This window comes from Vicia villosa, linkage group LG5 (genome assembly GCF_029867415.1).
Source record: "Vicia villosa cultivar HV-30 ecotype Madison, WI linkage group LG5, Vvil1.0, whole genome shotgun sequence".
Classification (NCBI taxonomy): Eukaryota; Viridiplantae; Streptophyta; class Magnoliopsida; order Fabales; family Fabaceae; genus Vicia; species Vicia villosa.
Genome location: NC_081184.1, coordinates 145992181 through 146053128, shown reverse-complemented (window position 1 = coordinate 146053128; position 60948 = coordinate 145992181). Strand labels below are relative to the sequence as shown.

General features: G+C 30.7%; 3 protein-coding genes and 2 long non-coding RNA genes across 12 annotated transcripts; 3 read left to right on the top strand and 2 right to left on the bottom strand.

Annotated features, from left to right (window-relative positions):
- Positions 1 to 11929: 11929 nt before the first annotated feature.
- LOC131603018 (uncharacterized) lies at positions 11930 to 31593 on the bottom strand. 3 transcript variants are annotated; one of them, XM_058875261.1, is made up of 3 exons: positions 31454 to 31593; positions 12350 to 12524; positions 11930 to 12247 (listed from the first exon to the last, which is right to left on the bottom strand). In XM_058875261.1, exons 2-3 carry the CDS (start codon positions 12518 to 12520, stop codon positions 12176 to 12178), a joined length of 243 nt encoding a protein of 80 aa, XP_058731244.1. In that variant the 5' UTR covers positions 12521 to 12524; positions 31454 to 31593; the 3' UTR covers positions 11930 to 12175. The 3 variants fall into 3 exon arrangements, with proteins under 3 accessions (XP_058731244.1, XP_058731242.1, XP_058731243.1); XM_058875259.1 differs by lacking the exon at positions 31454 to 31593 and adding an exon at positions 13588 to 13745; XM_058875260.1 differs by lacking the exon at positions 31454 to 31593 and adding an exon at positions 13576 to 13729.
- LOC131603020 (uncharacterized) lies at positions 15685 to 17476 on the top strand. 2 transcript variants are annotated; one of them, XR_009284230.1, is made up of 5 exons: positions 15685 to 16140; positions 16424 to 16541; positions 16806 to 16854; positions 16938 to 17054; positions 17196 to 17476. It is a non-coding gene; the product is annotated as an uncharacterized LOC131603020 (long non-coding RNA). The 2 variants fall into 2 exon arrangements; XR_009284229.1 differs by lacking the exon at positions 15685 to 16140 and having other exon boundaries at positions 16317 to 16541.
- LOC131603019 (uncharacterized) lies at positions 24834 to 25722 on the top strand. Its single transcript, XR_009284228.1, has 3 exons — positions 24834 to 25049; positions 25392 to 25426; positions 25562 to 25722. It is a non-coding gene; the product is annotated as an uncharacterized LOC131603019 (long non-coding RNA).
- On the bottom strand, positions 30484 to 31382 carry LOC131603017 (uncharacterized). 2 transcript variants are annotated; one of them, XM_058875256.1, is made up of 3 exons: positions 31149 to 31382; positions 30939 to 31069; positions 30484 to 30752 (listed from the first exon to the last, which is right to left on the bottom strand). In XM_058875256.1, exons 1-3 carry the CDS (start codon positions 31276 to 31278, stop codon positions 30702 to 30704), a joined length of 312 nt encoding a protein of 103 aa, XP_058731239.1. In that variant the 5' UTR covers positions 31279 to 31382; the 3' UTR covers positions 30484 to 30701. The 2 variants fall into 2 exon arrangements, with proteins under 2 accessions (XP_058731239.1, XP_058731241.1); XM_058875258.1 differs by having other exon boundaries at positions 31218 to 31382.
- Positions 31594 to 51715: 20122 nt separating the features above from the next.
- Positions 51716 to 58278, top strand: LOC131603015 (DNA polymerase eta). 4 transcript variants are annotated; one of them, XM_058875253.1, is made up of 16 exons: positions 51716 to 51887; positions 51996 to 52116; positions 52232 to 52343; positions 52449 to 52619; positions 53256 to 53420; positions 53542 to 53645; positions 53845 to 53964; positions 54281 to 54404; positions 54682 to 54795; positions 54928 to 55143; positions 55461 to 55569; positions 55662 to 55759; positions 56366 to 56435; positions 56525 to 56652; positions 57532 to 57616; positions 57696 to 58278. In XM_058875253.1, exons 1-16 carry the CDS (start codon positions 51812 to 51814, stop codon positions 57962 to 57964), a joined length of 2082 nt encoding a protein of 693 aa, XP_058731236.1. In that variant the 5' UTR covers positions 51716 to 51811; the 3' UTR covers positions 57965 to 58278. The 4 variants fall into 4 exon arrangements, with proteins under 4 accessions (XP_058731236.1, XP_058731235.1, XP_058731238.1 ...); XM_058875252.1 differs by having other exon boundaries at positions 57529 to 57616; XM_058875255.1 differs by having other exon boundaries at positions 57704 to 57850.
- Positions 58279 to 60948: the final 2670 nt, after the last annotated feature.

The following is a 60948-nucleotide window of genomic DNA, read 5'->3' as shown; positions in this document are numbered from 1 at the left end:
TGGCCTGTGTAGATACAGCGTTTGATGTAGAGGAACTTGAAAGCGTAGCCCAATTGACATTAGCTAACTAGTAACAAACCCGTGCATACGCACGGGTTCTGTTCGGTTACGCGAATTTGGATACATCATTGATTTAAAAAAAAATGTTAAAAAAAAATTAGATTAATAATTGATTATTTTATATATAAAAATATTTAGATCAATAATATATTTTTTCCCGTATACCATTTTTGGATTAAAAATATTTAATCATAAATACCATTTCTCGTATATAAAAATATTTAAATCAATAATAAATTTTTTTCCCGTACAGAATTCATTTTTGTTTAGGTATCATTCACAAAAATATTTAGATCAATAGTAAATTTCGTATATAAGATTATTTAGATCAATAATCAATTTTTTCCCGTATACCATTTTTAAAAAAAAAATTTAGATCAATAATATATTTTTCGTATATTAAAATATTTAGATCAATAATATATTTTTTTCCCGTATACCATTTTTTATCAAAAATATTTGATCATAAATACAATTTCTCGTATATAAAAATATTTAGGTCAATAATAGATTTTTTCCCGTATACAGACTTCATTTTTGTTTAGGTATCATTCACAAAAATAAGGGTATTTTGGACTTTTCCACAACCATTAATTTTCTTATATTATAGATTGATAGATTTTTTTTGGAAGAAAGAAGTGAGAAAGTGATGAAAGAGAAAAAAATGGAGAATAGAGAGAGATTTGATAAGTTTGATAAAATATAAAAGTTGTATTATTTTAATAATAAAATTTAGAACTTTATGGTACAAAGACCAAAAAACCACAATTTTAATGTGGTGGCAAAAAATCAAATAAGGGTATTTTGGACTTTTCCACAACCATTAATTTTCTTATATTATAGATTGATAGATTTTTTTTGGAAGAAAGAAGTGAGAAAGTGATGAAAGAGAAAAAAAATAGAGAATAGAGAGAGAGATTTGATAAGTTTGATCGAATATAAGAGTTTTATTATTTTAATAATAAAATTAATAACTTTATGGTACAAAGACAAAAAACCACAATTTTAATGTGGTGGCAAAAAATCAAATAAGGATATTTTAGACTTTTTCACAACCATTAATTTTCTTATACTATAGAATGATAGAATTTTTTTGGAATAAAGAAGTGAGAAAGTGATGAAAGAGAAAAAAAAGTATAGAATAGAGAGATATTTGATAAGTTTGATAATATATAAGAGTTGTATTATTTTAATAATAAAATTAAGAACTTTATGGTACAAAGACCAAAAATCCACAATTTTAATGTGGTGGCAAATAATCAAATAAGGGTATTTTGGACTTTTCCACAACCATTGATTTTCTTATATTATAAATTGATAGATTTTTTTTGGAAGAAAGAAGTGAGAAAGTGATGAAAGAGAAAAAAAAATAGAGAATAGAGAGAGATTTGATAAGTTTGATAAAATATAAGAGTTGTATTATTTTAATAATAAAATTAAGAACTTTATGGTACAAAGACCAAAAAACCACAATTTTAATGTGGTGGCAAAAAATCAAATAAGGGTATTTTAGACTTTTCCACAACCATTAATTTTCTTATATTATAGATTATGGTAAAATACCTGGGTACTAGTAGTACTCCATTGATTTTTAATATGGCCACAACTGCGGGTTAAGTGAAAAATACATAAATTTTGTCTCATAAGAATATGTATAATGGAAGTTTTGAAAAAATTATTCAATAGTTGAATAATCGTAACGGAGTGTTGAATGAAGTATTAAAAATAATGTGGACTAATTTCTGTTGAAAACATTCAACATGTTGAATGAGGAGGAAGTGAGGGTCATTATAATATTTTACAAAATCTTATTAATTGTTGTAATTGTTTAGATTTTTATCTCATTTTAATTATTTGAAATTAATTATTTTATTTTAAATCAATTATTTTATTTATTTTTATTTTCATCAAATTTTTTTCCTCTATAAACAGAGACTTGGTTTATTAAATTTGGACACGGAAAAAAATTGAGATTTTTCAAAAGTTAGGAATTGTAGCTTTTACTAGAATTGTTTTTGGAGGAGGAGAATTGATTTTAAAAAAGTATCCAAACAAGAAAAAAAATCAATTATCAAGTTGAAGTGGACTAGAAGTGTTTTTGGGACTTGCAGAAGCCAATCCAAACATACACGTATGTGTTTGATTATGTGGTAAGAAGAATTGATTTTAACAGAATTGAGTTTGACAGAATTAATTTTGGTTAAATGTGAGTTAAATGTGAATTGATTTATGTTTGGATAAATTGATCTAAGAGTGATTCTCAATATTTTTTGTTGTTTGGATAGTTTGAATCAAAATTGCTTTTAGATGTATAATTATCAAATTGGGTTTTAATATATCTATTTTTATAAAACATAATATATAGTTATTAAATTACTAATAATCAAATATAAAAATTAAAAATTAAATAAAAATTAAATTAACATAATAATTAAATATAAAAAAATTTAGAGAAAAATTACAAATTGATAATATAATTTAAAATGTATTATAGTGTTAAAATAGAATCACAAACTAACTATTTAGCTTATACTCTATAATATAAGTAATAAAGATGAGAAGAAAATTTATTTTTGAGTGAGAAATTGGAGAAGAAGTAATGGCAATTAGGTAAGTATACCTGTAAAAAAAAATTAATGTTTTCATTCAATTCTATCTTGAAAAACGCAAATGTGAAAGCTTCAATTTGTGGCTTTCGGTTTAACTCACGTTTAGATAAAAAAAACAAATCAGAAAAGTGCTTTTGATTTTACCCAAATATTATTATAAAAGAGGATTCCAAATTTTTGTGTCTTGGACGTGAGTTTGTGGCTCTAAACGCGTAACCAAACAGACGCTAAGAATTCATCTAGGATGAGTGAGAATTTTCTTTTTCTTAAATAAAATAATGCAATGAAATAGAGTATCAATTACGTTTTCATTTGCTTCAAATTTTATGATGAGCTACTTGAAAAAGTTCCCAATTTTTCATGGTTAATTTCATATTAAATCTAAAAGTCTGAGTTGCTATTAGTGTCTAATCTTGTGGTTGCACATAGCATGGTCCCCAATGCATCCTCATAGTCAATGTGAATATATCTCTTTCATTTGAAAATTTCTTTAAAGACTCCATCTTTTTTTTCATCCACGACGAAATTTTTAAATCGTTCCTATATTTTAGAGATGCATTTTCGAAGTTACTTTTTTTAAAAAAAGAAAAATAGTATCGGATATGCACTTTCGAAAACACCGTTTTTTTTTTTGAAAAAAAAATGATTTCGGAGATGTATATCCGAAATAAAGTTAATTTCTAGAAAAATTGTGAATTCCGAGATGCATATCCGAATTCACCCCCTTGGAAGAATTCGAATATGTAAAGAAATCTTGTCTGATACATAAATCATGAAACAAACAACGCTTCGTTTTATTATAAAGCATGGAAATTACAAACATCACATAACATAAAATTAAATTAACATATTGTTAAATACGGGTAGGTGAGGATGAGTCAACATTTTGATAACGTCGACTCCCGATCTTTGAAGTTTCGCATCCAACTCGATCGGACCCTTCGAAGAAAATCGGTCGAAAGTTGTCCACAAAACAGCTAAATCTTCGTCGTTCTTGACTTCAGATGGGGTGAACTGGACGTCTCCCTCGTCGTTAAGCGAATGCGAGCGGTACTCAAGCTTGACAACCTTCTAATTTTACGGGTATTGCAAGAGAGTGTTGAGCGACCTTATCAATTCCGCGAACGGTGTGTCGCGTGAGAAGCGAAATTGGAACGACATCGGGTAGCCACTGCTGAAGTAGACAAACGCAAGGTGGGGGTAGGTTTGTGTCATTGGTGTTTTGTGGCTTGATGTTGATAAAAAGGATTGGTGTAGTATTTATAGACTTATTAGAGTAATAATGACCCAGCAAACCTTATCTTGCTTTCAGTGGATGTTTCAGAAGTGTACATTCGAAAACAGCCCAAAAATTTTCAAATTTCGGAAATATACTTCCGAATTTAGTAGAAACAGACCTGAAATTTGAGTTTTTGGCTGTGCATTCTGTTTTAACAATTAACCACATATTCAACCAAGCATAAGCATAACATAAACAATGACAATATTAAATATATGTATATTATATATGTATTGAATCGGTTTGATATTACATTCTAAACGACAATACATACAAAAAAGGATCCGGTCATTACAAACAAAAAGGATACGGTAAAAACTAAAATGCGTCGAACTAACCGTTGACGCTTAAATCTAAAATCGGTAAGTTCTTCGACCGGTCTCTATTTTCCTCACGCTATTGCTTCATCATTTCTTCAAACTCTGTCATTCTTTCAACAAAAGGATTCGGCCAAGTCTCTGCCTCATTTCTATAATGTGTCGTCCAATGATAAAAAATAGCCGGTATATGACACCCCGGTTTCAAAAAAACTTGCACAAAATGGCGCAATCTTAGATACCCGATACATATGATGCGGCTAGATGCGTCCAAAGGCGGACAAATATGAAGCGGAAAAAATGTCTCCGAAAATCCAAATCTCGTCAAATCGACACACACCCGATCGTACACACTTGCTATAAGATGGCCCATCTCGGGGAATGACATCCACTTTGAAACCGGTGCGTGACCGATTAGTGATGGAACAAGGGAATCATGAACTTTATCAAAGTTTTCTTGATTTTCATAAAGTCGGCCGTAGATGTCCATATGCGAAGTCAACTCCGAAATAAGTGCACGTCGAATAAGAGTGTGATTTTATTCTCCTCTTCCAAGCAAATCGGAAACGGCTCGATACCCACAATTACCGTCGGTGTCAACATCAACTATGTTATCAATATATTTGTGCATAAAAAGAGGCATCTCATCAATGTAGATCATTGGAGGTGTTTTGATCGAAGGTGTGCGCGACGGCTTCGAAATACGTGCTCCTTTGTTAGCACTACACTTGGACTTTGGTGTTGGTGAATCAGGTATCAATGCATCAACATGTTCAAAGTAGGAAGGATCTCGTTTGGTTGATGTGTCTTCTTGGGTACTTTTCGGATTTTTAGGCGCACCTTTGGTTTTAACCGGTTGAGATGGCGCTTTCAAATCGGTGGTCTCTGGAAATATAATTTTTCGCAATTATTCTTTTATGTGCATTTTCATAGTGTCATCCGCTTTCTCAAACATATCCATTATCTCTTCCAACTCGTCGGAGATGGTAATTTTGGATTTACCCTCTTTCGGCGGCTCGAAATCATCAAAACAGAGCTTTTTCCAATGGTCGATTACTTCATCTATGCGTATCGATGAATTCAACTTCATCTTTTTAGAAAGTATACAAGCACATGGAAGCCCGTAGATTTTTCTAATTGTGTACCCGTATTTTGAACTATCCAGACCCGTTGTCTCCGCCTGTTTCCCCTCATGAAAAATAAAATACAATCTCGAACGGGATATGTTGTAAATCAATTGCGAGAATATATTTTGGCCCTTAAACCGGTGTTCCATAACCGTCTTGCTCCGACCAAATGATGTTTGAATTTCATTATGTTGATTTTGGAGCATTTGGTTCACGATGTCCCATCCCCGACATAAATCCCCCATGCTATCACCCAACCATTTCTTTAACGCCGCATGTGCAGATTCAACTCGGTTAGTTGTAGTGCAACCAAGATGTCTTACTCGATCCGTCCAAGTACAAACAAATTTTTATTTTACTTTGTCAAGGATAATACTTTCGACGTAATGACAAAAAGTTTTAAAAGTAACACACAAAGACCTAAATAATTCCACTTTCTTGGTATATAACTCTTCAGAACGTGCATCTAAAATCTCCCTCCATGCGGCCATAATCTTGTCCACCACAACACCTACTTTGATGATGTTACCATTGTCATCCTTTCTTTCTTTTGTGCCAACCGCGGGTTTGAGCTTACTTCTCACATTGCACGTTATGTGATACCGATAAAGTAATGCGGTCGATGTCGGGAAGACGGTATCGACCGCATTCATCAAAGCATTATCTCGGTCGGTAACAATGACACTTGGCATAGTCTTTTGATCAACCAACAAAGACTTACATATTCCCAAAGCCCATGTAAAATTATCTTCTTTCTCACATTCCAAAAAAGCAAATCCAACCAAAAATGTCTTGTCCGTCGAGGTCACACCGACAATTTCTAGAAGCGGAAGCCTATACTTGTTGGTCTTGTACGTCGAATCCATAACAAGAATGGTTGGAAATGTGTTGAACAACTTGATACTTTCAGGATGAGTCCAAAATATGTCACGCACCGTAACTTTGTCCTCACACGTTCGAAAGCTTGAAACGTATTGGTTATCGCCCAAAAGTTTCAAAAGTTGTTGCATTTCCGACCTCGTGCCCATTTTCAAGACATTAAGATTGTGCGTTCATTGTATACTTGCTTGATATTTGAAACACTATCTGGTTTTTTCCGCTTCAAATCGGCAAGTATGTTTCTCGGCGCCACTTTGATTGTCGATAAGTCAGAAATAACATTCTTCTCTTCGCGGGACAACCGACACGCAATTGGATGCCCGTGTAGCTTGGTTTCCAAGTAGGGATGTCAATTGCATCTGTTAATGGGGATCCATGTGAGGAATATCTGTGCGGATATCCGAAGTTGGGGATTTTTTTCCCCGTGGGGATGGGGATGGAGGGAAAAGTTCCCCCGATAACACTTTGGGGCGGGGATTGGGAAAGTATCCTCCGTCCCCGTGGATTCCCCGACTCCGAAGATATATGTTAATTTATATATTTTGTATATTATATAATTATATAATTTTACAATGTATTAGAAAATGAAGAGTCATTAGAAGTTATAGATTTGTCACACATAATCAACCACTTGCGCTGGATGACATCGGTATTGTGGTGGTAAATTAGTGGAAGCACGGTAGCAAGAAGTTATGTTACTAGTGTCATAGTTTTGATCAAAAAGTGTAGAAATTTTCTTAAAATTCGATCTCCGTGGATATCCGTGGGGATCTGTGGGGATGGGGATGGAGGGAAATATTCCCCCGTGGCGGGGATTGGGGATGGGGATGGGGACTAAATTTGGGGGCGGGGCGGGGAGTGGAGAAGCATCCTCCGAACAATATCTGCCCCGTTGACATCCCTATTTCCAAGGCATGATTATGAACTCCACAAATGACGCTAAAACGCCACAAATCATCAATCCTACGAGTCACGCGCAACTTAAACGGACACCCACACTTTCTCGATCTCGTGTCTTAATGTTTTAACACCCGGTTTGTTAGTACATACTTCCCACCCCTCTCGCAATTCAACACGACAAAAGCTTTCCCTCTACTACTTCCATTGTCGGACCTTAATATAACAATGCCAAAGCCAAGTCTACTAGCTTCACTTCGAACCCAATCAAGCAATTGTTCACGACAAGCGAAGCTCATATCATTTGTAAATTGTGTTCAAACATCCACTGCAACGATCATGGCTTTAACATCGTTAACCGGCTCTTTATCAACGTTGACCTCTTCCGGAACTTCTAAGTCATCGGCGACAAGGTTGTCCGGAAGCACCATACCTAACATATGCAAAAATATACTAAAGTTGTTAAAACTGTTTTTTTATTTCTGCCAGACCTTATTTCGGAAGTACATTTCCGAAACTTGTTAGATGATTTATTTCGGAAATGTACTTCCGAACTGACGCAGTTTTCTGTCTCCTAAATCAGCAGCAATGTAGTGGAATAGGAGATAAAATGAATAATGTTTACCTCAAATATTAGCTTTCTATGCTCCCTTTAGTATGATCAACCGTTTGAAACTTGATTTTGAGACGAAAAATTGATCGAGAATGATGAAGGTTTTGGAGAGGGTTTGTGATGAAAATGATCAAATAGTGAAGGAGGGAAAATTGTATATGAACATATTTTTTCGGAGATGCATCTCCGAAAAAATACCGGATAGTTAAATCCAACGTTTATTTTGAATTTTTAGTGCTTTCGGAGATGCATCTCCGAAAACACCACAAAATGGGTATTTTCGGAGATGCATCTCCGAATTGTGGGAAAAAATCTGGAAAAAAAAATACTTCGGAGATGCATCTCCGAAGCAGGGGTATTTTTGGATTTTCAGCAGGAGTTCTCCCTATAAGGGGGTCTACAAAGAAATTTATCTTTCATACTAGTAGTAATCTGCATGGATCTTAATAGATCTGAATTTAGCGTTTGTACGCAATCGTTCGGAGATTGATTGTTTGGTTTTTCGAGATTTAATAGGATTACTTCAAGGTTTCTTTTGCATTTCTTTCATCGAAAATTTTACCTGCCACCCCTCATATTTTTTTTTTATTTTAAAAATGTTGGTAAACAAATTTGACAAATACTAAACTAAATGTTTTGATAGTTTTGCGAAATTTTCAATAATTTATCAAAATTTCGATAGTTCATTTATAAATTGCCGATATAATTATTTGAAAAAATATTTTTTTTATTCTATGGAAAATTTAGAAATATACTAAAATTCTCTATAATTTAGCAGAAATTTAAAATTTCGTTAAAAAATTTATTTATTTATTTTTCAAAATGAAAATGCTTATTATTAAGAAAGTATAAAACAAGAAAGACATGAATAATCTCAATCATTCATTATCACCACCACCCCATGATCCTAATTAAATTTAAAATAAATTAAAAATTCTACTATAAAATAATGACATGTGTACATTCTTGCATTTCTTCTTCAATTTCTTTTGTACTAAATAGCACTACTCTTTTCAAAAATACACTAAAGGAATTTTTGAAAATTCCAATAATTTTTTTTCGAAAATTTTGGAAAAATCGGGTATTTCCTTAAGGCTATGTTTGAGAGTTTTGAGGGGAGGGGAAGGCTTCCGAAAACGAATTTTTAAAAAAATATAGAAAAATATTTGACAATTTTTGGAAAAATAATTTTGTTTAGAATGGTGAAAGAGTCATTATCATTACAAAAATTTTAATTTTCAAAATAGTATAACAACCTAAAATATATTTGAAAAATTTATGTAAGTCCTCCAAAACCCACCTTCAATACATTTTTTGAGTTCTCCCATTTTATGGAGTTTTTGGTGTTATGAATAAAATCAAACCCTCCAAAATCTTTTTATTTTTTTCACCCGATTCTTCTTATTTTTCAAAGCCTTCCCCTCCCATCCCCTCCAAACTCCCAAACATAGCCTAAAACTTTTGGTAAATGCAAGAAGAAATTTTAAAAAAAAAATTATATAAAAACATAAGAATAATAACATCATTGAGGGGAGGCAGGTTAATTTCTTCTACTTCTCTCGTACTCTTTTTTTTTTAATAAACTTCTCATAATATTAGAAAAGATAGTGAAGGTGCTAAAATTAAGTTGGACGGACATGATTTTTATTGGGCCTTAGTGGAGAACAGTCTATGACTCGATTAGACCAAAGATGTCATAAAAGGATTAGACACTCATATACCTTTCTAAAAACTTTTGACAAAATTTCTTTTTTGCCTTTAGAATTCGGGAGACCAAAGATGTCATAAAAGGATTAGACACTCATATACCTTTCTAAAAACTTTTGACAAAATTTCTTTTTTGCCTTTAGAATTCGGGAGATGCATCTTCGATCACACCAAATTTATAATTTTTTTTAATATTTTTAGAGATGCATTTCCAAAATAACTCAATTTTTTGTGTTGGGATTTTTTGGAGATACATTTACATTTATAAAAAAAATTAAAATTAAGGTGAATCAATTATATTAATAATATAATTAATTATATTAATCAAAATACATAATTAAATATATACATTATAATCAAGATATAATACTATTAATCTATTAAATATTTAAATCAACACATTTTTTGATATAAAATTAATTAAAAAAACTAATATAAATTAAAAATTATAATGCTAATAAGAGAATATTTTTAACATGATAATTTCATTAATTATAATGTATAATGTTGTAGTCATTTAAAAAATAATTACTTTTATAATTTATAAAATTTTGTGACAAATAAATTATTATAAAATTAAAATTTATTTAATTTTTTATTTCTTATTTATAACAATTTATATTTAAATTATTCTTTATTAGTAATAACTCACTTTAATTATATTATAAATATATTATAAATAAATATCTTTTTAAAATGAAATCAAAAAAATTTTGAGATATCGATTAATTCTGATAAGCAAATTTCTTTAGGGTTATTTCAATTGCGTTCGAATATACATATCCAAAAGGGTTTTGGATCGGCCAACCCTAACCCATATCCATTGCGAGCTAACCACCTCATATGTGGCATATGAGTTGTAATTGAGAGGGTAGATTTAGTTAAGACCGCTCCTACTATTTAGGAGGAGTAACAAATCCTCTTTGTTACTCGTATTTGCTAGGAGGTGAGCAAAGATGGTTTCCCTTGTATAATCCAGCATATGGATCATAGCTACATATACTCCAACCCTTAAGAATGGGGAATTGACTGTTTTTACCAATTGAAGATAGGCGCCAAAATTACCGTGATTTTGTGTCTCTCTCACACTACAAAGCATTCTCTTATTTTATTTTCCTCCTTTTTTTTTCACTTTTTCTTTCATAAAAAATAACTAAGTCACCAAAATTAAGTAATAGTAAAGTCTTCTAATCCCTCTCAGTTTCCCTCATTGTATTTTTATTACAAATTCAGGATCCTACCTTGAATTTCTCCATGGAGGCTTGTCATAGTTGTCCTCATCATATGATGCAACAAATAGAGTAACAAATATAGAGGATAAATTGCAGACTAGATAATGAATCACTCAACCACTTCATGGCATGATAGCAACTAGCTAGAAATTGACTAAAAATGTAATATGTATGTCTCCATCCATATTTGAGATGAATATAAAAACACTTTGCATATGATGATTTTTAAGGACACTAACATGCAAATGGTTTAGTAAAACCAATTCTTGCACTGTAACAAGCTCCTCAGATATACCTTCCGGCCAAGAATTTGAATCATATGCAGTCAAGCTTTTCACGCATTCACAATGTAAAGATGACATTAAGCATATAATCTTGATCCTACGACTCACACAAAACAATTTTAATTTCACAAAATTATCCGTTTTAAATCATAACCGTTCGATTCAGATATGCTTGATTGCGTAAAAGTGAGCCTTTTTTACTGCAGCAAATCTGAACCCCCGCCAAACCTCTTCAAACTCTGTAGCAAAGAACTCTGCCCACATCCTACAGAACAATATAAGAGTAAATAAAGAAAACATAACTGTAATCAGTTGAGCCTGAGCAGTGACCAGAAGGTCCAGGACTCAAATTGAATGTGAAGGGCATTCTCTTAAAAGTAGGTTGTTCGTGCAATCCTTCATAGTTCAAGGGTAAAAACATTAAGCACTGTTTTTCCCAACCTTCCCAAATCTGCCTGAAGAAGCATATGATGAGAGCACTAGTCATCGATATTGCACCATAGACCAATATAGCAACACAGTCCACCATCTTCATCAATTGGAAAAGAAAGCAATCATATCACATGATCGATAAACATAACTCATCAGCACAACATTATTGACAAACAGTGGAGCATAGCCATCATCTTGGTTGGAATTTCCGCCTTAATTGCGGCATTTGACTTGCCTTAATTGCAGCCCCTAACACCTTCATTGTGTTATTGCAGCCTCCAACACCTTCATTGTGTTGGGCTTGAAGGGGTAGATTTAGTCGCACATTACTTAAAGATATGTGTTGTGTTTATAAGTGGGGACAATCCTCACCCTACAAGCCGGTTTTGTAGGAATGAGTTAGGCCAATCCAAATTTTGATAATCTTCATTCATCAAATATAAAAGAATGTATGATATGAATGAAGGGCAGAAACAATATAACAAAGTGATGGTTTCATAAATTATTTGCAGCTTATCAAAGCTTTAATTGATACAGAACAAATTACATTGGTATTCTTCAAAATAATTCCATCAACTCTTTCAACTTTAACTAAATGGTTAAATAGAGAAACACTAGAAATTTCACCATCAAGATAATTTTAAAAGACTATATGATCATTTTAACTGTATCATGATAAGATTTCAAGAAAACAATCTTGATTTGTAAAAATGATTAATAAATATAAGAAAATCTCATACTACTTCCTTCCTCGGCTAAGCCTCTGCAGTTGATAATTGATACTCCCCCAAGACTTTCGGTTCTTTTTACTCTGAAAAACCAAAAGTTGAAGAGTTTTTATACGCTGCTTAGTTTCCATGTCATGTAATAATAATAACATGCACTGCTTACAGTAAACTATGATCTACATTACCTGAGATTCTATACATGTATTTAATATTTCCTTCTGCTTCGCACATGCCTCGACATCACTATGGCTTGTAGCCATACAGTTCATAAACATTATCATTTCCTTCATGCAAGGTTTATGAAGTGAACTGAACCTCTTAGAATTGATAAAAAGCCCACCAGCTTTCCGCCCCATTATCCTACAATTTGAAATCCAACCAGAAAAAATGAAAACTGTTTTTCCATCTGCATCTAAATTAACATGTAATAAGACCCGTAATTAAGAGACAAAGAAATTGCTATTATCTCAACAAAAAAAACTACAAACAGTCAACATTAATAAAACTCGAATGCCATGCACAAGAAATCACCAAAAAAACAAGATTCACCCAATTGAAGTGTTGTATAGATACACATACACCAGACTGGAAATCACACTATGCATAGAATACGACCAAAGCTCAATTATAACACTGTAACAATTAATTATTTATAACCAGGATAAAAATTATCTCCATTACTATGATTTTTGTGTATATAATTTTGCTCCAGTCGACCTTAAGCCCGCGCGACTGCAGCTAAGAAATATTGTCTTCAATATGTAGCCATATTGTATATAAACTACCTTTAGCCACAATGGATTGAGAACCCTTCCGGCCTTCTGTTAAGAAATGTAGTTTGACCTAACTCAACCCTATTAAACTGGCTTGTAGGGTGGAGATTGTCCCCACTTATAAAGACATATTCAGACCATATATTGTCCGATGTGGAACTCTTAACACTACCCTTAGCCCCAATTTCTAATTAATGTGAGACTATTTAGGCCAGTCCATAGCAGATGGACCTGGTTAAGGCTAAAGGGCACGGAACTTCAAGTTCCCACATACGACACCAATTTTCCGGTCGACCTCAATCCCGAATAATGGCGGCTACAAGGTATTGTCCTTTAGAAAATGCGCCGCGTTGGACTGAGGTGCTCGGGTGTTGTATATACACTAAATTTAGCTTTCAATTGATGTCACGAATAACGAAAATGTGTAATTATATTCATTATACACCAAAAAAACCTATAGTAATTTCCAAATCTATTTCTTAAGAGAAACCTGTGTGGCTAATCGCGGCGGTGCGGAGGGGATCGACCGCTGGCCGCTACAGCGATCTGCGGCGCAAATCACTATGTACACAGGTAGATGCATTTCATGAAGATTTAAATAAGTAAATAAAAATTAAAAAAAATCTGGATAGAGAAACCTGAAGACTCACAGTGACGCTGAAGAAGAAGTGAAGATCAGAGAACGGGAGGATGAACCAGCGGTGTGCTTGAATTACAGTGACGGCTGCATATTTTGCTAGGTTAAACCAAAAGGGGAAAACAGGGTGACACGATTAAACAAAAATAATAATATTATCAACTGAATTACTTTTTTGTTTTTTATTTTTATTTTGCCATAGTGTCCAGACATACACTCACGTATCTGTCTATAAGCGGATAAAAATATAAACAGTATTATGTGTTGATTTTTTATTTATAAAAACTGTCATATAAGTTAAAGAGAGGTTGAAATTTTAAAAAAAAAAAATTAAAAAGGTATATAACGGAGGAAAAATAGGCTATACCAAAATCATGTTTTGCTTTTATATATTGTTATAGATAATCATGTATAATATTTTTTATATTTTGTTTTTTTTTCATAATCCATAATATGTTTATAATCAATTTTAAATTATTTTTATTAGAAATTAAAACATATATTCAATTTATTGTGTTTCATATATTGTAAAGACTTTAAAGATAATGCACTGTTAGTGTAAAACAATTTTAATTATATTTATTTGATTAAAAATAGTGGATAGAAAAATATCTACCTAGATAAACTATATAAGTTTTATCATAAATATCAATTTGAATTAATTATAGGTTTGTTTGGTAAAAATAACGGTTGACTGATAAGTTAGCTGATAGCTTATAGCTTATGACTGATGGCTGATGACCGATGACTTATAGCTTATAGCGGATGGTTGAGACTGATAGCTTATAAGCTAATTGAAGTGTTTGGTAAAATTAGCGGTTCAATTAACTTATAAATGTAAAATGACATAAAAGATATTTAATATATATTTATTTTATTTTAAATTAAAATAAATTATAAGGGTTAAAAATGGATTTTAATTAAAATAATAAGGATAAAAAAGGAAAAAAAATTATAAGCTATAAGACATAAGCTAAAACGCTATTTGAAATAGCGTCTGGAAAATAAGCTATAAGCTAGTAAAATAAGCTATAAGCTCGTGATGAAAAGACCATTATCAAACGGGTCTAAATTATCATATGAGCTTATAAGACATAAGACATAAACTATAAGCTCGAAAATATGGCTTACCAAACAGAGCCTATATAAATTAAATCTTTTATTTTTTATATTCTTTAAATAAAATTATTAATTTAAAAATATCACCAACTTATTTATATTAATATATAAATATAAATAAATATTGTTAATAAAGAGATTGATAAGAGGTTTTGGGTTCGAATCCAATTATGAATTCGTGTATTATAATCTCTCTTATTCGAGGGTTAGTCTCTAGAGTTACATGTAGAGGATATCTTATTAATACTCGATCATATATGAACATGAACGTGTTTATCCATTTAACTCAACTAATACATGTTTTTATTTCAATTTCACATTTTGAATTTTTAATACTTTGCATATTTCAATTGAGTGTGCGACATATATTACTTGTAAATGATCTATTTCGCTTATTTATTCATTTTATATATAAAAAATCTAGTTATTTTAATACTTATGTATGTTAAAATTGTTATATCTAAGGTCGGACTCAGCCTCATGCCTATGCTAACAAGTCCATAACACAATACCTCAAATTTGTAGGGGGCTTCTATTAACAATATATAAAAGTTAAAGTACCTGGAAATTTCTCGTATACCCTAATTGAGTTCAACTTTAACTAATCTAATAATTAAGGGCAACTTAGTCTTTTTGTTAAATATTGCAATATGGTTGATTGTAATCTTAAATTTGCTGACATGTCAAGATAATATTTTTTGTTGCTTTTTTAATACCTTTTTAATTTATTTTAATTACATCCATTATCCCACAAAATAATCAAGGTTTTGGGCCAAAAAACACTCATTAGTATGCAGACCAATAAATATTAGCGTGAATAACTGTTCCACACAGTATTCAAAGACATGCACACAACTTCCCACACGTTTTTCAAATTTTTTGTCATTACCTAAGTTATTGTCATCATTATCCTAACTTTATTTATTCCAAACAATTACAAATGCAGTGTCACTAATAACAATTTTTCTTTCTCTCTCTCTCACGTCTCTCTTTTTCTTCTCCCTCTTTATGTTTTCCCTCATTCACTCTCTTCATCCCTCCATATTTTGTTTTCCTCTATCATTTTCCTTTTTCCACAAATTTTGTTTGTTCACACTGTTTCCTCCATAGAAGAAATGATATACTTGAAAAGAAGGGTCTCAAATCCCCATTTTATTTAACGATTGGAACCACTATTGTTGGTTTAATTTTTCAGATCTGAATAATAATGGTTTTAATTTTTGTTTTATGTTGCTTTCTCAAGTATTTTCTTTGACTCATTTGTTTTCAATAAAATGACAGAATCTATTTGTGAGAACAGGAAGATAAAGAAGGAAGAGTATGAAGTTTGAGAAAGCGTGTCTGGGGGGAAGGAAAGGAGAAGGACCAAGGAAGAAAGCTATGACCAGATCCGTCAGATTCAGACTTCAATTTCCCGTCGGAAAATTTGGTCGTTACTTTAAGAAAGGTAGATATGCTCAATATGTTGGTATCGATGCTCCTGTTTACTTAGCTATTGTTCTCGAATATCTTGATATTGACGTAAACTCATAACTCTTTCATTATTCTTTTTGAGTTGTAACTTCTGTTAGCTAGGGATTGAAGATTACCAGACCTCATTCACCAAGGAATTGAAGAGTTGAGATGACATGATTTGGCTTTGCATTTTCGCTTTCATATATTTTCTCCATAAAGTACTCTTCATTTAGGTTTTTCGAGCTGATACGGATTTAGTTTTTTTACTGGTGCAGGTCCGGTTTGAATGTGTATTTGGACTCATAAGCTCGACTTGGACTATCTACGTTTTTTCGGTGTAGATTCAATTACAGGCAGCGATGCAGGGCTGAAGTTTGCTTCGAATGGTTTAAGGTAATGTGTATGCCCCGTTTTTACTCGACATGGTTTTGAATAAATTGAACTGAATGTGAGTATGGTTTAATTTGGTTTGATTTGATTTTGCATGTTGGAAGATAGTTGAAGGATCCAGTGAGTGTGAGAATGTAGTTTTTCTCAAAACAGTTTTCGCCATTTTCTTATCAAATCATATTAGGACATATTGCAGATTATTATGTTTTTTTATAATCGTGCTGCTCAATTATATCATTCTGATCAATATGTTTTCTATGTTGCAAGTTTGCTCAAGACGTGTAGCTGATTTATATGTTGAATTGCATGGTTTGAGGTATTGAAATTTGGTTATTTCTATGCTGCAAGTTCGCTCGAGACGTGTAGTTTCTTATGACATTTTCATTTCGTTCTAACAAGCTTACCTTAACGCAAAGGATTTGGATCCATCACTATTGTCTTAAGAGCATGTTCTTGAACCCTAACTCCCAATTTCTGTGCTTCTCAGTCAGAAGAGGATCAAATAAAGTTCAAAAGGTAAGATTTTGTTTTATTCTTCTTACAATTGATTTGTTTCAAATTGTAAATTTGTTTTCGCTTCTTAAATTATTTTCATGTCTGCACAATTTTTTGTTATACTCTCAAGTATTTACATGAAAATTATGTGTATGATTTCAGTAAAAAATGTGTTGATTATGGTTGTTTCGATTCTGCTGGTGGTGGTTGGTGTTCGGCACATTTTCGGAACTCTTTAAAGAAAGCAGACGACTTTTTGAAGGAACAGCACACACAAGCTATTTCAAGTATGTTCACCAAGTGTTGACGAAATTATGTAGGGATTATGAAATATGGAGGATGAATATTGTTGAGAAATGTAATTATTATGTGTCCTTGCTTTTGGAATAAATTGCAATTCATTGATTTGTGAAAATCGGTTCTTGAAGAAACGAATCAAAAGATAGCCGAAAAGGATATATAGATGAGTATGTAATTCATGTAATCTACACTCTTTTTATTGAAGGTTTAGCGCTAATTCCTAACCTAAATTTGGCTGTGTTTTACCGTCTTCTATATAGTATTATTAAATATTATAAATGAGTGTATTTTATGTTTGAAGTAGACAAAGTTGATTTCATGGAATATAATTTTTATTAATGGAATGATTTTAATCTGATTCAATTATAGAAATAGCTACTAATTTTAGTACAGTGTTGGCTTTTCTATGTATTTAATACTATAAGCAAATTCAGAGGAATGACTCACTGGCCAATTCAAATCAATTTTAAAGCCTAATTTTATGTCATAAACAGTAATTTTCGTATCATTATCTCATTGCATTTATTGTTTACCTTAATAATATATTTTTCATAAAATAATCTGACATTTATGACTATTCAATTCAAATTCAAATTACATTATAATTATATATTCTGACATTTATTGAGCACCACAACTACAATCAACGTATCCTTATATTTATTGAGTCACTACAAACTACAATACGTGTAAAACTCAAAAGCCAAAATTTTTTTACAATTGTATTTATCGGATACAACTCACATTGAGCTCCAACCACCAAAATCCAACCACCAAAATTCAGTCTATATAGACGCACCATTTTCATAACACACAATTATCTATGAATATAATATATTATTGTAATTTTGAAAAGAACTATGTTAATAAGACTCAATAAAAAAATATGAATAATTTAAAAAATGGTATGACATTATTTTAATGAAAAATATATTTTTATTTCAACACCATTCATCTTATTTTTATTAAATGTTCTCCTATTAATTGAATTTTAATTTGAATTCAGGATGTCATAACTACTTTTTTTTTTAATTATTTAGTGTTTTGTGTTAGTCATGGTTTCAAATTTAAAAAAACAATAATTAAATAAATCAAATATTTATGATATTTTATTTTAGTTAAACAATAATTAAATGAAAACAATGTTAATAATAAATGTTTATTATTATTAATCTTTATTATTTAATAATGAATTAATGATACTAATATATTAGTATTATTATTATTAATATCTAATTTTTAAATTTTTAAAATTGTAAATTAAATATTTATGATATATTTTCTTTTAATATTAGGTTTAGTCCTATATAAAATATATTAATTTAATCATTATTTATTAGATTCAATTAATATATATATATATATATATATATATATATATATATATATATATGATCAAACGACATCAAGGTGTCAAAGTTTAATTTTACACCAAAATCTCAACCGTTAAAAGAATTGATCTAACGGTGATACTAAATGAAATAAAATAATAATAAAAAAATACATAGCATATTTTTCTCCTAAAAAAATAGGCTATTTAGTATCACCGTTAGATCAATTCTTTTAACGGTTGAGATTTGGTGTCAAATTAAACTTTGACACTTTGGTGTCATTTGATCCTATCCCTATATATATATATATATATATATATATATATATATATATATATATATATATATATATATATATATATATATATGGGGACGACTCAAGTGAGAACACTTGGTTATTATGAGAAATGAGAACAATGAATCACGACCATTAAATTTTGATTTTGTTGATTTTAATGGACTAGATTGATTTCTCTTTCTATTTTGATTTAAAATAAATATCAAGGAATATAGAAAGAGAAATCAATCTAGTCCATTAAAATCAACAAAATCAAAATTTAATGGTCGTAATTCATTGTTCTCATTTCTCATAATAACCAAGTGTTCTCACTTGAGTCGTCCCCATATATATATATATATATATATATATATATATATATATATATATATATATATATATATATACACATACATACATAGACAACTTGGTTCCAAAAGAAATATATTATCTAAATAAATGAGGTAATTCAATAAATAAGATAGATATTGTTAAATTCTTGAAATTGTAGTCTATAAATAAATATGATATAAAATTATCTAACCCCTATTAATTTTTAATATTTCATGTTATATTTTAATTTGGTCTTACAAATTTGACAAGATAATTTTAGTCTTATAAAAATAAATTCAATAAATTAGTTAGAAGCTAATTTTAAATTGTAAATACTTATTTATAATAAATAGTAATTAATAGAGTTTATTTTAATTTTAATTTTGACATTAATTAACAGTTTTTGGAATTGTGTTAGAAATAAATAAAAAATAAAAAATCATTGAAAATTAATATTTTAATATAATATTTCATTTTTAGATGCAGCACATTGTAAACTCTAATGTTGATACAGTTGATTTTATAAACCGGAATAAATTACAAATATTTGTATAAACGGGAATAGTCAACTATTGATACAATTGATTTAGGCTCTGTTTGGTAAGCCATGTTTTCGAGCTTATAGCTTATGTCTTATGTCTTATAAGCTCATATGATAATTTAGACCCGTTTGGTAACGGTCTTTTCATCACGAGCTTATAGCTTATTTTACTAGCTTATAGCTTATTTTCTAGACGCTATTTCAAATAGCGTTTTAGCTTATGTCTTATAGCTTATCATTTTTTCTTCCTTTTTTATCCTTATTATTTTAATTAAAATCCATTTTTAACCCTAATATAATTTATTTTAATTTAAAATAAAATAAATATATATTAAATATCTTTTATGTCATTTTACATTTATAAGTTAATTGAACCGTTAATTTTACCAAACACTTCAATTAGCTTATAAGCTATCAGTCTCAACCATCCGCTATAAGCTATAAGTCATCAGTCATCAGCCATCAGTCATAAGCTATAAGCTATCAGCTAGCTTATCAGTCAACCGCTATTTTTACCAAACAGACCCTTAATAAACGAGAATAAGTTACATATATTTTTATAAACGAAAATAAGTCTATTGTTGATACAAATATTTTTATAAACGGGAATAAGCTACAAATATTTTTATAAACAAAAATAGTCTATTGTTGATACAATTTTTTTTATAAACGAAAAAATACTATTGTTGATACAATTATTTTTATAAACGAAAATAAATTGCAAATAACTTTATAAACAGGAAAAGTCTACTATTAATACAATTATATTTATAAACGTGAATAAGTTAAAAATATTTTTATAAATGCGAAAAAGTATATTGGTGATACCATTATTTTTATAAACGGAAACAAGTTACAAATATTTTAATAAACAAGAAAAATCTACTAATTATTTTTATAAAATTATTTTACCCAGCGTTAGATCAAATAAGTGTTTTTATAAACGGGTTCTAAGTATTTTTATATTGGATCAAATAAGTATAAGTATAGTGTTGTTATATTACTTTAATCAATGCATAAAGGTTGCTACATATTATAAGTAGAGAATCGATTGTACGATTTATTGTAAGTACAAATTATTGCTTAAAAGTTGGTGGATATTATTAGCCTATATTATAATTATGTGAACATTAACCAATTGAAAAATGAATTCAAACTTTACAAATAATGATTTAGTAGAATTGTAATGTAAACCCAAACAAGACTCATGCGATAGCACGGGTTTATTATAAAATTTAACATTTTTTAATTTTCTAAGTTATAAAAATACTAAAACAAAATAAAAATTTTAAACTAAATTTTTTATAATCTAGAAGTTAAAAAATTATTATATCATAAATTAAAAGTAAGTGTTACTTTATTTTTTAATGTATATTGTTGATCCAATTTTTTTAAAACGACATTCTTTTTAAATACGGGAAAAGATGTATCTTGGATACAAACATTTTTATAAACGAAAAAGATCTATTTTTGATGCAAATATTTTTATAAAGGGAAAAAATGATTGTTGATACAAATATTTTTAAATTAATGATTAGGTTACAAATATTTTCAAACAAGTTACAAATATTTTATAAATTTGAATAAGTTACAAATATTTTATATTTTTTAAACGGAGAAAAGTTTACTGTTAACTTATTTTATAAACGGAAATAAATTATAAATATTTTATAAAAGGGAAAATACTATTGTTGATACACTTATATTAATAAAGGGAAATAAGTTATAAATATTTTAATAAATTAGAAAAAAAATATTGTTGATACAATTATATTTATAAGCTGGAATAAGTTTTAAGTATTTTTATAACCCGGAAAAAAGCTATTGTTGATACAATTGATTTTATAAAAGACAATAAATTACAAATATTTTTATAAACGGAAAAAAGTAAAAGTCTAATGTCGATACAGTTGATTTTATAAACCAGAATAAATTACAAATATTTGTATAAACGGGAATAATCAACTATTGATACAATTGATTTAATAAACGGGAATAAGTTACATATATTTTTTTAAACGAAAATAAGTCTATTGTTGATACAAATATTTTTATAAACGGGAATAAGCTACAAATATTTTTATAAACAAAAATAGTCTATTGTTGATACAATTTTTTTTTATAAACGAAAAAAGACTATTGTTGATACAATTATTTTTATAAACGAAAATAAATTGCAAATAACTTTATAAACGGGAAAAGTCTACTATTAATACAATTATATTTATAAACGTGAATAAGTTAAAAATATTTTTATAAATGCGAAAAAGTATATTGGTGATACCATTATTTTTATAAACGGAAACAAGTTACAAATATTTTAATAAACAAGAAAAATCTACTAATTATTTTTATAAAATTATTTTACCCAGCGTTGAATAAAATAAGTGTTTTTATAAACGGGTTCTAAGTATTTTTATAAATATAAAAAATAAGTATAAGTATAATGTTGTTATATTACTTTAATCAATGCATAAAGGTTGCTACATATTTTTTTGTTTATATTTGTGATTATGTCAATGTTTATGATCCGTAAAACAAATTTAAAAACTGACAAATGACATATTGCGACGTGTAATTATTGTTTTAGTTAAATAGCTAAAATTTGGATGTATTATTAGCTCTTACATCGTTAACTATTATTTAACATACTACATGTTTAATTTTTATTCCGATAGTCATCCAATTAATATGTGTATTGTTTAAATATATACGGAATAACTTTATAAGATATTCTTATCCACGTAATATTAAATCCAAACGGCCCCGTGCGATAGCACGGGTATCTCGCTAGTTAAAATAAAAATATATATCTAGTAATTTATAATTAGTACTAGTATGTATACCCGTGCGGCCGTGCCTCGCACGGGACAAAAGGGGAAATAGGCCTTAGGGTTCTAAAAAATTTTATTGTTATTTTTTTAAAAGAAAATAAAATACCAAATTCAAAGTTATTATGGTTTATTTATTAACAAAATTAAATTAAATGAATAACAAATAAAAAAATAAAATAAAAACTATCCTACAAAAATGGAAGGAGGGCCCCATTTCTTCAATTTTTTTTTAAATTTTTTAACTAAATTTTTTAAAATTTTATTTAATAAAAACAACACATTTATATCAAAATATTCATATCGTGTTAGGATTTAAATTTTTAAAAGGGGAAAGGAGCACCCATTCCTTCAAGTCTTTAAATTTTTTTATATATTATTTTAATATTTATTTTCTTTACAAAAAATATCATAACATGTGTGTTTGCACACGTACTCGTGTGATACGCAGGCTTTTGTTTTTAAAATGTAAATGAGAAAAATAAAATTGTTTTGCCAAAATAATCAATTATTTTTAAAATAAAACTAAAATTGTTTTACCTAAATTGTTTTACATCGATAATTTTACATATATATTATCTTAACAAAATTTATATCTTAAATTAAAAATAATTTCAAAAATTAAAATATTAGATGCATAAATAATTAAAAACAACATATTTTTCTTGTGTTTGGATTAATACATTACTTTTACTTTATTTTTTTTAATTGTACGAAAAACGTAATAACTCGTATGCGCATGGATTTTGGTATGGTTACCGTGCGTTTACACGGTACTTGTCTATTACCCGTGTGTTTTTAAAAATAATTAGTCCGTGTCTATAAACTTTTTAAATCTAAAAATATTTTAATTTATAGTATATTTTTGTCTAGTACATAAATATTATTTTTATTTAAGCCATTTTTATAAATTTTAATTTTAAATTTATTTTTTGTGATGTAATGAATTGTTGATAAAAAAAGTCACGATAAAAAATATAAATATAATTTAAGAACCGTATATTTTTCTTAATTTTGAAGCTAGTAACAATTTAAAAAAAATCAATATGCAATTAAATTCTAAAAAAGGAATTATTTTTTGCTCAAGTAACAAAAATAAACACAATCAAATAGTTGTGAAATAACGTGCACATTATTGAATAAAAATCAATGATAATTACTATTGACATTTATAAGTATGATAAAATATTAATATGCAATGTACATTTCATAATTAATATGATTCTCCTAAGCAATTATTAATTATAAAGCATAATCAAAATCAAGAAATTCTAGTCAACATTCTAGAAACAAACTATATTTAAAACATTTAGATATTTTAGTACATAAATAAAACATTTCAATAATGATAAAAGTTTGAAATATTTGAATATTTGGTACCATCTTTACTTTTTTGGTAATGATAATTTGTGTCCCAAAGGCACAAGTTAAGAAGTAATTGAAGAAAAAATATTTTGAAACTTGTGTATTGATTTTAATGAAAATATTAAATTAATTTTTTTATTGTATTTTTCAAAATAAAATTTCTAAAAGTAACTTTTATTAACTTGTGTCATTGGAGCACAAGTTAGCATTACCCTATTTTCTTTGGTGTAGTTACAAACACATCACAATCAATATTTGATATTAATTTTTGTAAAAAAAATATTATAAGATACTAAAATAGTCAGGAACATAAGTCATATTTTTAGTATTTTATTATTTTTATTGTTTGTATTTTGGATAATAACTTAAATTAACTAAATTAAAGAGTCTCTTATTTCTCTCTCATCGTTCCATTCTTCTTCTTACGATAAATACTTCTCTTCCTTATCCAAAAACTCATATGAATACAATATTCTCAAACAACTAAATCAATCAATAAAACAAAAAATTAATGAACAAAAACGGGTTACATATTGAAAGTACAATCTATCATATAAGAAAATCAATTGTTCTTGAAAAACCAATTTTGCCCTTCTTTGCGTTCTAACTTGCCATGTGGCTAGCCTCTTCAATGGGCTTCCAAATTTAAACTTTTTCATTCCTACTTTTATGCTTCTTTTCCTACATTTTCTATGCTACTTTTTTGCAAAACTACTTTATGCAAAAACTACTTTTTCTTTTCCTTTTTTTATAGAAAACATAAAAAAAATTCTCATCATTTCCCATCAAATGACTACCTAGCATACCTACCTACTTTACTTGCATTTTTGGTTTTCCTTGCTTCCATACAAACCATTTGTTCTTTTCCTAGATTTCCTTCTCTCTTCAACTTCCTTCTTCTAAGCTAAACCAACTTTCTTCTCTTTTGGCTCACCTCTCATTTTCCTACCTCCAACTTCATCTTCCTCCGTGAGATTTTCAATTATTTTATGGTGGTAGGCAGTTTGAGAGTGGTACATATGTGGTTTATCAATGTTGGTATGTATTTTTTATTTATTTTACAATATTTTTGTATTGATTTGTATTTATTATTCAAAAATTCATATTGATTGTTCAAATCTTCAAATCTAAAAAACATTGTTGATATACTATTTTCTTCTTTGAATCTAAAAAAAATTATTGAAGACATTTTGGATCTGAAACTAATAACTGGTCCAAAGTATCTCAGAACATATATATTTTTTCTACCCACTTTAAAAAAATTGATAAATTTTTTATTTCATGTTTTATTGTTGACTCCTTTTCTCTTATTTTCTTTCTAACTTCATTTTAACTCTCATCCATCTTTTACTTTTTCTTATCAATTTTTTTTGTGTGCAGAAAATATTAATTTTTACATCCAAGAAGAACTAATGGTAAGAAGATTTCTCACCTTTTTTTTAATTTTTTTCTGCACTCTTTGGTCATATTTTTTGTTTTGATTTTTAATTATTCTTTTTTTAATCATGTCATCATGTTCACTAACTACATTTAACAAATATGAATTGCAGGCCGAACTCTGGAAGAATATTGATGGAGAAAAGTATTCAAAAAGCATATTGATGAGAAAAAAATATTTGTTGAAATTAAATACACTTAAATATTATTAATTTGTCATAATTTTATTGTTTTAATATTGAGTTTATTTTGATTATGAATATATAAATCTGTTTATGTCATATAAAATATATTTAATGATGAATATTTGTTGTTTATATAAAAATAACATTGAAGTAAAATTTGTTTTACTTTTAATTCAATTAAAATAGCATTGATGTTCTGCTTGCTTAAAAAAATATGTTTATTACATTGTTTGTTACTTCTTCATATAGTATGTGGTTTATCAATTTAAATTCCTATATGGAAAAGTATATGAGAAAAATGTATGATTGACTAAAATACATTATAAATTCAGTAAATATACAATTTATATGTAATTTATATCAGGTCAATAATATTAAAATTTAAATTTACGTTACTATCATTTTCTTCCATTTATATCATAAAGTTGTTATTACAATATTAATAAATTTTAATATTCTTTATGACATTAATTAATTTTTTTAATAAAATTCATTATTTAGAATTTAATTACATTAATTTCTTTTTTTGACAAATAATTAAAAGTGTTATTTATAAAATTATAATATTTGCAGTAAAGAATATTATAAATACTAAGTTTTTTTAAAAAATAGAATATATGAGTCCGTTTGAAAAAACTGACATAGTAAAAATTATTAATAATATATATAATTTTTTTAGGTATATATATATATATATATATATATATATATATATATATATATATATATATATATAAAAAATAAAACATATTTGTGCAATTTTTTGTATTTGCATCAATTGTACAAATATTAATAATTATTATTGTAACCATTATTGAATATTATAAATGTTATAAAATAATACTAACATCTCATCATTCTTTTTAAAATTTAATATCATTGATTATATATGGACCAAACATCTCATTATTCTTTTTTGTGTTTTAATATTTTTATTAGTTGAGAAAAAATTGTTCAAACTTTAATCACAAATTGTAACATCTTATACAAAATATAATTAACTTTATAACATTTTGAATAAGTTTGTTAAATGTAATAATTTTATACAATTTGGATAAGTTTGTTAAATATAATAATTTCAATAAATATGAGTAATATTTCAAGAATCCAAGTTGAATATGAAGAATAAAAAAAACTGCAATAGATAAAATGGGATAGAGTTGTATTATTATTATTATAACAGTAAGGCTTGAAGTAAGATGATTATTTTGCACATATGCAAAATATGATTAGAGTAACATTTAAAATATTGTGTCAATATATTACCTTATATTGCCCATGTATGCGGCAAATGTTTACTAAAAACTCATGACCCATGGAACAAATATGTGAAATAATTGAAAAAGAAGAGGGGAATGAAATATTAAAGTGAGAGAAGAGGGAAGTGAAAAGTAAGAGAAAATGAATTTGAAAAATTAAAAATCATAAGTGAGAGGAAAAAGAGAAGAAATGAGACATTAGAGAAAAGAGAAGAAAAGACTTGATGTGATAAGTGAGAGGAGAAAGAGAAGAGATGAGACATGAGAGAAAAGAGAAGAAAAGACTAGATGTGATATGTCAAAAAAGCCAAATAAAAAAAAGAAGATGTTAAAGTAAATTAGATTTTGTACCAACCAAAAAATTAAAGGTCTGTTTGTTTGGAGAGAAAAAGAGAAGAGAGAAGTTGAAAAGAGAGAAGATGGAAAGAAGTGTCAAATCAGTTGTGTTTGGAGAGCATAGAAATAGGGAAGAGAGATTAAAATTGACTGGGTCCCACATCAAAATTGTTTCTCTCTTCGGGTGTGTTTGGTTGTGAAGAGAAATTAAGAAGAGAGAAAGATATGAGAAAGAGTGTAAGAAGAGAGAAAAAGATGAGAAATGGAGTAGATTTTAAGTATTGTTTGTTATAAGAGAAAGAAAAGAGAAATAGAAAAGATAGAAGTATTAATAATTTTTAAAAGTACAAAATATAGCCTTCTAATAAAAAAACTCATAAAATTTAATATAATTTGCATTGAATTTTTATTATTACATAATTATTATTTTTATTTAACTAAACAATTTTTTAATTATTATATGTTTCTATTAACCATATATTTTTTATAATAATTACATGTTTTTATTAATAATAAACAAATATTATGTACCGTAAAAGATAAAATATCATATATTTTAAAATATAGAGGCACATGAACTATTATAAGGGTATTATAGACCAATTACTAAAAAAAGTTTCTTTCTGCAGCTTTCTTCGCCTATTAGGAAAGAAGAAAAAATGGCATGGATCCCACTCATTTTATATCTCTCTTCTCTCTTTCTTACTTTGCCAAACAGAAGAAATACCACACTTCTCTTATACTTCTCTCTTTTCTAACCCTCTCTTCTCTAACTCTCTTATACCAAACACACCCTTCATGTGGGAATAAATGGAATGAAGTACGTGAATTTGTGTGTTTTTTTCTATATAGTCTTACTGATAAAATGTATATTAAAGGTTATGCTGATAAAATGTATATTAAAGGCTATGTTGCTTCTTTTAATATAAAAAACTATTTTTACATATAATCACATATGAGAAATTTTATAATATTAGTTTAATTATTTTATAAAAACAGTATCATAATTTAATCACATAAATTAATAATAATTAATAAAATTAATTTGTTATAATTGATTCAATGTTAACTTAAATCCCGATTACATTGATAATGTATCCCGATTCTTAACTTATTTTTAAATCCCTTGAATCTCAAGTGTGTTTCTCCCTAGAAATTTTCCCTTTCAAATTAGTAGTTCTTCCAAAATGCTAAGATAACCGAAGAGAAACCTTATTGAAATTGTACATAAAGTGTTTTAATGCATTCTTTTTATTGTAAGGGAATGAAAAATATTTATATTTTATATATATATATATATATATATATATATATATATATATATATATATATATATATATATATATATATATATATATATATATATATATATATACTTGATAAGAATATATACCTGGTAATTATTTGCATAATATTAATACATAGAAATATGGTACTCTAGAGCTGGACTCTATTACCAAACATATGAGTGTAATGGATCAGTATTCATACGAATGTACGGGTGTCCAAATTAGATTTGCGAATCCAAGAATTATTATAATTTTTTTTAAAAGTTAAAAATAATAAAAATATTTTAAAAATGTATAAATTCAAACACGAGAAAAATTTATTGTTTTTTAACTATTCATAAAAATATTGAATAATAGTAGAACAAATTTACTATTAGTTTAAATATTTTTGCCAATAATTCCAAAATAAATATAATATATATAATATATTCAATACCCATGCGAATGCACGAGTATCCCTTTAAAATTTAAATATTAACGGGAGCACAGAGTTATTTATTAAAATATTAAATATTAACAGGAACACAAAGTTATTGATCAAAATTTTGAATATTATCGGAAACATTAAGTTATTAAGTTATTGATCCAAAATTTGAAATTAGCGGGAACAAATTTTAAATATTAACGAGAACACGAAGTTGCTGATCAAAATAATAAATATTAATGGGAACACAAAATTATTGACAAAATATTGAATATTAACAAGAACACGAAGTTACTGATAATTTTTTTTAATATTAACTGAAACATTAAGTTACTCATAATTTTTTTTGAATATTAATGAGAATACGAAATTACTGATCAAAATAATGAATATTAACGGGAACATGAAGTTAATGATCAAAATATTGAATATTAACGGAAACATAAAGTTACTGAATAAAATATTGAATATTAACGGGAACATGAAGTTACTGAATAAAATACGAAGTTATTATTTTTTCACAGATACCATATTTTTTCATTAAAAAATATAAATTTGAAACAAATACCAGATATTTTTCTATACATTCAATTATTATTTTTTCATGGATACCAGATATTTTTTTATACATTCAATTATTATTTTTTAGTTGTATACAAGATATTTTTCAATACATTCAATTATTATTTTTTCACGGGTACCAAACATTTTTGTATACATTCAATTATTATTTTTTCACGGGTACCAGATATTTTTTTATATATTCAATTATTATTTTTTCACGGATACCATATATTCTTCTATTAAAAAATATAAATTTGAAACAAATGCGCATCCCGTACCAGAACCCGTGCGAACGCACGGGTTTGTTACTAGTAAACAATTAGTAAAAACTCCATTTCTGCATTATTATTAAGTACTTGGTATCTACAAACAATGCACAATAAACAATTAGTAAAAACTCCTTTTCTGCAACAAAAAGATCAGCAACTAGCACCCAAATTCATAAAATTAGGCACACGGTGCGGTTCACTGAGATTAAGCAAGTTTGATCATAATAGTAAAATAGTAGTTAGTTACAATGATACGATGTAAATAATTCATATGGATGCTAAGAAATAAAAATAAAAGTACTGAAACTAGTTATGAATGATAAATAAAAGTAAAGAAAAATGATGCAGTAGCAATGGTAACAAACAAGTAATCCATGAAGGTCTAGAAATAGTGATGATGGAAGCATGAGTTTACCTTAAATTGAGGCGAATCGAAGTTCGACGAAGAGCCCACTTGGTTAGAGGAGAGGAGAAATGAGTGACGTTGAAAAGCTGAATCCTTAAACCCTAAAAACTAAACCAAATCGAAAAACCAATCTAGTCTTATTTAATATCTCATGTAAAGCAACAGACATCTCTAGATTCACGTAAATTCAACCTACAAACAAGTAAAGAAGTCTATCCAAATATTTTAAGATAGATTATTTGATTAGACATGAATAAAATGCCTATAAGTTGGTCCAACAAATCATATCTGATATTCAATCCATAGTGCAAGAGAAAACTTTTACATTATTCAAGGAAAAAAAAGACAATTAAAAAACTCTACATTTCTTCTATTACAATGTTTACTTCATTCATCATGATATAGCTATTCTGAGTTCTGACTCGTACAACACTTTAAAAAAAATCTCACAGCATATGCTCTATATTTCTTCAATCACTACTTCACACATCATGAATATATTGTTCATTTTTTATCATCTTCTAGATCCTTTGATGGTTAGAAGCTTCGCGTTCCAGACGACGCCTTTCTCTCTGTAAATTAGATTAGGTGAAAAACAAGTCAAATTAACAAGCCAGTTACATAAAATGGCTCATACTGAATTAGCCAAGGTTTTCCCATTTTCCAATTTGAATTGATTGGGAAATAAATAGTATGAATTGGTTGTATTGAAGAATTGAAAGCTGAAGAATAATTGGGGGAGAGAGAGAGAGAGTTACCCTTCTTTCCCAGTAAGGAAGAAAGCAAACGAAATCATAGACGGGTGTAATGGTTGCACACAAAACTGCATTTAGTGAAGTGAACAACAAGAGTGCAGTCATGGGTCTGGTTCTATGAGGCATTGTAAAACCTGCAATCAAAAAATCATATGCATCAAACACGAAAACAGATTCAAACCAGGAGATAGAGAGAGGAAGTAGAATCCCAACCGCACTGATGAGAGAGGAAGGAGAATCTCGAACGCACTGGTGAGAAAGAAAGGAGAATCTCGAACGCACTGGTGAGAAAGAAAGGAGAATCCCGACCTTCGCTCACTCGACCTTCGCTGAAAATTTCCATATCTATTTCTTAAGAGAAACCTATGTGGCTAATCGCGGCGGTGCGGAGGGGATCCACCGCTGGCCGCTACAGTGATCTGCGGCGCAAATCACTACCGCGACTGCCTGAGATGCATTTCATGAAGATTTAAATAAGTAAATAAAAAAAATCTGGATAGAGAAACCTGAAGACTCACAGTGACGCTGAAGAAGAAGTGAAGATCAGAGTACGGGAGGATGAACCAGCGGTGTGCTTGAATTACAGTGACGGCTGCATATTTTGCTAGGTTAAACCAAAAGGGGAAAACAGGGTGACACGATTAAACAAAAATAATAATATTATCAACTTAATTACTTTTTTGTTTTTTATTTTTATTTTGCATTATCATGAATAATATTTTTATAATGTTTTTTTCTTCATAATCAACTATAATATGTTTATAATCAATTTTAAATTATTTTTATTAGAAATTAAAACAAATATTCAATTGATCGCGTTCCATATATTGTAAATAAGATTTTAATCACGTTTACTTAATTAAAAATAGTAGACAGAAAAATATCGGCCTAAATAAACTATATAAATTTTATCATAAATATCAATTCAAATTAACTATATAAATTAAATCTTTTATCTTTTATTTTTTATATTAAGATTGTTGATTTAAAAATATCACCAACTTATTTATATTAATATATAAATATAAATATTGTTGATAAAGAGATTGATAAGAGGTTTTGGGTTCGGATCCAATCAGTGGCGGAGCCAGGAATTTTAGATAGCTTGGGCAAAAACTTTACACCATTGATTATTCATCTGTTTTAATTTTTACACCCTATTTTTACTAATTTTGTCCATAATTTTGCCCCTAATTTTATCTTAAAATCGACTATTAAATTGGGGGGAGTACAAAGAAAATAGGGGTTGAGCCCGGGCGCCTGCCCGGGCTCGCTGGGCCTTGGTTCCGCCACTGAATCCAATTATGAATACACAACTGTGTTAAATACTTAAATCTCTTCCTTGTGTTTATTATAATCCTCCTAATTTGAGGGTTAGTTTCTACCGTTACACATAAAGAATATTTTATTAATACCCGATCATATATGAACATGTTTAATCATTTAATTTAACTAATACATGTTTTTATTTCAATTTCACATTTTGATTTTTTAATATTTTAGATATTTCAATTGAGAGTGCGACATATATTACTTGTAAATGATATATTTTGCTTATTTATTCATTTTATATATAAAAAATTTAGTTCTTAAATACTTAAATAGGACTTTAAAATATGAAAAATGTTTTGAGCTCAAATTCTTGATGAAAATATATGTTATTATCTTTTAATACCTATGTATGTTAAACTTGTTATATCAAAGGTCAGACTCAGCCTTATACTTATGTTATCAGGTCGTAACACAATACCTCAAATTTGTAGGGGGTTTTAAAATAAAAATATATTTCTCGTAATTTATAATTAGTATTTGTGCAAGACAGCTTAGTCTATTCGAGAGATCCCTTATAAGCATGTGTTTATGGATCTGTGTTATTTAAAGGTGTGTTGGTTGGTAAAGTTGAAAATTAGGCGAGGCCTATCTCAACATAGGAGTTGATAGTGTGGCAGTTTGCATTTAATATTCAATTCGTTGCAGCTTCGGTTCTAGTTGGAATTTCTATCATACCATGTTTGATTCCTTTCCCTCTAAGTAATTGAAGTCAAAGGTGGTACTTTGGTTGCTCTGTGTCAAGTAGGGGAGCTTTTCAAACTATATGTGCCAACTTCTTTTTTCTTTTGGGGTGGTCTGCACTGATATTTAACACGTTAATTCCTTGGTTGTGATGTTATGTCGTTGTAGATACTGGATCAGGATAGAATAGCTCGGTTTAGTTAGTCCAGGTGACGATGTTTCTATTCAAGCTGCAAGGAGGTTTGGATTTAGTGTTGCTTTATGCAACTGGTGGGAGGAATCCAATTATTAGGTTGTTTCTGAAGGATAGAAAAATACTTAGAAAGGGGGGGGTTTGAATAAGTGTAGCTTTAAAAACTTGACAGATAAAAATAAATTGCACAGTTATTTTTATCCTGGTTCGTTGTTAACTAAACTACTCCAGTCCACCCCCGCAGAGATGATTTACCTCAACTGAGGATTTAATCCACTAATCGCACGGATTACAATGGTTTTCCACTTAGTCAGCAACTAAGTCTTCCAGAGTCTTCTGATCACACACTGATCACTCCAGGAACAACTGCTTAGATACCCTCTAAGACTTTCTAGAGTATTCTGATCCACACGATCACTCTAGTTACAACCTGCTTAGATAACCTCTAAGACTTCCTAGAGTATTCTGATCCACACGATCACTCTAGTTCCTTACAACTTAATGTAATCAATTCTAAGAGTATTACAATTGCTTCTTAAAAGCTATAATCACAAACTGTGATATTTCTCTTAACGTTTAAGCTTAATCTCACTAATATATTACAACAGCAATGTAGTGAGCTTTGATGAAGATGAAGATTCTGAGCTTTGAATAGAACAGAGTTTCAGCAAGTTAATATGAGTTGTTTTGTGCAGAATCGTTAACCTTGCTTCTCATCAGAACTTCATATTTATAGGCGTTGGAGAAGATGACCGTTGAGTGCATTTAATGCTTTGCGTGTTCCGTACAGCATCGCATTTAATGTTATACGCTTTTGTCAACTACCTCGAGCCTTGTTCACGCTGTGTCTACTGACGTTGCCTATAATAGCTTTTAACGTTCCTTTTGTCAGTCAGCGTAGCTTGCCACTTGTACTTCCTTCTGATCTGATGTTTGTGAATACAACGTTTGAATATCATCAGAGTCAAACAGCTTGGTGCAAAGCATCTTCTGATCTTCTGACCTTGAAGTGCTTCTGAGCGTGATACCATCAGAACTTCAGTGCTTCTGATCTCATGTTCTTCTGATGCTTTCATAGACCCATGTTCTGATTCTGCTTCGACCATCTTCTGATGTCTTGCCAGACCATGTTCTGATGTTGCATGCTGAACCCTTTGAGACAAAGCTTCTGAGCGCTGAATTATGCATACTCTTTATATATTTCCTGAAAAGGAAATTGCATTGGATTAGAGTACCATATTATCTTAAGCAAAATTCATATTATTGTTATCATCAAAACTAAGATAATTGATCAGAACAAATCTTGTTCTAACAATCTCCCCCTTTTTGATGATGACAAAAACATATATAAATGATATGAATTTGCGATCAGAAAGAGCAGACGGCAAAAGACAAATTACACAGCTATAGCATAAGCATATGAATATGTCTCCCCCTGAGATTAACAATCTCCCCCTGAGATAAATAATCTCCCCCTGAAATAAATACTCGAAGAACTTTAATAAAAGACTTCCCTGATTATTTCGGTAGAGACGATCACATAAGCTTCTGTCTTCAGAGAATTCATAACTTCTGACTTCTGCTTCCATTGGACAGCTTCAGAACTAGAATTTCCTTAGATCCCTAGAACACTCACAGCTTCTGATTCCTGCTTCCATCTAGGACAGCTTCAGAACTTGAATTTCTTTGATCTTCAGAACATTCACAGCTTCTGATTTCTGCTTCCCTCGGATAGCTTCAGAGCTTGAATTTCTACCAACATCACTTCATGCTAGATTTGTATCAGAACATTGTTGAATGTACCAGAGCATCATCAGAGCATCTCTACATCCTGAAATGTTACAGAACAAAAACTAAACGACAAAAGTCAGCATGAACGAGTCAGAACATAAAATGTATATTAGAACACATTATATGTATCAGAGCCATATAGGCTAAAATAATGTATCAGAGCAAAGAGAATTTTGTCAGAGCAAATAAACAAATATGGATCAAATTCTATTATCAGTGCTTCTGATTTATTCTTCTTTCTTGCTTCTGATTTCTGAAGCTTGACAACACTCAGCTTGCTTCAGTTTCCATGAGCTTATTCTTTTTACAGAATAACACTTCTTATGGTTTTGCTTCTTGTGTTTGCTTTGAAGATTCTCTTCACTTTTTTATACCTGCAAAACACTTAAACCATATAGAACTTGCAGTTCTTGTTAGTAAATGTGTGGGAGCTTTACCCAGCAACTGATAGATTAATCAAATCATTTATCATTTATCTTCTCCCCCTTTTTGTCATAACATCAAAAAGAATGTTTCAAAAGATTCAGATGAATAAAACGACAAATAAAATCACTGAAATGTAAAACAAGGAAACTTTTCATTTATAATCAAAAAAGATTACAAGAGAGGAATGCAGGAAAACAGATGCAACAAGGAAAGAAAACTACAAAGACCAAAGGACTAAGATCCTAGCCTACGCAAAATCCGCGCCAGAACATCATGAATCCCGTCAGTGCTTGTAGCTTGCCTTGCCATGAAGGAGCGAAACTCAGCATTGGCTACTTCTTGCGCGTCCAAGCGAGAAGCCAGCATAGCTTGATTATGATGAAGAGCTTCCAAGGTCTCCATCAGAGTCGAGGTTTCACCAGAAGAAGAGGCACCTGAATTTCTGCCAAGAGGGACAGCAATCTCAGCAGGGTGATCTTCTGGTAGATCTTCAGCTTGAGCATCTTCCATTTCCTCATCTGAGTCTGACTCAGAAGTAGCCTTAGCATATTCTGGTTCAGGCAGCTCAGAAGTTCCAACTTCCAACGCTTGAAGAATAGCTGCTAGGTTTGTTGGAGGAGTAGGACCAGCAACTTCAGCAGGATAAACCACTACTGGAAAAACCATGTGAGGTGCTTTTTCAGAAGGGTTCATTCTGAACCAGTTAAACAGCCACTGAAAATCTCCAGTCAGCACAGGAAACCATGGTTTCCACACCACGATGTCTCTGCAGAGATTTTCTTCTTCCAACTCATCTGCAGGTATCTTCTTCTCAAGAGCACTTCTGTTCCTGATGAGATGGTGATAGCTGCTTTCACCAGCTTCCAACCGAAGACCACGAATACCAGGAGCTTCAGACATGATCCTTCTCTGAGTGTCTGTAGCCCTAACCAGGAAATCCTGACGAAAGGTATCCCAAAGGTTGCTTGTAGCATACTCATCCAGATGGTTAAGGTGAGCAGCACCCAGAATCTCCAACCAGCCATTTACATCAGAATGTAAAAGCTCCAGATATGATTGAGTGGTAGGGGTTGGAGGGTTGACAGTGAACCTGGAGTCGGGAAGAACAACACTATAGGGATTAGGTGTTCTGGTGGGAAAAGGGTGTGAGAGAGATGAAGAAATATCTGATGGATGGGTTGAAGGATAGGAGATATCAGATGGTGAAGAAGGTGGTTCCGAGAGGATGAATGAGGAGGAAGAGGTGGTGGAGGTCTTTGAAGAGGGAGGTGATTGAGGGGTACCGTCAGGGGTTTGATACATACGTCTAGAGTAATTTCCAGACATCATAGCTTCAAACGGGTTCATTTTGAGAGGGTCATAGGTAATCCTTACTCTTTTTGGTTTGGTTTCTGGTTCAGCAGTTGCCTTTCTCTTTTGTTTCCGATCATTATCTTGATTCCCAGAGCTTGACGATGGATTCATGATGAAGTTGCAGATATTGGAAACTGCTAGGGTTTATGATATGAATGTAAAGAGAGAGAACGAAAAAGAAACTGAATGCAAAGTGAGAGAAATATAAGAGGGAAAAGAAACGTTTGAAGAATATAAAAAGAAAACTGAAAGAGAGTAAATGATGAAAAGCATTTAATGTTACGTGACGTGAGGAGAGATAATAATGACAAAAGACGTGATTTGCACAGTTACCTAAGTAGACGTCCCCTCAACTGCACGCACGCTTGTCCAGGAATAGTGAACACGTGTTTACCATCTGGATAGCCAGTTACAGCTGTTTTGCTTTTAAAGAGATTTTGAATCAACTTAGACAATGAAACGTTAGTAATAACTGAATCACAATTCTAATTGATTTCAATCAGAACTTCTTAAGAAAAAATTTCATTTCAGAAGATACCCATACATAAGAACTTCTCATCTTCTCATTCTGGGCTTGTTTCTAAAGACCCATTTTGTACCTATTATATTGAATCCATCTGGTCTAGGAACAAGATCCCAAACATCATTCCTTGTAAACTGATTCAGTTCTTCTTGCATAGCAATTATCCAGTCTGGATCTTCTAGAGCATGATCAACAGAAGTTGGCTCGATCAAAGATACAAGACCTAATTGACAGACTGCATTGTTCTTAAGGAATGCTCTTGTTCTGATTGGATCATCCTTCTTTCCAAGAATGACATCTTCTGAATGATCAGAGATGAGTCTGGATGATCTTCTGACAGATGGTTCTTCAGAAATGCTTAGATTCTCCAGAGAAGCTGATACTTGATCTTCAGATTCTTTGCTTCTGAGAAGTTGTGCTTCTGATGCGTTGCTTCTTGGCTCAACAACTTCTGATATATCAATATCACAATCTGCAAAATTATCAAACTACTTTGGTTTTTCAGAACCAAGCTTATCATCAAACCTGATATTGATTGATTCTTCCACAATCAATGTTTCAGTATTGTATACTCTATAGCCTTTTGAGCGTTCAGAATATCCAAGAAGGAAACATTTTTGTGCTTTGGAATCAAACTTACCAAGATGATCTTTAGTGTTCAGAATAAAGCATACACATCCAAAAGGATGGAAATATGAAATGTTGGGCTTTTTATTCTTCCACAATTCATAAGGAGTCTTATTTAGAATAGGTCTGATAGAGATTCTATTCTGAATATAGCATGCAGTGTTTATTGCTTCTGCCCAGAAATGCTTAGCCATATTGGTTTCATTGATCATGGTTCTGGCCATTTCTTGCAGAGTCCTATTCTTTCGTTCTACAACTCCATTTTGCTGTGGAGTTCTAGGACAAGAGAAATCATGGGCAATACCATTTTCTTTGAAGAATTCTTCAAAGGATCTGTTCTCAAATTCACCACCATGATCACTTCTGACCTTTATGATTTTACACTCTTTTTCAGATTGAATCTGAATGCAGAAATCAAAGAACACTGAATGAGACTCATCCTTGTGTTTCAAGAATTTTACCCACGTCCAGCGGCTATAATCATCTACGATGACTAATCCATATTTCTTCCCTCTGACAGATGCTGTTTTGACTGGGCCAAACAGATCAATGTGCAAGAGTTCTAATGGCCTTGAGGTAGAAACAACATTCTTGGACTTGAATGCAGGTTTGGAGAACTTGCCCTTCTGACATGCTTCACAAAGAGCATCTGATTTGAATTTCAGATTAGGGAGTCCTCTGACAAGATCCAGTTTGTTAATCTGAGAAATCTTTCTCAAATTAGCATGACCTAATCTTCTGTGCCAGACCCACTGCTCTTCAGAAACAGACATAAGACAAGTCACCTTCTGACTCATAAGATCTTGCAGATCTGTCTTATAAATGTTGTTCTTCCTCTTGCCTGTAAATAGGATCGAGCCATCCTTCTGATTTACAGCCTTGCAAGACTTTTGATTAAAGATTATATCATAACCATTGTCACTCAATTGACTGATAGATAAGAGGTTATGTGTTAATCCTTCTACAAGAAGTACATTAGAAATGGAAGGAGAGTTACCAGACTTTATAGTTCCAGAGCCAATTATCTTGCCCTTCTGATCTCCTCAAAACTTGACTTCTCCTCCAGACTTAAGCACCAGGTCTTGGAACATAGACCTTCTTCCTGTCATGTGTCGTGAGCATCCAGAGTCCAGGTACCATGACATGTTGTGCTTTGTCCTTTTTGCAGCCAAGGATATCTGCAATAGGAATAATCTTATCCTTAGGTACCCACATCTTCTTGGGTCCTTTCTTGTTAGATTTTCTCAAGTTCTGATTGAACTTGGGTTTAACATTGTAAGCAATAGGAGGAACAGCATGATAATTTTTAATGTGAGTTTCATGATATTTCCTATGTTGTGTCACATGCTTTTTGGTGTGTGTTATGTGAAAACTTTGCGCATGTGAAGTGTGCCTAATATCATGGGAGTGGCCATACTTGAACTGATCATACAATGGCTTGTATGTGAATTTCATTTCATCAACAGGCTCAAGTTTGTATGGGGTTTCACCCTCAAAACCAATGCCGACTCTTTTGTTTCCAGACACAACATATATCATAGAAGCTAGCTGACTTCTGCCAATACTTCTAGATAAGAACTTCCTGAAACTTAAATCATATTCTTTCAGAATATGGTTTAGACTAGGAGTGGATTTTTCTGAATCAGAAGGAGATCCAACATTATTGGATAATTTTAAAAGTTTTTCTTTTAATTCAGAATTCTCCAACTCAAGCTTCTTTGTTTCAAATTCAAATAGCTTTTTCAGCTCTTTGTATTTGAGACTAATCTGAGACTTGAATTCCAGAAGTTCTGTTAGACCGGAAACTAACTCATCTCTAGTAAGTTCAGAAAATACCTCTTCAGAATCTGATTCTGATGTAGATTCTGATCCGTCATCTTCTGTCGCCATCAGCGCACAGTTAGCCTGCTCATCTTCAGAGTCTGAATCATCTTCTGACACATCCCAGGTTGCCATAAGACCTTTCTTCTTATGAAACTTCTTCTTGGGATTTTCCTTCTGAAGTTTTGGACATTCATTCTTGAAGTGTCCAGGCTCATTGCATTCATAGCACATGACCTTCTTCTTGTCAAATCTTCTGTCATCAGAAGATTCTCCACGTTCAAATTTCTTTGAACTTCTGACGCCTCTGAACTTCCTTTGCTTGTTCTTCCAGAGTTGACTTAGCCTTCTGGAGATCAAGGACAGTTCGTCTTCTTCTTCAGATTCTGATTCTTCAGGATCTTCTTCTCTAGCCTGAAAAGCGTTAGTGCATTTCTTGATATTGGATTTTAATGCAATAGACTTACCTTTCTTTTGAGGCTCATTTGCGTCCAGCTCTATTTCATGGCTTCTCAAGGCACTGATAAGCTCTTCCAGAGAAACTTCATTCAGATTCTTTGCAATCTTGAATGCAGTCACCATAGGACCCCATCTTCTGGGTAAGCTTCTGATGATCTTCTTTACGTGATCAGCCTTGGTGTATCCCTTGTCAAGAGCTCTCAATCCAGCAGTAAGAGTTTGAAATCTTGAAAACATCTTTTCAATGTCTTCATCATCCTCCATCTTGAAGGCTTCATACTTCTGGATTAAGGCGAGAGCTTTAGTCTCCTTGACTTGAGCATTTCCTTCATGAGTCATTTTCAAGGACTCATATATGTCATAGGCCGTTTCCCTGTTAGATATCTTCTCATACTCAGCATGAGAGATAGCATTCAGCAAAACAGTTCTGCATTTATGATGATTCCTGAAAAGCTTCTTCTGATCATCATTCATTTCTTGCCTTGTCAGCTTTACGCCACTGGCATTTACTGGATGTTTGTAACCATCCATCAGAAGATCCCATAGATCACCATCTAGACCAAGAAAGTAACTTTCCAGTTTATCTTTCCAGTATTCAAAGTTTTCACCATCAAATACCGGCGGTCTAGTATAACCATTGTTACCGTTGTGTTGCTCAGCAGAGCCAGATGTAGATGCAGGTGTAGACTTTGCAGTTTCATCAGCCATCTTTTACTGAAGCGTTTTTCTCTTCCTGAATCTTTTCTAAACACGGTTAAGTGCTTGCACCTTAGAACCGGCGCTCTGATGCCAATTGAAGGATAGAAAAACACTTAGAAAGGGGGGGGGTTTGAATAAGTGTAGCTTTAAAAACTTGACAGATAAAAATAAATTGCACAGTTATTTTTATCCTGGTTCGTTGTTAACTAAACTACTCCAGTCCATCCCCGCAGAGATGATTTACCTCAACTGAGGATTTAATCCACTAATCGCACGGATTACAATGGTTTTCCACTTAGTCAGCAACTAAGTCTTCCAGAGTCTTCTGATCACACACTGATCACTCCAGGAACAACTGCTTAGATACCCTCTAAGACTTTCTAGAGTATTCTGATCCACACGATCACTCTAGTTACAACCTGCTTAGATAACCTCTAAGACTTCCTAGAGTATTCTGATCCACACGATCACTCTAGTTCCTTACAACTTAATGTAATCAATTCTAAGAGTATTACAATTGCTTCTTAAAAGCTATAATCACAAACTGTGATATTTCTCTTAACGTTTAAGCTTAATCTCACTAATATATTACAACAGCAATGTAGTGAGCTTTGATGAAGATGAAGATTCTGAGCTTTGAATAGAACAGAGTTTCAGCAAGTTAATATGAGTTGTTTTGTGCAGAATCGTTAACCTTGCTTCTCATCAGAACTTCATATTTATAGGCGTTGGAGAAGATGACCGTTGAGTGCATTTAATGCTTTGCGTGTTCCGTACAGCATCGCATTTAATGTTATACGCTTTTGTCAACTACCTCGAGCCTTGTTCACGCTGTGTCTACTGACGTTGCCTATAATAGCTTTTAACGTTCCTTTTGTCAGTCAGCGTAGCTTGCCACTTGTACTTCCTTCTGATCTGATGTTTGTGAATACAATGTTTGAATATCATCAGAGTCAAACAGCTTGGTGCAAAGCATCTTCTGATCTTCTGACCTTGAAGTGCTTCTGAGCGTGATACCATCAGAACTTCAGTGCTTCTGATCTCATGTTCTTCTGATGCTTTCATAGACCCATGTTCTGATTCTGCTTCGACCATCTTCTGATGTCTTGCCAGACCATGTTCTGATGTTGCATGCTGAACCCTTTGAGACAAAGCTTCTGAGCGCTGAATTATGCATACTCTTTATATATTTCCTGAAAAGGAAATTGCATTGGATTAGAGTACCATATTATCTTAAGCAAAATTCATATTATTGTTATCATCAAAACTAAGATAATTGATCAGAACAAATCTTGTTCTAACAGTTTCTTTTCCAGTATTGAATGAGTTTTTTGCTTGGAATTTAATGCTTTTAGTAGTGTAATTTGTGGAGTCTAGTGTTTAAGGGGGGTGGTTTGATTGATTTGTAAATTGAGTTTAGACTATTGTGTATTTTTTACTAGCATTTCTTGTGCTAGTGATTTTAATTTAATATAACTTTTTTTTGGCTTTTAAAAAAATACCGTAGCAGATGAGTGACTACTATTTTAAAAGAAAGGATCATCGATTTGAAATAGTAGCATTGCATTTTTCGTTTCAATTATTTTAATTTTGTATTTAAAAAAAGAGGCTAAAGCATTTAATGTATATTCAATTTACTTGATTTTGTGAATTAAAAATTATTTTTTATCAAATATTATACACTATTATTTTATTCACCACGCAAGTTAATTTTATTTTATTACATTAATATCATTTTATCTATGTAATGCAGGTCAATCTATAACACTAATTATTAACTATTATTAAAAAATGTCGTATTTATTGTTGAGAATAACAAGTGTGAATTAAAAATGTTGAGAATTAAAATTTGGGGAAGTCTCGCATTGATTAGAAAAATAGAGACTTGAACAATTATAAGTGAGATATTCCACACACATATTACCTTAAAGTTTTAGATGAGCATGTGACGTGTCTCTCACAAAGTGTGTTGTTTATAAAAGAAAGACCCCAATGTAAAAATGCTTCCTCGTGTTGACCCTCGAGTTATTGACCTAACTGTGGTATAATGAGTTGTTGGTTTGAGTGAATGATCGGCTTACTTGTATCGAAAGTCCTCCTCACATGGTGGTGAGCATGAGACATGTTTAATTGAAAAAGTGTCAACAGTGGTACAAGTGTATATGGATGAAAGAGCTTACACTTGAGAGAGAGCATTGTTGATAGACTCGCATTTGGAATAAGTGTTGAGAATAACAAGTGTGAGCTAAAAATATTGAGAAACAAAGTGTTGGAAAAACCCACATTGATTAGAACAATGGGTACTTAAGCATTTATAAGTGAGAGAATTCACACATCTATTACCTTAAAGTTTAGGGTGAGTATGTGATGTGTCTTTCATAAAATGTGTTACTCATAAAGAAATATCCCAATATAAAAATGATCTCTCATGTTGACCCCAGAATTGATGACCGAACATTTATACATATATAATTTTTTTCACTAGTTTAACTTTCTATAATATCAATTACTAATAAAAGTTTTATGTATTTTTTTAAAGAGAAATTTTCGTATATATGTTATACTTTATTTTATTTTATTAGGGGTTTTGTTATAAAAATTAGAATAGGACTTCCAATATGTTTGGGACCAATGTTTTAAAATCTAGATTGGCCCAATTCAACCTTGAACCGTTGTCTAATCCGGTTCGGTTTGGACAAATAAACGTTTAGGTCTATAAAATTGGGATAAAATTGCTTCAATCGCAAAAAAACCAAAAAAACCGTAAAATTGGGACCGGTTTTGGTGAACTAGACGGTTAAAATAAATCAAAGATAATTTTTATGTTTTATTTCATTTTATTTCTTTGTTTAAATCTAAAAAATTAATCATAGCAAACATTTAAAATTGTATAGATGAAAAATAAAGAATAAAATTGAAAGACACAAGATAATGTAAATGTAATAGAAAGAGAATAAATAAAGTAATGTTTGTGGACACGGGATAACGATGTTGGTCTTTAAAGAGATGTGAAAAATTATACTGATGAAGAAGTTATGGCTTTGAGTTAAGCAATTAGGACAAATATATACATATTGGTCCTTAACTAATTTTATGATTTGTTATTGGGTCTAACATTGCATTCTTCTTATTTTGTAAGCTTGTTTATTAGTATCGTATTTATTTGAGAATTTTATTTTACAAATTATGATATAAATTAATTTTATTAGGATATTTAATGATATATTTACTTTTTATAGTTTAAATTTAATATAAGGTTCAACCACGATTGAACCATGACCCGCATGTTTTAACGGTTCTTTCTCAGGTTCAGTTTTTAAAACATTGTTTGGGACGGCCTTGTCTGAGGTGATATCATATTAGATGTTTTATAATTTTTTTATTAATATATGATTTATAAATAGTTTAATTATGTTTATACGACATGATTTTAATTATATCGAGGGTATTATTTTGGCGTGATAATTGAGAATATTGATCATCGTCTTTAAACAAATATTTGTCATCCATTTCATGAGTATCAACGCTCAAGACATTTCCATTAGTGATCCATGTCAAACCTAACAGACAACCATTATAAAATCATCATGAATATTAACATTTCTAATCTAAGTGAAACATGAAGCACTTGAAACCTAAAGACGCTTAGAAAAGTTCTCTATGATGGGTTGCAAGAGCAGAAAATTAACTGGGTTCAAGGCTTGTATCTGTCATGGTTTGGGTTTTAAGGGAAAATTCAAAGTTAGGGTTTTGTGATTTTGGTTTTTGGAGATGAGAAATTGGATGAGTGTTTTCGCACAATCTGGGTAAGAAGATGATGGAGATATGCAAATGGTGATGAATCTTTGAAGGTAAGTGATGGTTTTCTAGAAAGAGGGAGGATTTTAAGGTTTGTTCTTGAAGAAACGTAAGTGATGGTGTGATGTTTTGGTGGAAAATTCGGAAGATCGTGAGGAATACCAATAAAGAAATATGAAAATATTGTAAGATTTGAAGCAGATTTTCTCAAGAACAATGAGATTCTTGAAGAAATTCGGAAGATTTTGGTGAGGAGCAAGGGAATTTGGGGAGCGATGAAGAGAGAAAAGATCGTGAAAAATGAGAGAAAGAGTTGAAATTTTACATATCAGATTGTTTTTGGAAAGATAAGAAAATTCAAAGGTGGCGAATGGGAATAGACCAGACCGACCTACAAGGGCCTATAGCTAACCTATTTAAGGACAGGCCAGGATAGACCTATTTAATAAAAAGGTCGACCTTAGGCTTTTTTAAAAGTCTATTTAATTAAATAGGTCAAGCTTAGGCTATTAAAAAAAGCCTATGAAGCCTTATAAGTCAGTCTATATTTTCATATATTTAAAAAGGGTCTTGCTAACCAGTGCCCTCAGGACACTCTTTAAGCATACTAAATAAAGAAAATATTATTTATAAAAGTTAATATTTCAATTTCTAATGCATTGAATACACACATTTTAAAAAAAACTTACCACTTTAATCACTTAAAGAGTGCCCTAAGGGCACTGGTTAGCATTTCTCATTTAAAAATAGTCTAAATAGACTGACATATATATATGCATATATTAGAAAAAAACTAAATCAGTTGGATTATATAAGCATACATGTTAGAAAAATTTCTAAATAGGTCGGCCTATATATGCATATATAACCCGACCTTTAAGACTTTTTAAGTAATATGGCTTAATTGAAAACTTTAATGAGAAACAAACTTTTAAATAGGCTTTCAAGGCAGACAATGCTTTTAAAAAGGCCAGGCCATGCAAAATAAAATTATAGCAAACCATAGGCTAGGCTCAAGCCTTGTAAAATTATCGTAGGCCAGATTCAGACCTTCTAAAGCCTAATTTAGCCTATTTCCACCCATAAATAAGGATCAAGTGTTCTTAGACAAGGGATGAAATAGCTCTAAATTTTGATTGGATGCATGGAAAGCACGTGGAAGAGAAAGGCAAATGGGAGATACACAAATAAGACAAGTGTATGACGATGCATAAAAGCAAATAATTAGATGAAGACCGTTGATACCATTTGTATGTAAAAAATATTATGTCATGTTTCAAGAGGAAAAAAATAAAAGTGATATTATTATATTGATGAGGCCATGTGGTGCCTAGTGTATATATGGAGAAGATTTACAGTGATAATATTTTACAATAAGACTAAAAAGGTAATAAACTAAGTGCATGTTTGGATTGGCTTCTACAAGCTCCGAAAGCACTTCTAGTGCACTTCAACTTGAAAATTGGTTTTTTTTTTTTTTTTTGTTTGGATACTTTTTCAAAACCAATTCTCCTACTCCAAAAGCAATTCTAGTAGAAGTTACAATTCCTAGCTTTTGAGTTTAGTGGAATCAATTCTACATATATTATTTATTACAACTCTTTTAAATTTTTCTTTTTTACCCTCTTTAATTTTTATAAATTACTTCTTTTCTTTTTTATTTGTACTAGAATTATTACCATTTTGGTAATTATCCAATTCAAAATCATTTTTGTTAAAACTATCCAAACAACATTAATTGATGACAATCACTTCTATATCATTGTATCCAAACATAAATCAATTATTCTAAACTCAATTTTGTTAAAATCAATTCTACTAAACTCAATTCTTCCAGAATCAATTTTGTCCACCGCCAATCCAAACACACCCTAAGGATTTAATGCAAATACACTATTAGTGAAAACATATCTGTTAATTCTCTTTTTATGATACTTTTGCATATAAAAATAATCTTTTAAATCAAATATCAATTGTATACTTATATGTTAATTTAATAGACAATTTGAACTTAGTAGGATTTGAACCTAACACCTTGAGGGGAGCACACCCTCGAAACTCGGGATTTTAATCTAATTGTATATAAAGTTACTATGATCTTTCATAAATTCAATTGTATATTTATATTTATATTTTCGTTCCTAGGATAAGTGAATTATTAAAAACACTAGGTTTGTAGGAATAAAGTATAAAGTTAAATATATTAAGCCCCCATGCGGCCCTGCCATTATAACGTGTTTTGCTTTGGGCCCCCTTAAGTTTTTTTTTACTAAAGGCCCCTTATAAAACATAAATTCTGGATTTACCACACCCTTTTATCCCATTTGCTGAATGGGCTTTGACTTAATTGATGATGTGGCAAAAGGGTCCTTGATGACTGTATAATTGTCCTATTTTCTTCAATATACTATTTTACCCTACCTGGATCCTAAGCTTAAACTTCAAAAATATCTCATGCCATGCCAAAGAGGTCCCTCACCAATACGCAATACCCTGCACAAAAAAGGAGCTGGATTAAACCTTCAATAAATTCAAGCTAACACAATAAAACCGAAACCGACTGCATATTAGAAAAAAGAAAACACAAGAAGAGACCAACAACACTTAAACCAGTATGAAAACCTACATAAAAATAAACCCAAGTGGGGTCAGCCTGGAAACTCTTCAGAAATTGGTTAACAAAGTTCCACACTAACAGCATATAACAAAAGTGGAGAAGGAGAATTGGGGAAGAGATTATTAGAACAAAAGAAAAGAATCGTAACAGAAAGGAGGAGGGAGAGAAATATCAGTATTGTAACAGAATTGAAGGACCATACCTCATAAGAGAAAATCTCCATGACAACATAACTTCAGAACAAAATCTCAGGAAAAAAATTGACAGAGGAAGAACCGTAACTTTCCCTCTTTATTGCTTTTTATCATCATCCTTGAATCATCAACACTCATCAATCACCAAATTTTCATTCACTAAACGAATCTTCAATTTTCTTCCCAATTCTTCATCAATTCTCCACATCAATCTTCAATGCGCTCTTCAATCATTCAAGAAAAAGAACCTTCAATCTTCAAACACCGATCCTTCAACCTTATCCATGTTTTTGTTCACGATTCTGCAATCTCTCCATATTCGTTCATCACCAGAAGTTTAACAGAAGAAAAACGTGACAATCATCAGGATCGCATCTTCAATCCATAGTCACGCATTCATCGACATCATCATCTCTTTATCAGTAAGATCACCATAACAAATCTGAAAAGAAAAGATGAAGGAAGGAACCAATCAGAGAAGGATCTCCACCGCCGATTATACGTTCGTGGGAGAGAGTAACATGAGGTATTATCGAAATCCAGAGAAGAGAGTGGATGGAGGCTGTTCTGATCATCGATTCACGGGGCACAATATCATCGATCGGAGATGACAGATGAGAGGAGGACAAAGAAGGAGAATCAAAGAAGGGTGAAATTTTTTCCAGAAAAGAGGTCAAGTTAGGGGAGAACAAACCCTAGAATAGTATATTGAAGAAAAAAGGGCAATTATACAGTCATCAAGTACCTTTTTGCCACGTCATCAATTAAGTCAAAGCCTAGTCAATAAATATGATAAAAGAGTGTGGTAAATCCAAAATTTATATTTTATAAAGGACATTTAGTAAAAAAAAAAACTTCAAAGGACCCAAAACAAAAACGTTATAATGACGAGGGGCTTATTATATCTACAATATAAGAAAGTTTAATGTTCTACCAAATACTATTATGCCCCTCTTGCTCCTAAGGTGATCCACGTGGATGCCTTATGGTTTCAGCATTCAATTTGTTGTCTTCTCATTGCTTTTCTCAATGTTTTTGTTTCAATTGTTTCCAAAATCTAATAAAAGTTAAATAAATATAATTTCAATTGGTCTTGTCATAACCCAAACCATCACTTTTGCTTCTCAAATGGTTTTTACTCATTTCAATTCTCTCATTTCGATAACCACTTCTTTTCTCTACTCTCTCATTCCATTTCTCTCTCTTCATCTTCAACACTCAACCTTCTTCTATGTTTAACCCTAAACCATTTTTCATCTCCAAAACACCACCATCTCCAAAACTCCACCGTCTTCAGCGTCTTTCTCTCTCTCACGTCCTTTTCCACTATCTCATTCTCTGTTTTTTTTCTCTATCTCTTTGTGTGCCCTATTCTTCTTCCTCTTCCTCAACTTTCCCCTTCTTCCTCTTTCTCAACCTTCCTCTTCTTCTTCGTCTTCCTCAACCTTTATTATGTAACAACATCATCACCACATCTTCTTCTCTCTTTTGGTTTTTTTTATATCTTCTAATTTAGTGTGTGTCAATTTCAGGTATGGTAGATTCTTAAGATTAAGCCTGGATCGAGTTATTTCGTTGAGTTTTGAGACTAACAAGGTATGACCTTTAGTGATTTTACATCTGATGCATTTTGTTGATTTTGAAGGTAACAAACATATGCTAACATTTTTATTAGTTTGTTTAAATGAAGGTTAAGGGTTTGAGTTATGCTTCCTGTTTTTTTTTATTTAACAGAGAAAGAAGATTTTTTTGAAGAAAAAAAAAGAGAGACATATGAGCTGATGAAGGAGGAAAACCCTTCTCCTTCCAATCTCTTTTGCGTTTTTCTTACTGATTCTTGCGTTTTGTTTTTGGAAAATAGAAAATGTTTGGAAGTTATGGAGAAGAAATTTTTTGAGTTAGGATTTGGCAATGTTGAAGTTGCTGGATTTTAGTTGAAGGTTGGATGAAGATTTCTGAAGGCATGATGAATATTTGTTGAAGTTTTGAAAATCTGTGTATTTTGTGGGAAAAAGATCATGATTTAGTTTGAAGGTTTCTGGGTGATGAAGAGAACATGAAGAAAACCATGTGATATTATGAGGAGAGAGAGTAATTGTTAGAAAATAAAAATTTGAGAGAAGAAGTGATTTGATAGATGGGGATTTGTAGCAGGAAACGTGCAGACAAAACATAATAGAAGAAAAAATTAATTGCAGCCTAATATATTTTATAGTACTGAATTTATTTTATTCTTACTATAAATAAAGATGTCATATATATATATATATATATACACACACCATAAATTGTGATATTAGATATCATTATCTAAAATAAATAATGTTAAATGCAATTTATGATAATATGTGAAATATTTATATGAAAATTTTTAATATCACAATTTATGATAATATGAGAAATATTTATAAGAAAATTTTTAACATCACAATTTATGGTAATGTGGAAATATTTGATATCATAAAAATATTTGAATATATGATAATATTTAGAAATATTTGATTACTTTTTTATAAATCTAATTTATGATAATATGAAAAACACATGAAAATATGATAATATAATTATTTTAATATTAAGTAAATGAAAATTAGTGAACGAAATATAAATTTATAAATAGATCAGTACTTTATAAGTCTTTTATATTAAAAATTATCTATTCTATTGAAGTTTTTTTTTTTTAATATATTTTTACCACTTTTTTATGTGTTTGTGAGAAAATCTTGCAAAATCTGACAAAATATCTTTTTCTACTTCAGTTAAATGATATGTCGTTACCCTTAAAAAAATCTCATTATCATTCAAATTCTAAAAAAATAGCATAAAATGGCATGTAAAACTATACTATATAAAAGATATCATTTCACTATATAAATAAATTTAAATTGTCATTACCTATAGTATTAATATTGTGTTGATTTTTATATAAAATAAACTTTTAACTTTATATATATATATATATATATATATATATATATATATATATATATATATATATATATATATATATATATATATATATATATATATATATATATATATATATATATATATATATATATATATATATATATATATATATATATGAGGAGGGATCAAATTACACCCGAAGAGTTACACCACGAGTTACACTCGTTCAATAACTACATCTCGAATTAATATTTTTTCAATTCAACCGTTGGATTGAAACATAATATCATATAGATCATACCTATAAAGTTTGAGCTTAATCTATAATGATTTACTATATCATCAAAATATCCAAAGATTAACGTTAAAATGAGCTTTCATATAACGTTAATTTTGATGTGATTCAATGACATAGTAAATCATTATAGATTAAGCTCAAACTTTATAGGTATGATCTATATGATATTATGTTTCAATCCAACGGTTGAATTTAAAAAATATTAATTCGAGATGTAGTTATTGAACGAGTGTAACTCGTGGTGTAACTCTTCGGGTGTAATTTGATCCCTCATATTGGAAAGACAAATATTTAGTTTATATTTGTTTCTAATATTTGCTTTCTTCTATTTTTTTATTACATTTTTTTCTTCTATTATTCACATATATTATAATAAAATTGTATTTTCGTATTAAAATTTTTTATTGATCTAAATGTTTTTACGGGTACCAGACATTTGTTTAGATATTTAATTATTATTTTTTCACGGGTACCAAACATTTTTCTATATATTTAGATTATTATTTTTTCACGGGTACCAGACATTTTTCTAAACATTCAATTATTATTTTTTCACGGGTACCAGACATTTTTCTATATATTCAATTATTATTTTTTCACGGGTACCAGACATTTTTCTAAACATTCAATTATTATTTTTTTCACTGGTACCAGACATTTTTCTATACATTCAATTATTATTTTTTCACGGGTACCAGACATTTTTCTAAACATTCAATTATTATTTTTTCACGGGTACCAGACATTTTTCTAAACATTCAATTATTAGTTTTTCACGGGTACCGAAATTTTTTCTATACATTCAATTATTATTTTTTTCACAGGTACCAGACATTTTCCTATACATTCAATTATTATTTTTTCACGGGTACCTGACATTTTTCTATACATTAAATTATTATTTTTTCACAGGTTGCAAATATTTTTCTATTAAAAAATATACATTTGAAACAAATGCGCGTCCCGTACCAGAACCCGTGCGAACGCACGGGTTTGTTACTAGTTTAACTCCAAAGTATATATACAGGCTCGGTGTTAAAGACCAAAAATTAAGGTGAAATTATCATCTCTAAAAAAAAATTTATGTAGAAAAAAGAAAGAGGTAAACGGACTTGGAGGGAAAAAGAAGAAGTGAGGAGAGTAGCGAAGAGAAGATGCCTGTGGCGAGGCGAGAGACTTGTGATGCAAGAGTCATTGCTCATGTAGACATGGATTGCTTTTATGTCCAAGGTCTCTCTTTCTCTTTCTCTCTGATTTCTAGGGTTTCATAATCGCTACTTTCTTGGCTTCTGCAAATTTCTATTTCCCCAATTTAATATAATTTTGTTACTTTTGCAGTGGAACAGAGGAAGCAACCATCTTTAAGGGGCTTGCCTACTGCAGTCGTACAGTACAACTCCTACAAAGGCGGAGGCTTGATTGCTGTTAGCTATGAAGCTCGCAAATGCGGGGTCAAACGGTAATTTCCCTTCTTCACGCCGTTTGTTCTTGTGATTGTAGAATCAAAATGACTGTTTATTCTCTTACCACTATACATGTTACATGAATGCATACACATGTTTGTTCGTTTTCAGTTCAATGCGTGGTGATGAAGCAAAGGAAGCCTGTCCGCAAATTCAATTGGTTCAAGTCCCTGTCGCACGTGGTAAAGCTAACCTCAACACATATAGGAATGCCGGTTCTGAGGTATTTCATTTATTGTCACGAGGAGCATATCACACTCTTTTATTTGATTATGTTTAGTAGTCATTCACTAATGTTAAATTATGACGAGTTTTTAATTTTTGTAAGGTTGTTACAATTCTCTCGCGGAAGGGTCGATGTGAGAGAGCTTCAATTGATGAGGTGTATCTTGACCTCACCGATGCTGCTCAAACTATGTTAATGGAAACTCCTCCGGAAAGCATGGAACATGTTGAGGAGGAAGTTACCAAGTCCCATGTTTTGGGGCTTCAAGTTAAGGTCAGACACTATGCTTAGAGGTCTGGCATTTATGTTAATTTCAATATTGAAATACATGTAATTATTTGTTTGTATGTTCCGTAGGTTGTCTTCGTCTTAGTCTATTTTTGTTTAAATTTCAAATTAAGTGTTTGAGATAGCGTGTGGGTCTTTGCTTTATATCGAATACTGAGAACCAGATTAATGAATGTACTGAAAAAAGAATGCTTCTTGGTTCACAAGTTCAACCATTTTGAATCTGAAATTTATTGTGTGGTTCAACAAAAACAAAACAAATAAATAAAAATATACATATAAAGTAACAATTCAATGAAACCATGAGTTACGAAAAATTCGCAATAGTAACAGTGAGTGTTTTGAATTTTTTATGAAGCATAATGTAATTAGATTCATTATGATTTCAGCTTAAGTAGCTAGAGTTCATCTTTGAGTTTTTTTGGTTCATCGGGTGGGGCATAACGTTAGAGAATGATCACTTGTCAGTACATTTCAGTTTTTAGGCTATCGTTTTTATTATAAATTTATAATGCTGTGATACTCTTCAATAGCTTACCACACCTTTAATTCTCTTGCCAAATAAGATCAAGGGGCATGGATAGAGTATTCAGTAGTATTTTTAAATTGTTTTTTATTCAGGATGGAAATGATGCTAAAGAAGAAGTTAGGAAGTGGCTTTGTAGGAGTGATGCTAGCTACCAAGAAAAGCTATTAGCTTGTGGGGCCTTCATTGTTGCTGACCTCAGAATGCAGGTTTTGAAAGAGACGGAATTCACATGCTCTGCTGGTATTGCTCATAATAAGGTAAGAAGCAGCATTGGCGTGTTTGCATTTACATCCCAAGTTTCTTACAACTTTCTTAGGACGTTTCCTTGATGTTTGTAAAATTGTAATGGCCATTAACATATGCCTTATGCTTTTTCAGATGCTGGCTAAACTTGCTAGTGCTATGAATAAACCTGCACAACAAACAGTTGTGCCACATTCATCCGTTGAAGGGTTGCTCGAGTCTTTTCCCATTAAGAAAATGTAATGAACTAAAGTTATTACTGGAAGGATGTTGTCACGTATTTTACTCAGATTTAAATGTAATGTATGAGTTTACATTATTTTGAAGTTTGTGAATCACATGAGTGTACATTTGAAATTGTTTTAACCGTTTTCAAATTTCCAGGATTACAATTGTTTAGATTATAAAACATGACAGTGAAGAAAACTTGGCTTTCAGGAAACAGCTTGGGGGAAAGCTGGGGACTTCCTTACAAAGTGACCTTGGTATCAACACTGTCGGTGATCTGCTTCAATTTTCAGAGGAGAAGCTACAACAACGTTATGGGATCAACACTGGGTAATTATCTGTCTTTTAACATAGCACACTACAGGAATATAGTTGGGCCATTTATGCTGATTTTGTATTCGTGATCTCATGTTTTAGCAGCATCTTTTTGATCACCTTTTAATCTCACTGCTTGTATTACCTTGACAAGGATGACCATTTTTTTTTTACCATTTCGTAATTATGCATGCAAGTGATTTCGTGGTTTCCTTCAGTGGAATCTTTTGTAGTTCACCTTGCGGTTTTGTTACTTATGACTGTCCACTCGATTTTCTGCATAGCAATCTATTGGCATGTTATACCTGATTTAACTTTAACAGCATTGCAGTACTTGGCTGTGGAATATTGCGAGAGGAATCAACGGGGAAGAAGTTGAGGAGCGACTACTTCCTAAGAGCCATGGTTCTGGAAAGACATTTCCTGGGCCTCAAGCTTTGAAGACATTTGCATCTGTAAGGATTGTCATCTGTGCTGATGGAAACTTCTTTCACTTTGTTTTGGCTACTTCTGCTTTCAGCAGCACTTATCATTGATGAAAACTCATGATGCTTTTTCTGTCAATGCTCTTGGATCGTATATTTTTTGCTATAAATATTTTTGTTTTTTTATGTTGATGTTTGTGTGGACTAGCATTCAAGGATTGCGATTCATTACTTATTTTAGTTTTTTTTTTGTTCAATTTTACGAGCTTGTCTATATCATCACATATCTCTGTTTTTTCCCATTCAGGTTCAGCACTGGCTTAACGAACTGTGTGAAGAGCTGAGTGAACGCCTTGAGTCTGACATGGATCAAAACAAACGGATTGCGCACACGTTGACTCTGCATGCTAGAGCATATAAGGTGACTATTATTCTGTGACTGATCTATGTACAATTCTATTCACTCAGATAAATTTATCCATTTTCACTATCTTTGGGCGAAGTTCTCTTTTGTCTTCTTTATCAGTGGTTTTATTCCTGTATTTTCTTGCAGAGAGGGGATTTAGATTCACATAAAAAGTTCCCTTCTAAATCTTGTTCTTTAAGATATGGGACTACAAAGATCCAAGAGGATGCCCTAACTCTATTTCACGCTGGATTACGTGATTTTTTGGGCCTTTTCAACTTTAAGACTCAAAGTAGTGAAAATAACAGCTGGGGAATAACATCACTTTCTGTTTCTGCGAGTAAGATTGTCCCAATACCATCTGTAAGTTTGAACTGCTGAGATTACTAACTTGATTGCAATTGTGGCTCATGATACAGGATTGCCTTAAAAAAAGATAGGAATCTCACTAGATTTAAAATGAGCAATTATTAATTATAGTGTGTGGTATACTGTTTCAATAAATAATACTATCCATATTCAGTGTTTCAAAGCTACATGTTCAATAATTGGTTTATACCTGTCAACATTAGCCTTGAAATTTTACTTATCTTTTATTTGGGTGGTTGTTACTTATTAGCAAGTCACAGCTTTAGGGTCACCTAATGATATTTAACATATTGAACTTCATTTGTATCTAGGGGACACATTCGATTGCTAAATATTTCGGTGAGCGATTACCATCTAGTTCTTCATCAAATCAACCAGTAGATAATGTCATTGACGAAGTTGCACCATCCTCACCGTCAGGTTTTACATATTCTCGTTAGTTGCATTAATTATTAAATCATCCATTCTCTTTAATTCCACTTTAATTTGATAGAGGTTCTATGTTGAAGCAGCTGAAAATTGTTGGGAAGTGATTCCTAATGAACTGCAACTTGAATATCCTGAAGAAGACCCAGGAATGAACCATTCAAATGCTTGTCTAGATCAACCGGTATATTAAAGGACGATTTATATGTCGTCTGTCATATTTAACATAAACATATGTAATTTTGTTGTTCATAATACATATAGAAAAATGTTTCTACAGTCAAGTAGTGGTTTATTGACATTATCATGATTTGAAAGCTACATTTTCTTATGAAATATCCTTTGATTATTGGTATTCTATCACACTTCAATTCAAAATAGATTTCTAATTTTCATGTGTTTTCTTCAATGGTAAAAGCAAACACAAATGACGTATTTTGTATTATTACTAATGCATAATTTAATGAACTTTATAGAAACATATATACAGTATACTTTCAGAAAAGTGAGCTCTTGCTATTAGATTTATTGAGAATGTAATGCATTTATAATGCAGGGTTTCAACTTTCAATGCTATTAAGTTGAGGGACTAGAGCTCAAATATAAACTTGCTTGTATGAAAAAGTGTTTTATAAATAAATTCAACAAGAGTTTGCTAGTTATTTCTTATGAGTGTAAAGTTGATATTCTACATGTATGTGCATTGCGGTTTAAACCCATGGCTTTTGTTCTCCATCTGCAGAGGATTTTAAGCAGAAAACAGGCCTAACATTAGATTTCTATTTTACAGGATCTGTTGGGCAATTTATCTGAAAAAGTAGACGGCTTGACAGAAGAATCCTCCCTTGTGGCACCCTCGGGTACTGTGCCATGCTCGTTTTACCTCATCATTTTCGTTTATATCTCGTTTTCTTCTGAGGTTATGATCAATGCTGCCTTTTAAATTCAGGAAATGAAGACAGGGTGACACAAATTGAGTCATGTAGAGATATACCCACAAAAGAACCTAGGCATGCTTTCAATACCTTCAGTGCGAATGCAGTTGAGAAGAAAAAGGCAGCAGGAAAGAAGCCTCAAGTATGCATTGCTTACTATTTTAATTGTTTATATAGTTTTCCAATTCTCAGTGCAATCCTGAACATAAAAACCTTCAAATTGGTTGCAATCCTGCAAAGCAATGATCTAGGATGGGTAGTTTGCTGCTTCGGATACTGTTTCTTGACCAAAACTATTTATCTTTGCTCCAATCCTAGTTCTGTAAACTGAATAAGCCAGTGTTGGGGTGACAACGGATTTGGAAACCAGTTTTCCTGAGGGTAATAGCTGGCAAGATACACTGAAGTGCACGGATTCTGTTTTGCCTCTCTACTTGGACTTTGAAAGACATGTTATAGACTTATAGTTATATATGGTTGAACTTTTCATGAATATGACATGGAGTGTCACACTTTCCCAGTCTATGCACGTGCATACATGTGGGGGACACACCAGTCTCTTGAACAATTTAATAACTAAAGTCAGTTTTAAGAACCGGGAATACCTTTGTGCCGGGTGCAGTTACCGTGCATAGATAAAAATCCATGCACCATGCATAGATTATTATGGACCCTTGGATCAAATTCTAGACATCAAATGTTATTACTCAATACTCACCACTCAATACTCAATACTTAATTAAAAACATGATCCAATGACTTATGTAGGCTTATGCATGGTGCATAAGTAAATTCTTATGCATATTAGTCAAAGCCCCTTTGTGCCTGTTCTAATTAATAACATCATTTTAGAAGCCTTTATCATTAATGAAAAGGATGACAGTGTGATATCTATCAGGATGACTGAAAGGTTCTCCCTTTAATCCAAATAGTGTTAAATTGTGGTAGCTTTTTGTTGATATGGAATCAGTCATGAATCCAACGATTTTTACTTGATAGTTTTTTTTTTTATGTGTAGCAGGGGAGTTGTTCAATTACAAATTTTTTCAATAATTACCATAATTCCCAGTCTTCATTTGAGCAGAAGAATGTTACAAATGCCCAAGGTGTTTAATTGCATCGCATTCCATTATTCTGTTTTTTAGACTCCACTATTTCTTATTCCTAATATCACCAACACTGCAGGATCTCAGTCTGCCAGTTCTAGTTATTTATCAAATAATCAAGTTGAGATACCACCTGAAGAGGTTGATAAAAATAGCATAGATTGTATTCCTCAAAGAAGCCAAGCTTGGAGTTATAACATTGATGAGATTGACCCCTCTATCATTGATGAATTACCACCTGAAATTCAGGATGAGTTTCGAACATGGCTTAGGCCTCGTAAGCGGCCTCATGTGGTTAAACGAGGTTCTAATATTACTCAATATTTTCGACCTGACAGAAGTAAATAAAATGATTATCAACTTTGGTCTACCGCAAATAGAAGCTTTAAATACATGTAGCTGATTTCTGATTGGATACTTGGTTTAGATCTTTAGGAAATCAGTGGAAGAAACCTTGTTACTCTATGCCCCTTTGTAACCTTATGTGAATGTAAATATATATGTATACATGCTGATCATTCTTTCCCCTTAGATTTGCTATTTTTTCTTTTAGGTTTGCTCTGGACTGGAGGTTTTGTTATTAGCCTTTTCTCGTACTCCTATTGTAGTAGTAACTTTACTGAAATCTCCATATAAAATGAGAAAATAAAAGTTTTAGATAATCATAAGTGATGACGTCATGTTTGTTTAAGCTGGTAAAATTGTCTCTTAAACTATGCTTGTTTGAAGTGAAACAGATGTGAAGCTGTAAGGAGAAATGAGGAAAACCGATGGGAGAAATCAATTTTAGCTTACTTTAACAGAAAAAGTGAAAATCAATTTTACTTTTCACAAAACATTGTTCATAAAAAAAGACTTTCAATTTTAATGAAATTGAAAAACTTGATTGTCCTATCTAAACCTAAAAAGGTGGGACAATATATGACTTGAATATCATGTTTAAATTTTGTCAACAATTTTAATGATGCATTAGCACGAAGTAATTAATTTTTTTAAATAATTCAATTGAAATTTTTTTATTTTTAATTTTTTTTTGTCTAAATGAAGTATTTGAATTGTTAAACTTTAGAAGTTATTTTTATAAATTCTAAAATCCTTTGGGTTAAATTCAAAAATTAAAGCAACCTTTTAATTTTATTTTTTGCTTTAAGTGTTATTTAAAATTGCTTAAATTTAAGCAAGACTACTTTATATATTTTTGCAATTTTAATAATTCTTCATATTTTTAATCCGATAAGACATTTAAAACTTAAAAAAGTTTAAAAAATCCCGCATCCAAACATATTGTAATTCTTTTTTGAATACTTAAAAAAAAAAAAAAGTTAAACTACAAAGACTAATAAGATATCTGTGCGCTCGCACAAATAAATTTATTTGATACAATATAAAATGTATTTAAATACATACATAAATATGAAATAAGTTACTTAATTGCAAAATAAATAATAACTATATAAACTCAATTGTATTAAATAACCATAGAAAAAAGGATCCTGAGATGAAGAAAGAAAAAAAAAAGTAAAATTTGATATTTGGGATAAAAATTTTGTCTCTCAAATCAAAACAATTGTTGATTAAAATAAAATATGTATTATGCTGATAGTGTCCTATAAGATAGAAAATTTATTTGATACGATATAAAATGCATTTAATACACATGTAAATTTGAAATGAGTTAGTAAAATAAAAAATAATTATATAACTCAATTGCATTAATAATCACTCAAAAAGAAAAAAAATGAGTCGTGAGATGAAGAAAAAAAATTAGGAAATTTGAATATTTGGAAATAAGAATTTTATCTTTCAAATTAAGAAAAATTATTGATTAAAATAAAATAAGCATTGTACTGATAGTGATTGTGACATAAAAATTTATTTGATATGATATGAAATGTATCTAGATACACATGTGAAATTTAACATGAGTTCATTAATTGTAAAATGAACAAGAATCATATAAATTTAATTATATTTAATAACCATACAAAAAAGAAAAAAGAGAACGGGGAGATGAAGAAAGAAAAAAAAAGAAAATTTTGATATTTGGAAACAAAGATTTTTTTCTCTCAAATTAAGATAATTGTTTATTAAAATAAAATAGATATTATGTTGAGAGTAAGATAATTAAATAGGTATTAAAATTAAAAAGTAAATTATTAATATTTTTAATGATAATAAATAAATAGAAATTACTAAATATATCGTAAAAATCAAATTATTCACATTTATATAAGTGTAAACTTAATAGTATATAATTAAAAATAGTCTCACAATAAAAATTTATGAAAATACTTAAAGGACAATTTATTTATTTTTAAATATTAGTTGATACTTATTTATCGATATTCATTCTATCAACAAAATGTGATGAGAAAAATGGAAAGAGAAAAAATTAAAATTAAAGGGAGAAAGTGTGAGAAAAAAGTGAGGGAGATTTAAAATTTTAATAAAGAGAAGAGAATGCATATATGTAATTTTAAAGGATCATGCTAACATATGCCCTTAGGTTACATGTTAAAGACATTATAATTAGAAAAATTTAAGTATAATAAAGTCATATTTAAGGTTTCAAAAAATTGAATGTATGCATTTCAAGAGAATATTTCTATAAATAGTTTATTAACTTGTACCCTTGAGACACAGGTTATCATTTTTCAATATTTAATTGTGATTTAATTGATGGAGGTTAGAGCGAGAGAGAGGAGGAGAGAAAAATATATTGGATAAAATGGGATAATGTGTGCAGACTCTTAGATGATGGAGGCTCGGGCTTAAAATTTTTTGAGAGGTTTTAACGACGCTCTCCTGGGGAAGTGGACTTGGAAGATCAATTGTGAACGAGGAGGTCTTTGGCACAAAGCCTTATCTAATAGATATGGCGAGTTGGTCGGGACTGCCAACAAAGGTTGGAGAGGGTGTTCTCTTTGGTGGATTGACTTAAATAGCTTAGATATAGGATTTGGAGAATTACCTAATGAATATGGGAAAAGCTAACATGTGCCCTAAGGCACAAGTTAATGAGATATTTATAGAATATTTTTCTTGGAACGCGTGCGTTCAATATATCGAAACTTTAAATATGACTTTATTGCATTTAATTACATTTAACTTTTTCTAATTATAGTATCCTTAACATGTGCCCTTAGGGCACATGTTAGCATGACCCAATGAATATTCTATTAGAGGAATCTACAAGAAAATCATGGAACCTATATCTATCTCGCCCAACCTCAACCTCCCATGGGTGAAGATTTGGAATAAATAAATCTTGAAAAAAGTTTCTTGTCTAGTCTGAAGGCTTTTTCATAACAGAATTGCTACAAAAGACAATC

Coding starts and splice junctions, on each gene's coding strand:
- LOC131603015 (XM_058875252.1), top strand. CDS start 51,812: ATGCCTGTGGCGAGGCGAGAGACTTGTGATGCAAGAGTCATTGCTCAT. Junction 51,888..51,995: donor GGATTGCTTTTATGTCCAAG/GTCTCTCTTTCT, acceptor TTACTTTTGCAG/TGGAACAGAGGAAGCAACCA. Junction 52,620..53,255: donor TTTTGGGGCTTCAAGTTAAG/GTCAGACACTAT, acceptor TTTTTTATTCAG/GATGGAAATGATGCTAAAGA.
- LOC131603017 (XM_058875256.1), bottom strand. CDS start 31,278: ATGGAAATTTTCAGCGAAGGTCGAGTGAGCGAAGGTCGGGATTCTCCT. Junction 31,070..31,148: donor CTTCCTCTCTCATCAGTGCG/GTTGGGATTCTA, acceptor TTTTGATTGCAG/GTTTTACAATGCCTCATAGA. Junction 30,753..30,938: donor TTCCTTACTGGGAAAGAAGG/GTAACTCTCTCT, acceptor TCTAATTTACAG/AGAGAAAGGCGTCGTCTGGA.
- LOC131603018 (XM_058875261.1), bottom strand. CDS start 12,520: ATGGGGCGGAAAGCTGGTGGGCTTTTTATCAATTCTAAGAGGTTCAGT. Junction 12,248..12,349: donor ATACATGTATAGAATCTCAG/GTAATGTAGATC, acceptor TTGGTTTTTCAG/AGTAAAAAGAACCGAAAGTC.